Source organism: Oncorhynchus clarkii, chromosome 1 (genome assembly GCF_045791955.1).
Source record: "Oncorhynchus clarkii lewisi isolate Uvic-CL-2024 chromosome 1, UVic_Ocla_1.0, whole genome shotgun sequence".
NCBI classification, from domain to species: Eukaryota; Metazoa; Chordata; class Actinopteri; order Salmoniformes; family Salmonidae; genus Oncorhynchus; species Oncorhynchus clarkii.
The window spans coordinates 17,976,162-18,046,550 of record NC_092147.1 but is presented as its reverse complement, the minus strand read 5'-3'; the positions used below and the strand labels follow the sequence as shown (position 1 = coordinate 18,046,550).

Sequence of the window (70,389 nt, the reverse complement as noted above, 5' to 3'; positions counted from 1 at the left end):
ACTGACTGACTGACTGACTGACTGACTTACTTACTGACTGAATGACTTAATAAGTGACTGACTGACTGACTGGCTGACTGAGTGACTGACTGCTGATGATTGGAGCTAAGTATTCAAATATGAGTATGCTGGATTATGGCTTCACTGAGTACATTTACATGCACACTAATCATTTTAGATTAAACTGATTATGGTAGTAGGCCGAGTATGGTAATAGTCATGTAAACACTTTACTCTGCTTATCTTAATTGGCGTAAAATAAAAAATGAAGTAAGCATACGCCGATTATAACACCTAGTGCAAGCCTCCCTCTTATCTGCGAGTGAGTTCAAAAAACTGAATTATGCATCTTAGAAACACACTACATGGCCATGGCTATTTCAGCCACACTCGTTGTTGACAGGTGTATAAAATCTAGCAGACAGCCATGCAACCTCCATAGACAAACATTGGCAGTAGAATAACCTTACTGTAGAGCTCAGTGACTTTCAATGTGGCACCGTCATAGGATGCCACCTTTCCAACAAGTCAGTTTGTTACATTTCTGCCCTGCTAGAGCTGGCCCGGTCAACCGTAAATGCTGTTATTGTGAAGCGGAAATGTTTAGGAGCAAAAAGTGGTGGTAGGCCAAACATAAGCTCACAGAACGGGACTGCTGAAGTGCGTAAAAATAATCTGTTCTCGGTTGCAACACTCTCTACCGAGTTCAAAACATTCTCTGGAAGCAATGTCAGCACAAGAACTCTTAGTCAGGAGCTTAATGAAATGGTTTTCCATGGCCAAGCAGCCGCACACAAGCCTAAGATCATAATGCGCAATGCCAAGCTTCGGCTGGAGTGGTGTAAAGCACCCCGCCATTGGACTCTGGAGCAGTGGAAACGCGTTCTCTGGAGTGATGAATCACGTTTCACCATCTGGAATTCCGAAGGACGAATCTGAGTTTGGCGGATGCCAGGAGAAAGCTACCTGCCCCAATGCATAGTGCCAACTGTAAAGTTTGGTGGAGGAGGTTCAGGCTCCTTATTTCCAGTGAAGGGAAATCTTAACGCTACAGTATACTATTAGATTCTAGACGATTCTGTGCTTCCAACTTTGTGGAAACAGTTTGAGGAAGGCCCTTTCCTGTTTCAGCATGACAATGCACCTGTGCAGAAAGCAAGGTCCATACAGAAATGGTGTGGAAGAACTTGACTGGCCTGTACAGAGCCCTGACCTCAATCCCATCAAACACCTTTGGGAATAATTGGAACGCCAACTGCGAGCCAGGCCTGATCGCCCAACATCAGTGCCTGACCTCACTAATTCTCTTGTGGCTGAATAGAAGGAAGTCCCCGCAGCAATGTTCCAACATCTAGTGGAAAACCTTCCTAGAAGAGTGGAGGCTGTTATAGCAGCAAAGGGGGGACCAACTCCATATTAATGCCCATGATTTTAGAATGAGATGTTTGACGAGACACTACTTTTGTCCATGTAGTGTCGTTTTCACATACAAACTTTATATGTCCGAACTCAGAATCAAATAGGCTTTGCAAAAATAACATAGTCACTGTAGTAGAACATTTATTGTGATTGCCAATTATCTGTATTTATTTAAGTCCCATCAGGTAGCCTGATTTCAGATGTGTCCATGGAAACAGGATTATTAGGGAAATTGTTCTTCTTGCAAAGCATGCAAACGTTTTAAACAAAGTATTATATTAATATGACTATCCACAATAATAGTATTATTGTGTGAATGTAACTGTACTCACAGACAGCCCAGGCCATAGCACCACACTGGCTGGATTATTCAACACTGATTTTAAAGCAACCATTGGCTGGTTGAATAATAATTCACACTCTGCCAGAATCCACTTATTGAACTGCCAGAGAGGATAGCCAGAGATATAATACTTTCCAATTGCGCTTGTTTTAGCCCTCAAACTCAACTCTGGACCTCAAAGCCAGTTCAACTGCGTTTTTTTTCATTGTTCCCCTCTAATCAGGGTGTAATTATTTATCAGGTAGAACAGAAAACCAGCAGGCTCCGGATCTCATAGGACAAGAGTTGAATACCCCTGCGCTATAGCATGCTAACTAGCAGCAATCAAAATATATTTGTATTTGTTTAAATGTTCCGATCGCAGCGTACACATCAAACCACAAAAATGGCTGACACCCTTGCCTGCATGAGTACTGGGTATCACTTCTTCAATGCAGCTCCTGTGCTTTACTGCACAACATCAAATGCATTGTAGGTGGTGTGCAACCAACTACAATGCATGTGTTGAGAGAAATCCCCCCCCCAGAATCAGAACACAGTACAGAAAAGTGAGCCTTCTTCAACAGGAAAGAGCTAGTGTCATCATCTTAGATATGAGGTAGGGTTGGAACGCACGCTCAGATGATCAGTGATCATGAACAGTAGTTATTGCTATGGATTATGCCATAGGTCTGAACAGTTAGCCTGTTACATGGTGGTTAATATGCCATGGGTCTGATTGGACAGATGCCTGGCTCTGGTCTTTGTGTGGAGTAAAGGTAGGTTATTCACAAACAGAGACATCTGCACAGTGAAGGGAGGCCAGGATGAGATGCAGCAGAAAGGTCTAGATAGACAGGCTGAGCCTTGTCGTCTGCTCTGCTCTAGATCCTTCAGTTAAACGTTGTGGGAGCTAGAAGTAGCGAGGTAGTGGCTAGGTATATAAAGACTGGTCTGGACAGAGAGAGAGTATCACTGAGCTCAACTTACAGAACTGAAGTCTGCAAAACCCAAGGAAGAGTCTTTAGAGGCTTTACTTGAGGCAGAAGGAGCAAAAGGGTCTTTGCCACTAAAGGGGTCTCCGACCACCTTTTTACTCTGAAATGGGTCGATGGCGTCACTGCCGAACGGCTGGAAGGGGTCGCAGGGCTTGGCCAAGTCACCCGCTCCTCCAGGCAAGTTGACAGGGCTGCTTTTACCTGAAGACATTGAGACAGTAAGGACACAGTCATTTCCCCAACAGATATGGTGTACTCCCATTTGAACTATAAATGTTACACTGATGTCTCAAAGATTAAATATATGGTTATGGGGACAACTTGAGGTATTAAGTGATGGTTTGATAACTTTTACTACAGAAATGTGAAGTTTTTCTTTATCACTGTCTGCACCAAAAGCCACACGCAGCTCAACTTAAGCAAAATAGAGAGAGTAGACAAATATCACCATCGCATACACACAAAATTGTAATGAAACAATATGTCAGCATGGTATGAATTAAACACATTAAATTAGATGGGCCATATAGTATATTGCATAAACCCAGTACCAAAATACACAGCGAGAGCAATTTCCTCTTTTATGCTGGGTTTTATGGCGAGCAGATGGGTAGAGTTTCTGCCCACATAACCAACAGAGGATTCAGTTCACAAGTTCATCAGATCTCTCCTTGGTGGGTGATGCCATTCCAAGGCCCTAGGGACGGCAGTGTTTTCTGAATACACTTTTTTTTAAGATTCCAAAAGGGTTATTTGGCTGTCCCCAAAGGAGAACCCTTTTTGGTTCCAGGTAGAACCCTTTTTGGTTCCAAGTAGAACCCTTTTGCGTTCCATGTAGAACCCTCTGTGGAAAACGTTTTATATGGAACCCAAAAGGGTTCTACCTGGAACCAGTAAGGGTTCTCCTTTGGGGACAGCCAAATAACCCTTAGGTTCTAGATAGCAGGTTTTTTCTAAAAGTGTAGGGACCAGAATTATTCCTGGTAATGTCAGGAAAAACTCCTGGCCTTATTTATGCCAACGTATTGTATCCTCATACCTTTATTTCCACATATAAATATATAAATCATTTCACAAAGAACTGAAACTACTCTAAAATAGGCTCAAGTTAACATGGTAGTGATGTTTCTCTGTAGGCCAACCTCGGCTGGCACAGTCAGTGGGCCATGGGAACATAGTGCTGGTTGTTGTTGCTTCTGAAGGTGTTGACCACATTTCCAATCAAACTGTTATTTATACCTGGCTTGTCAAGGTTAGCAGTTCACAGCCCCACTGAAAAACCAGGCATTCAGTTTCTCTTTCGCGTAATGGAACATAGTCTTTACCACATACCATCAGCTCCACCCTGTTCCAAAATACTAGCACATCATTAGTGCTACCTATCAATGTAATGCACAAGGCACACCTCAGAACCCCACAAACAAAGGTTCTGAAACGATTCTCATAACATAAATCACATGGACTGTATCTCGTAAAAATCTAAAGTATTGCTATGTAATGACTTCAGAAACCACCTAGAAACATTAAGATATCAGCATCAAACTACCACACTACGCTAGTGACCTTTCACTTATCTACTGTATGTTGCAAATTCTTCTCTACCCATATCATTTCATTTCCATGGTTCTATAAAACCAGGTGTGAAAGGTGTTTATTGGCCAGGGCACAGAGTGTGACCCGAGTCAGACAAGAGGTCGCCAAAAAGCCACACTTCTCACCCGAGTATACACACACACACACACACACACACACACACACACACACACACACACACACACACACACACACACACACACACACACACACACACACACACACACACACACACACACACACACACACACACACACACACACACACAGTGGAAAGAGAGGAAGTGGGGAAGGGTGGGGTTGAGAACATTGTTGTTCTTACTCATCATCTCCTGTGAGACCTGATGCTCTGTGTTCTCCCTGCAGCTTGGCATCAAATAATAATGTCAAGTAAGGATTCTAAAGATAGGGGATTTTTAGTTACAATTCATTTCTTAATTTGAATTTAATTTCATGCATGTAATTCAGCACATAAACCACTCATATGCATCTAAGTTCTACTTTGTAATAATGTATACCTAGGCTACACTGCAATTACACTGCATATTGAATATATGGTTTACCATGAGGGGGGACCACTTTAATAATAGTAAGTGGTGAAATCCTGAATACCCTGGTCCATTCAACTTCCTTAGGGAGACTTAAATGGTGACATAACACTTTTACTAACTAACGTTCTGGCTAAAAATGCATATTAGGCCTAGCTACATTGCTACTAAGTTGAGCAGAGATACTGCATAGTCAACTGGACTCATCCCTTTGCAAAACTGATCTGTTTATTCGATCTTCAAAAGGAGAATGAGATGATCAACTCTTCTTATCTGTTCTCATGAAGATCCTATCATGTTTTCTAAGCTGCATTGACCATCGCTGTTTGATCTATGACTACTGACTAGCATACTCTACTCTACTCATGCGGAGGTAAGAGAGGAGGCGACACCAGCTGAGTGTTACCTACGGGCACAGACGTCAATTCAACGTCTATTCCACGTTGGTTCAACGTAATTTTGTTGAAATGACATGGAAACAACGTTGATTCAACCAGCGTGTGCCTAGTGGGTATTCAGGGCTCTTACAACTCCTTCTAGTCAACTAGGCTCTAGCAGTCAGAAGATATGTGATGAGCCACACCATTCATCCTCACAAGCTTCTTCTGAGTATGTCACTAGAAGATCCAAGCAAAAGAGGGCAACACTTACAATGAGATGAGAAAGACCATTAATAATCTTGAAACTAGGGGGCACTATTTTTTGGGGGGGAAAAATAACGTTCCCAAAGTAAACCGCCTATTAGAAGCACCGAGCGGGAAGAGGAAAATGGTGTACGTATGTATGGGTGTGGGTGGTATGTATGTATGTGTGTACGCGTATATATGTGTATATGCATGTGTGTATGTATATGCATATGCATAGGTATGTGTAAGTGAGTGCTGTTTTTTTTTTTTTGGTGTGGTTTGTCTCTGTTGTTGTATCTCTTACTTAATATGGGTGAAAATTGTGAAATTCCAATAAAAATACTGTTACAAAAAAAAAGTAAACCGCCTATTTCTCAGAACCAGATGCTAGAATATGCATATAATTGACCGCTTAGGATAGAAAACACTCTAAAGTTTCCAAAACTGTCTAAATATTGTCTGTGAGTATAACAGAACTGATATTGCAGGCGAAACCCTGAGGTAAATCCAATCAGGAAGTGTCTCTTATTTTGAAACCGTTGTGTTCCTATGCACCCCTATTGGCCATTGAAAGGGATATCAACCAGATTCCTTTGTCTACGTATTCCCTAAGGTGTCTACAGCATTTTGACGTAGTTTCACGCCTTTATGTTGAAGAATGAGCGTAAACGACTACATTGCGTAAGTGGCCAGCTGAGACCTCTCAGAGTGATTATTGCGTAAAAGACAGAGGTAGTCATTTTTCCTCTCGCTCCTACTGAAAAGCCAATTGTCCCGGTTGATATATTATCGAATAGATATTTGAAAAACACCTTGAGGATTGATTATAAAAAACGAAGCTCATCAAAGGTAAACAAATCATTTGATTGCTTTTCTGATTTTCGTGACCAAGCTTCCTGCTGCCAGCTGGACATAATGCTATGCTAGGCTATCGATAAACTTACACAAACACTTGTCTTGCTTTGGCTGTAAAACATAATTTCTAAATCTGAGATGACAGGGTGATTAACAAAAGGCCAAGCTGTGTTTCACTATATTTCACTTGTGATTTCATGAATATGAATATTTTCTAGTAATATTTTTTGACCGTTGCGCTTTGCTAATTAGTGTAGTTGATGACAATTCTCCCGGATCTGGGATGGGTAGTTCCAAGAGGTTCAGGGGAAGTGGCCAAGGGATACTAAACCATCACAATTCTATAACACAGAACCAAGATCAAATTGACCTATATTGCAAAATGTACTGTTAATCAAGGTACAAGGTGTTAAGTAGTATTATTCATAGTGAAACCTAGAAGGTAGGCACTACCCATCCTTGGTTAACGCACTACCCGTCCTTGGTTAACCCACAACCTCACCCTCCTCTAGTTTTTTTCCTTCTCTTTCCCTCTCTCTGTTTCTCATTCTCTATCTGCCCCTTCGTCTCTCTCTCTCTCTCCTACACCTCCACTCCACCTCATTTCTCCGTTTCCCCTCGGGCCTCACTCACCACTGGGAGGTTTGGGTCTGGGGGGAACACTCATCTTGGGCGGCAGAGCTGGGCCGTCCTGATTCCTACTGAATGGGTCCTCCACAAACCCCGACTGGAAGGAGAGAGAGAGAGAGAGAGAGAGAGAGAGAGAGAGAGAGAGAGAGAGAGAGAGAGAGAGAGAGAGAGAGAGAGAGAGAGAGAGAGAGAGAGAGAGAGAGAGAGAGAGAGAGAGAGAGGGAATATATGAGTCTTCAGATGCCAAAGCTGAAGCTAATAGCAGTAACTTCACAACTATCCATAAGTTCCAAATCATATCAAGACTGATGTGCAGTGAAGGTGTTAAATCAGGACGTTAGAAAAAATACCTCTGGATAGGAATTGTGCAGTCTAATGATTAAATAAATAAAATGTAAAAGTTCATAGTCTTTAGTAGAAATACCTGTTGGTATTCTGGGAAACCTCCTCTTCCTTCCATTGGGTCTCTGATCTTTGACATTTGGCTGAAGTCTGCGAACCCACTGTTACTGATACTGCCAAATGAGCTGTTACTGCCTCCAAAAGCAGTGCTGCTTCCAAAGGGGTCCAGAGTACCAAAGAGATCTGAGCAAATATCAACATGAGATGTTCAAGAAACGTTAGTCCAGGGTTTAGGTTACACAGCACAAATATTAAAAGTATTCGAACGGGTGCTGTATGAAACATAATCAAAATGAGAACCCTGGCACTCTCCCAGAAGCTTGGCTGGTGGGTAAAAACCGCACATTCAGACAAACAAAAAAGTGTATTGGGTCCTTACTCAAAAAGACATTGCATAAAGCTAACTTCATTATTAGATTTTTTTTTTAAAACAAGACGGATATGAGTTGTGCTTCCAGAGTCATTGCTCAAAGGTTGGCACACTGTTGCATCTATGTTTCACTGTTTCACCCCTGACTGTGTAGAAACCCTGTGTAGTTTCAGTCAAGAGTGACAAAATGAGCTGGCGAAAAGATTTGAATATCAAGTATCCAACGTATGACACCTTTTCACTTGGCTCATAAGTTCAATAGGCAAACTAACATGAAAACCTGATCCTACAAATATCCAACTGCCACAGCCTGCCCTGTGTTCTAGCACGGCGATGTTATTGCAGTACAGCATGGTGTAATGTGTTTATATGGACTACAGCAATTTCCTAGGGAAAATAAAAAGAGGACTTTCTTGCGCAACGCTAGAGAAGTGAAGGGGTTGATTGAGAATGGGACCTACACACTTGCACAGTTACAGATGGCCCTGGCCAAGGTCTCTCTGGGGCTATTTCAGATGCCACGAGCCATCCTCTGGGCCCAAGCCACAATGCATCTCTTGTTTTCACAGGGACTGTTTCAAGTGGTTAATGTGCTGCTAAGAATGGGAACCTTAGGAAAATATCACATCAAACAAGAACCTCAACTGTTTCCCTCTTAAAACCATTAGGGTCAACATTTTACCCATCTTATCCATACAAATTCTATTTGAGGTAATGTGTTATTTTACACTGATATTTGTTAACCACCAGCACCCAAACACAGACTGAGACCTACCCTGTGTTCAAAAACTTGAAGGGGAAAAAAAGGGTTGGAGGGTTTAAACGGATTGTCAAAGATGGGAACTATTTTCAGTGCTTCTCGTCACCTGCTCTGCGGGTTAAGACAGCTCACAACGCCAAAGGCCTATAGGCTTATACACAGACAACAGTAGGCTGGGCCAAAAAGGTGTGGGTGCTCTTGTGCAACTCACCGGAAAATGAATCACCTTTATTCACCAAATACATTTGCAAGTAAAGAAGTGTGACTTTCCACATCACTAGTGTATATCTCTCTATCTCTGAATACAGAAAGCAGACTTATACATGACAAAGAAAGAGATGGGGAGAGGGGGAGAGAGGTAGTCAAAAAACAACTTGGGGTGAGGAGAAATAGGAGAATAGGAAAAAGAGATTTGAGCATGTACCTGGTCCTGGGCCTCTGGTGGGTTTTGGGCTAATGGATAAGAAAGGGTCTGCGCTGCTTGTAAAATGACTTGTCTGCAAGAACAAGCAGAAAGAAACAGTTACATACATACACTGCGTATACCAAACATTAGGAACATTAGGAAGCTATGTCTATTTTATTTTGTTAAATCCACTTCAAATTAGTGTAGATGAAGGGGAGGAGACAGGTTAAAGAAGGATTTTAAGCTTTGAGACAACTAAGACATGGATTGTGTATGTGTGTCATTCAGAGGATGAATGAGCAAGACAAAATATGTAAGTGCCTTTCAAACGGGGTATGGTAGTAGGTGCCAGGAACACTGGTTTGTGTCAAGAACTGCAAAGCTGCTGGGTTTTTCACGCTCAACAGTTTCCCGTGTGTATCAAGAATGGTCCAACACACAAAGGACATCCAGCCAACTTGGCACATCTGTGGGAAGCATTGGAGTCAACATGGGCCAGCATCCCTGTTGAATGCTTTCGACACCTTGTAGAGTCCACGCCCCGACTAGTTGAGGCTGTTCTAAGGGGAAAAGGTGGGGGTTGCAACTCAATATTAAGAAAGTGTTCTTAATGTTTTGTATACTCAGTCTATACACCCATATATAAAATATACTCAGTGTGGTTAGAAGATGCCATGATGGCTTCCCTGTACCTTGGTGGGGAGGGTGGCACTTTTACTGAAAGGGTCAGTGGTGCTGAAGGGGTCTGCCTTGATGGTGGTCTTCTTGAAGAAGTCTTCTGACGAGGCCTTGAAGGGGTCCGTCTCTTTGAAGGGGTCCCCCCCAAAGGGGTCTGGGTGGAGAGAGAGATCTAGGAGAGCACACTGGGGATCAGACATGACCTTTCCTTCACACAGGCCAGTCTGACTGGTCTGTAAACCTCACACAGCTACGCTATATGAATCAGGTGTACTGTGTAGTCTAAAGCATATAGTGGCTGAGATAATGTCTCATTTGGTTAACCTTTTCAGTAAGACTCATTTAACCACGTTCAGGCACTATGTTCTATGCATATTGTTTATATCAGTTCAAAATGATGTGTGTTCAACTCTCATTGACTTTACTATAGTCAACACTGAGAATGTAGCCATTCTCCATTACGCAAGACAAACACAACAAGTGTCTGCAGATATTTGGCAATCACCATTTAGATAACATTCAATATCCAGCAAATATTTTCTTTGGAATCTATCTTATAATTACAGTTAGGAGTAAACGAGGTGAGTGCTGCAATGAAAACATCAGTGTTTTTTTTCTTCCTCATCGTAAAGATAAGGGAACAGAAATTTCGCAATATTACAAAGAGAGAAGTGTGAAGGTGAAAGCCTGTTTCACAGCTCCATAGTTTCATTAACATAACAAGAGGATGGCATTGTATGTCCATCAGTGGGGGCTGCTGAGGGGAGGACGGCTCATAATAATGTCTGGATCGGAGCTAATGGAATGGTATCAAACACCTGGAAATCATGTGTTTGATATATTTGATACCATTCCACCTAATCTGCTCCAGTCATTACCACGAGACCCTCCTCCCCAATTAAGGTGCCACCAAACTCCTGTGATGTCCATGAATAATTGTGAATAAATAAATACCTGCAGCGGCTGGTAGTGATGACTGCTTTGCAAAAGGGTCATTTTGGAAGGGGTCACCTATAGGAGAAGAATCAAGTGGGGGGGAATCAGAAGCTATGCCAAAGAGGACAAAAGCTAAAACGCTGGAATTGGTCATCTAAAGAGAGAGAGAGATAGAGAAAGAGACGAGAGAGGGACAGGAGAGAGAGGGAGAGGAAAGAGAGAGAGGGAGAAGAAAGAGAGCGAGGGAGAGGAAAGAGAGTGTAGATGGAGGGAGAAGAAAGAGAGAGAGGGGGAAAGAAAGAGGGAGAGAAAAAGAGAGAGGGGGAGAGGAAAGAGAGAGAGGGAGAGGGAGAGGAAAGAGAGCGAGGAGGAGGAAAGAGAGAGGGGGAGAGGAAAGAGAGGCAGAGGGAGAGAAAAGAGAGAGAGGGAGAGGAAAGAGAGAATCAGCACCTTTGAACGGGTCTGTCTTGAAGGGGTCTTCGGAGTGAAAAGGGTCTGTGTGCATCTCCTGAGGGACGCTATTGAACCCAGATGTATTCACCTTGAACGGGTCCTCCTGAGAAGGGGATAAAAATAGAGATTTTGATGTCTGTCTGTCTGTCTGGCTCTGGAGAGCTTCGGTTTACTTACTCTTAAAATGCTGCCACCATCTCCAACCATTTTCCCCTCAGACAGGCATTAAGGAGATAAACCAAGTCAGATCGACTCCATTGTTTATTCAGTCGACCGCTAAGTCTCGCAAAGCTGCCAAACACGATGGCCATCAAATCAAATACTTCACATTTCAATTATGGCCCACTCAGGTTCAAGTGGAGGAATTTGAGTTCAACAACACGAACAGAGACCTCGGAGAGAGGAATGTGTGCCTTTAGAGAAGCCCCACTATGACTGCCTGGTTCCAGACCAGACCAGAGCCCCCTGAGCTTGAGTTTCACTTTAATAACACACAGGCAATTTTCATTCTCCTGCAATTTGTCCATTCGGTGTCTGCTGCGCCCCACTGCACTCAGCTGTTCCCAATGAAAAAGCCCCCGAGTCGGTAGGAAACACCTCTTATTAGGGCCCACATTCTTCAGGGTGTCGGGTTTCCCTAGAAAACCTGCCTTCACGGGCCAGACGAGCCCTGGCTATGAAAACGCTTACTTGTTATGTTTCATTAGCAGGACTTCTCATTTCAATAAGAAGTCTGACCATGATCCCTGTATTCAGTCCACCATGACATTCAATGCTGCCCAGAATTAGGACTAAGAATAAGAGCTAAGTGTCCGAGCCCTTTCAAAACGCACAGGTAATAAAGCTTAAGATGGAATAACAGAGGGCTGCCAGGTAAAATAACTGTGCGAGAGTATTTAAGGCAAGATAATTACATTATGCGGAAAGCAAATCAAATATAACCAAACTATGGGATTAATCCATTTAAGATTGTGGAGTCGCACGTTTGATTGGAATATTTCTGATGCTAAATCATGGAAGTGATACCTCCTTTCTCTGCAGGTGAAAATTTTGCATATTCCCATCATCGTCTCTTTAGCTGCAGCTTTCTGCAGCTGTTCAAAGTGGTGACAAGCAGATTAATTTCACACCCAGGCCAGCAGGTTTCAATGACTCATCATATTACCATGATCTGAAATTAACTACAACATTACACTAGGGCTGCAATCCATTGTTCCAAGTCCAAATGTACCAGCTGTGTTCAGTAGAGTAGAATGAGAGCCTTTTGTAGGTTTAACCAGTTCTCCACTAGACACCAACCATTCAACCTCAATTTACCTCTCATAAATATTACTTCTACAGGCTTGCAATGCACTTAGGTACTACTACTATAGGTTTACAAATAGAGCCAGATGACGTGGCCAGGAAAGAAACTCTGGGCCGTAGTAATAAGGACTTAATTCAACCTCCTGTCCTTTTAAACAGTGTGGTGTCCTCACCACGGCGCCGAAGTCTCCGTTCTCGCGGTCGGGGAATCCCTCGCTCATGTCAGCCAGGTTGGTCATACTGCCTCTGTGTGTCCCATTTAAGGTGCTGTTGTACTGCTCAATGCTCTTATTCATCTCCTGCTGGCTGTCCTGGATCTGAGACAGCTTACTGCGAGCCTGGAGGAACAGCACAGCACATACACAGTAGGTTAATGTAGGGTTTCTTTCAACACAGAGAATGTCATGGTTGTTAGGGTAACAACACCGTCCTATGTGAATGCAGGATGCTGTGGTCCATGTGCTGAGCTGGCTCTAGACTTTTTGGGGTCCTAAGTGAGATTTGGTTGGGCCCCCCACCCAATCTCGTAGGTAAAATCTCGTGGCCCCCCTGTTGACCGTTGAGAAAACATTTAAAAGTTTTTAAGTTCATTTCCTGCAATTTTACACAATTTGCCATAAGGCAAGGAGAAAATGTTGCCCTTTTAAAGCAGTTTTTTTGAAATTCTACACATTTTGCCATGACTTTTGCCATGGTAAAATTATATCTAAGTGAGAGTAGCTAAGAAAATCCATGGGGGCCACCTGGAGGTCAGGGCCCCTGGGCATGTGCCCTTCATGTCTGGTCGGTAAATCGGACATGATTACTACAAGTTTTGATAATTGGCTAGACTAATTTACCAACCCAAAAAATGTTAGTGTGTGACAATTGAGTGACTGTCATTTACTGACATAACAAAAGGAAAACTGCTGATGCACAACCAAATTTCAAAACTTCACCTTGTGCATTCTACTATTCTAACTTGTGGCTGGGGCCCTAAGAGACCACTTACGTCACTTGTGCTTGGAGCCAGCCATGTCCAAGTGTTTGTACATAAGGTTGTGATTACTTTTTCCATTTTATTTCAATATGTCCTTGAGAGACTAAACCAAAAAGAGCCAACACAACAAAAATAATCATAAAGTGGCTACAGCTGAGTACTGGTATTCCCCTTGGCTCCTCACAGATGGTGGGCTGAGAATACAACATAAACTATGGTGGTGTAATCTCAATATAATTCAAATTTACTGAGAGAAGAGTGACGAATTCTGATATTAGAGTCAATATGATTTGGTCCTGATGAGCATGGAAGTGCTGCCATTTGTTCATGAGAGTAGATGAGAACGGATCATCTTTCACTTATCCCCACCTATAAAAGACAACACAGCCATCTATGGCTCAGCATCCTTTCTCGGGTGATATGAGAGATGTGAGATCTGAGGCGTGGGCTGTGGCATGTGGAAGTCATGTCAGATATGATGATTCAGATGATGCAGAAAGCAGAGGTAAAACAGCTGGTTCTCTAACTGAAACTGCCACACCCAAACCTGGCAGAGGACTGAGAACCAGCTGATATCTCCAAATTAATTCAAGATGGGTTGACGACGATGACATGCACTTTAAAATATAATAACGGAATATATTACATTTCTCTCTAAAACAACTTCCCTAGAACTTCACTGAAAATGAAGTATGCCTTAAATGTCCAGTCTATGCTGAATATCTTTCAGAGAAATGAGAGGATAGAACTCAAGGGGGAATGAACCGAGCCCAAATTGAATCTGGTTGTTTCCGCCATTCATGACACAGTCTCCCCCTGGTGGTCACATTAGAAAGTGTCTTGCAACAGGTCCTCTCACATCCCAGACACATCAGCCTGGTTCACACCACAGGACAAAACAGAGCCAAGCCATGCTGAGCTGAATTGCCTGGTTATGCATCCACCATAGATAGCTGTGCTGAAACCATGCAAGGAAAGGATAGTGCGACAATGAAATATCAGAGCCAGCATGGTTCGGGTTAGATCTATTGTGTGAATCAGGTAAGGTTGTGGTCCTTGTCCTTAGCCCGATCCCCAACAGGACATCACTGTGTCTGGGACCTCTGCATATCTGACTGGGAACATTCCTGTTCCTTCTCCTCTCTCACTACCTGGCCCCAGTGGTTCTCTCTCACCTGGTTGATCTCGTCCTGGGTAGCTTTGAGGGACCTGATGATGGTCTCCAGCTGGAACTTGCCGGCAGTCAGGCTCTGTTCCATCTGGCTCTCCTCCAACTGCAGCCGGTTCAGGTCTGCTTTAGCCCGGCTCAGTTCCTCCTCCTGGCTCTGCAGGTCTGTCTCCTGGGAGTGGATCTGGTTCTGCAGAGATGAGATCTGAGGTAGAGAAAGAGATTGAGAGCAACAGACAGAGGGGAAGAAAGAAAAAGTGGACAATGTAAGCTTTGTCCACCAATGCAAGGATGGAAGGTCTGTCTACCAGATTGATAGTGAAAAGTAGCTATGGATATGTTTCATATTGATTCCACGGCTACTACATGACCCTTCCATCCCTCTCACCATTTGGGACTCCTCGTTGCACTGGATCCTGACGTCGTTGAGCATGTCCTCCAGCTTGGCCTTCTGCTGGTCCATCTCCTCCAGCCGCTCCTGGGCATCCTGCTTCTGGGCCTCCAGCTCCTGCAGACTGCACGTCTCTCTGTCCAGGTCGTTCTGCATCTCCTGATGGACAGATGGGGGGGAAGAAGAGGATATTGGTTTGGGGGAAGATTAATTTCATAATTGAAATAGTGTGTTTTGGATAAACTGTACATTCCTGATTCATCACAATACTTCAATTTGGAGAACCACCATATCACATTTAAATATTTAAATATACACATCCTAGCTCTGAATGAATGAAATATTCTTATTAAATACTTTTTCCTTTACATAGTTGAATGTGCTGACAACAAAATCACACAAAAATTATCAATGGAAATCAAATTTATCAACCCATGGAGGTCTGGATTTGGAGTCACACTCAAAATTAAAGTGGAAAACCACACTACAGGCTGATCCAACTTTGATGTAATGTCCTTAAAACAAGTCAAAATGAGGCTCAGTAGTGTGTGTGGCCTCCACGTGCCTGTATGACCTCCCTACAACGCCTGGGCATGCTCTTGATTAGGTGGCGGACTAAAGCATCCGCCAACTCCTGGACAGTCTGTGGTGCAACGTGGCGTTGGTGGATGGAGCGAGACATGAAGTCCCAGATGTGCTCAATTGGATTCAGGTCTGGGGAACGGGCGGGCCAGTCCATAGCATCAATGCCTTCCTCTTGCAGGAACTGCTGACACACTCCAGCCACATGAGGTGGAACCCAGGGCCAACCACACCAGCATATGGTCTCACAAGGGGTCTGAGGATCTCATCTCGGTACCTAATGGCAGTCAGGCTACCTCTGGCGAGCACATGGAGGGCTGTGCGGCCCCCCAAAGAAATGCCACCCCACACCATGACTGACCCACCGCCAAACCGGTCATGCTGGAGGATGTTGCAGGCAGCAGAACGTTCTCCACGGCGTTTCCAGACTCTGTCACGTCTGTCACATGTGCTCAGTGTGAACCTGCTTTCATCTGTGAAGAGCACAGGGCGCCAGTGGCGAATTTGCCAATCTTGGTGTTCTCTGGCAAATGCCAAACGTCCTGCACGGTGTTGGGCTGTAAGCACAACCCCCACCTGTGGACGTCGGGCCCTCATACCACCCTCATGTAGTCTGTTTCTGACCGTTTGAGCAGACACATGCACATTTGTGGCCTGCTGGAGGCAGTGCTCCTCCTTGCACAAAGGCGGAGGTAGCGGTCCTGCTGCTGGGTTGTTGCCCTCCTACGGCCTTCTCCACGTCTCCTGATGTACTGGCCTGTCTCCTGGTAGCGCCTCCATGCTCTGGACACTACGCTGACAGACACAGCAAACCTTCTTGCCACAGCTCGCATTGATGTGCCATCCTTGATGAGCTGCACTACCTGAGCCACTTGTGTGGGTTGTAGACTCCGTCTCATGCTACCACTAGAGTGAAAGCACCGCCAGCATTCAAAAGTGACCAAAACATCAGCCAGGAAGCATAGGAACTGAGAAGTGGTCTATGGTCACCACCTGCAGAACCACTCCTTTATTGGTGGTGTCTTGCTAATTTGCCTATAATTTCCACCTGTTGTCTATTCCATTTGCACAACAGCATGTGAAGTGTATTGGAAATCAGTGTTGCTTCCTAAGTGGACAGTTTGATTTCACAGAAGTGTGATTGACTTGGAGTTACATTGTGTTGTTTAAGTGTTCCCTTTATTTTTTTGAGCAGTGTACAGTGCCTTGCGAAAGTATTCGGCCCCCTTGAACTTTGCGACCTTTTGCCACATTTCAGGCTTCAAACATAAAGATATAAAACTGTATTTTTTTGTGAAGAATCAACAACAAGTGGGACACAATCATGAAGTGGAACGACATTTATTGGATATTTCAAACTTTTTGAACAAATCAAAAACTGAAAAATTGGGCGTGCAAAATTATTCAGCCCCCTTAAGTTAATACTTTGTAGCGCCACCTTTTTCTGCGATTACAGCTGTAAGTCGCTTGGGGTATGTCTTTATCAGTTTTGCACATCGAGAGACTGAAATTTTTTCCCATTCCTCCTTGCAAAACAGCTCGAGCTCAGTGAGGTTGGATGGAGAGCATTTGTGAACAGCAGTTTTCAGTTCTTTCCACAGATTCTCGATCTGACTTTGACTTGGCCATTCTAACACCTGGATATGTTTATTTTTGAACCATTCCATTGTAGATTTTGCTTTATGTTTTGGATCATTGTCTTGTTGGAAGACAAATCTCCGTCCCAGTCTCAGGTCTTTTGCAGACTCCATCAGGTTTTCTTCCAGAATGGTCCTGTATTTGGCTCCATCCATCTTCCCATCAATTTTAACCATCTTCCCTGTCCCTGCTGAAGAAAAGCAGGCCCAAACCATGATGCTGCCACCACCATGTTTGACAGTGGGGATGGTGTGTTCAGCTGTGTTGCTTTTACGCCAAACATAACGTTTTGCATTGTTGCCAAAAAGTTCAATTTTGGTTTCATCTGACCAGAGCACCTTCTTCCACATGTTTGGTGTGTCTCCCAGGTGGCTTGTGGCAAACTTTAAACAACACTTTTTATGGATATCTTTAAGAAATGGCTTTCTTCTTGCCACTCTTCCATAAAGGCCAGATTTGTGCAATATACGACTGATTGTTGTCCTATGGACAGAGTCTCTCACCTCAGCTGTAGATCTCTGCAGTTCATCCAGAGTGATCATGGGCCTCTTGGCTGCATCTCTGATCAGTCTTCTCCTTGTATGAGCTGAAAGTTTAGAGGGACGGCCAGGTCTTGGTAGATTTGCAGTGGTCTGATACTCCTTCCATTTCAATATTATCGCTTGCACAGTGCTCCTTGGGATGTTTAAAGCTTGGGAAATCTTTTTGTATCCAAATCCGGCTTTAAACTTCTTCACAACAATATCTCGGTCCTGCCTGGTGTGTTCCTTGTTCTTCATGATGCTCTCTGCGCTTTTAACGGACCTCTGAGACTATCACAGTGCAGGTGCATTTATACGGAGACTTGATTACACACAGGTGGATTGTATTTATCATCATTAGTCATTTAGGTCAACATTGGATCATTCAGAGATCCTCACTGAACTTCTGGAGAGAGTTTGCTGCACTGAAAGTAAAGGGGCTGAATAATTTTGCACGCCCAATTTTTCAGTTTTTGATTTGTTAAAAAAGTTTGAAATATCCAATAAATGTCGTTCCACTTCATGATTGTGTCCCACTTGTTGTTGATTCTTCACAAACAAATACAGTTTTATATCTTTATGTTTGAAGCCTGAAATGTGGCAAAAGGTCGCAAAGTTCAAGGGGGCCGAATACTTTCGCAAGGCACTGTATATACTGTACATATGTGAGTCCCCTTTTAATAAAAAGTGGTATGCCTGCTCACCTGCACCTCTGAGGACTTGTGTCTGATGGCCTCCTCAGCATCTCTAATGTCCTGCTCCAGGGTGAATTTCTCCCTGAGAGAGAGACAAACACACACAACCATCAACCAACAGGGTAGAACCAGACAGTCCCCCCTCCTCCTTCCTTCTCTCCTCCTCCTCCCTCTCCTCCTCATACCTCTCCTCCCCCTTCCTTCTCTCCTACTCCTCCTTCCTTCTCTCCTCCTCCTCACTCTCCTCCTCCTTCCTTCTCTTCTCCTCCTCCCTCTCCTCCTCCTTCCTTCTCTCCCACTCCTCCCTCTCCTCCTCCCTCTCCTCCTCCTTCCTTCTCTCCTACTCCTCCCTTTCCTCCTCCTCCCTCTCCTCCTCCTCAATCTCCTCCTCCTTCCTTCCCTCCTCCTCCCTCCTTCTCTCCTACTCCTCCCTCTCCTCCTTCTTCCTTCCCTCCTCAATCTCCTCCTCCTTCCTTCCCTCCTCCTCCCTCTCCTTCCTTCTCTCCTCCTCCTCCCTTCTCTCCTACACCTCCCTCTCCTCCTCCTCCCTCTCTACCTCCTTCCTTCTTTCCTCCTCCTTCCTTCCCTCCTCCACTCCTCCCCCTCCTTTCCTTCCCTCCTCCTCCACACAAAACAACAAAAGAAAAAGGACAGACTGTGACAGCAAAGAGAGGGTTACCTGAGAGCATTCCAGTGTGTAAAAGCAAGATTGCTGACGCAGCATGTAAAGTATGTGGTGAAAACAAAAGATTGATAAAATACACACAGTAAAGGAAGGTTGGGGGGGGGGGGGGGGGGATGAGCGGAGATGAGGTGGGATGAGAGGGGATGAGGGAAGGACCACCAGCTGTGACCTGTCTTCTCCTTTGAAGTGTGCATTTTATGCCCTGAGTTCTAGTGTGTAGATAGCATAACGATATATTAAAACACAAAACAGTATACAGATGTAGAATCTTAATTCGAGTCAGTTTGCTGCAGCAGGAAAATAATCCTTTAGCAACAAGAAATTATTATTATAATTAATGGACTTATTATTGTATTTTTTACATTATATAAACAATACAAAACATACACATACAAATGACAACATCATACAAACATCAACAACATCACACCTGCCCAGACCCACTCGCACACACCGACATCTTCAGCGTCCGCATCACTTTCTACCACATGGTGTCAAACTGCACCCCGTTGCCCACGCACTTTCCATTTTTAGATAATAAAGCAATTGACCTTTCCATTGCATTAATGACGAAGGATTGGTTGATTTCCAGTTTTTAAGTATATGTTTTTTTAAGATGATAATGAATGGAATTTAGTAGGTGGTTCTGCAGGGGTTGATACATTTTCGTAAGGGACATTTCAAAGTGGAAATGTCAAACTTCAGAAGCCTTTTGAAACCTCAAATAAACTACTAAGTTTAATATTTCTGGAAATATTATCTTTCAAGTTAATATAAAGTTATCTTTCAACCGGGTGATCAAATTAAGATCCTACATCTGTAGTTGCTACTTTTATTGCGTTTAGGTTAAAATACAGCTGTAAAACCGCAATGTCTAACTAAATCAAGTCAGAGCTATGTTGAGTGATGATTGATGAAAAGGAAATGAAGAGAGGATCTCATACAGGGTGACATAAGCTGGATATGACATAACAAAGCAAAAAATATCTGAAAAAACGACATCCCTAAAGACGGTGTGTTTTTAAGGTACGGGATTCTGGATCATTGTCAGTGGCACAAATGTTGCATGATGAGAAATAAATTACAATTTGAGATCACTTTGAAAGAAAATAACCCCTTTGATATCTCCACAGTGTTGTGAATTACCTCTGCAGCTGAGCGATCTCTTGACTGATGTCATCAAGCTCTTTGATTCCAGTGAACTCTGACCCTGACCCAACAGAACTGGAGCTGTCCTGTGGATGGACAGAAAGAGAAAAAGAAGAAGAGAAAGAGAAAGAGAAGAAGAGAAAGAGAAGAAGAGAAAGAAAGTTAGCCCTATTCTTAGATAGCCTGAGAGCCAGAATGCCACGACATCAAACCATCCAGACCAAACCAGAAGGTATATAGAGAGAGAGATCACAGGGAAGGAAGCATCACAGAGGGACGGGCGACGGGACGAGTGCAACAATGTCTGAGGGGAGCCGGTCACCATCGCCATGGTTAGGAAACTCAGGAGGTCAAGTCACACCACCGTTCACAGCCAGAGTTCTCACAAATGCTTTTCATCATTGGGTTTCTGTCTCGTGAGCCATCCAAAGCATTTGTCGAGTTTTACCAGTTACCTACCCAGAACTTGAACATTATTTGCTGATACAGAGATATAACCCAGAAAGCGGCATTCAGCAGCGTTTAGGTTAGGGTAAAGAAGAAAAGAGTGTGCAGTGAGCTCCTGGTAGGGTCTAAGCACCAGACTGGAGCAGGATCGCAGCAGTCTACACACACAAAGCACATCACAATTCCGAACCACGGTTCCGAACCATATAATTTCACACCAAATCAATCAATGAATAGTTATGTCCATCAAGAGGATACTCTCTCCACAGCTCAATAATGTAGTTACATAACACTCCCTGGCTGCCAAAACAAGTCTTTCTTATCAGAGGATCAAAGTCCCTCCCTCCACGCTTTTAAACCAAGCACCTGGAAGCAGGGCCATGGAAAATGCTAACACATTTTCAAAAAGCAAAATATGGGAGGATGTCACTCACCCGCCTCATCTCAGACAGTGCAGCCATCTCAGAGCTCACAGGGGTCACATACCCAGACATACTCTGTGGATAGAAACAAGGGATGAAGACTTCCTACTGAACACATGAATGATTCCTAGCCATGAGACACATTGAGTGTCAATCCCAGAAATGAATACAGGATTAGATATTTTTTTAACTGTGTTATATGTCTAAAAGTGTATAAACATAAAGAAAGAAAGTTGCACACTCTATATATGTCCCCAACAATTTAATTGGTAAACCTAATAACCTTTTATTAGGTTATTAGGTTTACAGTGTTCCCATTATGAACCATTTCATGTGTCTGAAGGTAGAACTCCGGCTACCTGGCAGGCCTACTGAGCAAATCAAGTGCACCTATTTGTATTTTTATTTATTATGAATCCCCATTGGCAGCAGCTACTTTTTCTGGGGTTCAGCAAAATTAAGGCAGTTTATACCATTTTAAAAACATTACAATACATTCACAGATTTCACAACACACTGTGTGCCCTCAGGCCCCTACTCCACCACTACCACATACTTACAGTTCTAAATCCATGTGCATGTATAGTGCCTACGGCTGGTCAATCATATAGCTCAGACCACCGTGTCTGCAGTTTCCTCGTGCCATAGACTTTAAAAAGAAGCCTCGAACGCACAGCAAAGTATATAATGTGAGATTTCAAAACTTTTAAAACCATGACTTGAGAGAGACTCAATGAATACAGCAAATAGCTGCTGTTTTTATGGGTAAGTTCGTGTTTAAGTTGTTATTCAGCACTGTCAACACTTTGTTCAACACTTTTATGAGCTATAAAATGTGCATTCTCCCTACTTCCACTCAAGCTACAACCAGCACTGCAGCTGCAATTAATGACTATAGCAAAGTGTTTTGAAAAGCTTGCGTTGATATTTGCAGCTTGTGTCTTTTTTAATATCGAGGAATATTTCACTTTCTCTGGTCATAGAAGTAACAACATAAATTGGTGCATGAGGCAGAAATAATGCTGTGCGACATAAGTTTCGCCATCAACTGGAAGACTGTGTCCACTTTTCTCAGTGGAGGGAGGGAGCGAGGTGGGACGGTAAGTCGGGTGAGAAGCAGCCTCACAGCTGCTCCCTCCCCTCAGACTGGCCATCAGATGCAGGCCATCAGTCCAGTAAAAGAAATAAGCTAATTATTATGCTCACTCAGCTGTGCCTCACAAGTAATACAACAAATGATAAATTACCAGTGTGATCATATACCTAAAATGTTGAAATTTCAAAAATGTCAAAATGGTCTGAGAAGAACAACTGTCACACCCTGATCTTAGAGATCCTTATTATTCTCTATGTTGGTTAGGTCAGGGTGTGACTCGGGTGGGAAAGTCTATGTTTTCTATATCTTTGTTTTTGGCCGAGTGTGGTTCCCAAGTAGAGGCAGCTGTCTATCTTTGTCTCTGATTGGGGATCATATATATACGTTGTCATTTTCCTTTTGGGTTTTGTGGGATCTTGTTTTTCTGTTTAGTGTCTGGGCCTGACAGAACTGTGCGCGTTCGTTTTCACGTTTGTTATTTTGTTAGAGTGTTTTTTAAATATTAAAATCATGAACACTTTCCACGCCGTGCCTTGGTCCACTCTTCATTCCACAAACGAGAGCTGTTACAACAACATTGGCAGGGAAATTAAAATGTAGACAATATACAGTGATATTATATTGGGCCAAAGCCTATTGCACAAACTTCATTGCTACAAAACTGTTTTTAATTGGTTAATGTTGCATAGGCTTAAGTTTTTGAAGTTCTGTTTAAAAACAAATCTGAGCGCTAGATCTCAGCTTGCATTGTTGACCAAATACTTATTTTCCACCATAATTTGCTAATTAATTAATTAAAAACCCTACAATGTGATTTTCTGAATTTTTTTTCTCATTTTGTCTGTCATAGTTGAAGTGTACCTATGATGAAAATTACAGTCCTCTCTCATCTTTTTAAGTGGGAGAACTTGCACAATTGGTGGCTGACTAAATACTTTTTTGCCCCACTGTAGATTGATGGACCAAGTCAAATTGGCTAGCTAGCTAATAACAGATCACATCAATATGGCTAGTTAACAAGTTAACTTTCAGGGGATAAACTAGATGGCTATATCAACACAATGTTTGATTTGCTTGCCATTTATAGTGGTGATGACAGGAGTCCGACTGACAGCTTTACCAGGACGAGGACTTGTTGATGTCAAGCTCTTTTCAAAAGCCTAATGTCTGATGAAGCAAGCTAAATTATGTTGTTTGCTTAACTAGCCACATGCCAAATGGATAGGGCCCTTTACATATCTGAAATGACATGATAATTGATGTTTACTGATCATGATAAGAAGGCAGGTACTTTCTGTAAACTCTGATGACAGAGATAAATGTGCGCAATTGCTATGCATGGAATAATCTGAAACTTGTAGTTCTGACTATGCGCAATAGGTGATTTATTTAAACCAAATAGTTATAACATTTATTTAACAATCCCTTGAAAGCGGTACATAGTTATCAATGCTTTTAGCGAAGCTAGGGGTCTCCTTGCCCCCCAACAGCCAAATCTAGTGTATTGTGACGCTTTATTGAAAACAACCTATAGAAAGAGTGTGTATGTGTGTGTGTGTGTGGTGCATGAATGCGTACATGGGAGGGAGTGGTACACACTGGAACGGGAGTGCCTCTCTCTGAAGGAGGGATCATGTCAGGGGTCAGGGCCTGAGGAGGGTCCATGCCTTTGCTGACTTTCTGCTGGATGAAGTGCATGGCCAGAGCAAACTGCTCCCGCGTCAGCTTCCCCATCTGCCTGGTGTCTGCCAGGGCCCTGGACACACAATAATAACAACATGAGTAATACAGTCAACTTCAGTCCGGTAATCAGGTGGCATCAGCCATCAGTCAGTCTCTCCTACCATATATGTGCCAGTAGATTCTGGGGCAGCCCTGAGTGCATGAAGATGTCCTTGACTTCCATTCCGCTGACAAAGCCATCCAGATCCAAGTCTGTCTTCAGGAAGATTTCATCAAAGCGTCCTCTGTCTGTCACCGGGACCACCCAGTTCACTGAGTGCTGACATGGAGAAGAGATTACACGCATTATCACACACACATCTCACATGTTAAATGTGTGTGTGTGTGTGTGTGTGTGTGTGTTTACCTGCACAGATTTGAGTGTGTGTTTGGGGGAAAGGCTGCCGGCACTGTTGAGGGAGTTCATGCTGCCGTGGGAAGGGGTGGAGCGCAGGCTGTCCTTGGGGGGCGGGGGGCTGGCGGGCAGCACAGGCACAGTGCCAGGCAGGGAGCCAACCAGAGACTTCTTCCTCTTGTTAGGAGGGATGAGAGAGGAGGGGAGAACAGAGGGGACCGGCTCCTTCTCCAGGGCCCGATAGACCAGGTGCATGGCCTGGACAACAGAGGAGAAATAACAAAGATGACTGAAGTTATTACTAGTCATTACAAATGCTATTACAAGTAAGCCTTATTACCAATGTTATTAGACAGTTATTATGTTTTACTATTGTGTCAGTTATAATCTTATACACATGTGAAGGTGAGCTGTGAAATATTTGTTTATTCAGATCTAGTCATTCCACAATTTACTGGAGTACACCTTACCACAGCAAACTCATCTCGATCCAGATGGCCATCTTTATCAATGTCACTAAGATCCCAAACCTTTCCTAACACGTCCAGAGGTAGTTTTGAGTTGATTAGAACTGGTTTTACTTTGTCACCAGAGAGCAGTCCACTGACTGGTGCAAGACTTTCAAATATCCCATCGAATTTACTCTTTTCTTCGGGCTGGAATAAAAAATGAACAAAAATAACAATGAGTGATTGATAAACAAAGGTAAACTCATTGCTGATGATTCTCTGAATTCTGTTCAGTGTTTTGGATGATACATTTTTAAAAAAAGTCTAAGATACAAAACTAAAATATGTCTGTATCAACCAAGCATATGGTCCTGGGGTGTTTCAACATGACTCACCCTCACAGCCCAGTGGGGTTCACTAGAGACCGATGATGTGCTGAGCGATGGGCTGCTAGTGTCCTTCTATAACAAAACAATTTTAAAAATAACTTCACCTTCACGCTTACTTTACAATCTCCCAACCAAACATATAAACATATAGAGTTTGAGAAAATAAACGCATCATAAAACTATCATGAAACATGTGTGTAGTTAGGAATGTACTAGTTAGGAATGTACTAGTTAGGACTGTACTCGTTAGAATTGTACTAGGTAGGATTGTACTAGTTAGGATTGTACTTGTTAGGATTGTACTAGTTAGGATTATACTCACAAATTTTGGGGGAGGGATAGTGAGGTTCAGACTAGTGAGGCTGACGTCTTGTCCGCTCTGTGCACAGGCCACCAACCGCAGAGCTACATAGAACCCCTATTAGACAAGACAGGACAACAGCATTGTTTATGGGAACCATACAAATACCAGTTGAATTGCCCTCAATGGCCACAGAATCAAAGGCATCGCACAAAGAGAGGAAATTATTAGTTCTCTACCTGTTTGTCCAAGAACCCTTTCCCATCTGGGTCTGCCAAATCCCAGATCTGAGGGGAGACAAACACAAACAAGATGATCAACTAAGGAAACATCAATTAAAGCATCAATGTGCAACAATCATTATGGAATGTGTACAAAGTAAAGTAAATAACAATCAATGTGCATAACAGTCCCAGATAACCAGCTGAATGTGATGGTGAGATAGAATAGGCTAAGACTCAAAGCAGAGTATGACATAAACAGACCAAGGTAACAAGTAAAACAAAAGATGGGTACAAACGGTACACCAAATATAGCTGAAACAAGTACACATCCTAAAGGTTCTGATAAATAGAAAGGAATGACATTGATCCAATCAGACCAGGCAATGACGTAAGATGTGGTCATCTTTTCCAGTTATATTCCTCTGGGAGTACTGAATCATGCCTGTGTGGAGGTGCTCATATTACTCCTTAATGACAGAGACACTCTAATAAACATAACTTCCTGCTGGTTGCTTTCAGAACAGTTTATCCGTCTACAGTGTCCGAGACTGTTCCCTTATGTCTGACACTCTGCCCAAGGTTTCAGAGGCCGGCAGTGCTACACAGTACCAGTGCTACCCACCTTTCCCAAGGTGACATCAGGAAGGCCAGATTTCTTCAGGAACAACGCAGCTTCCGTGGGCCCTACTCTCCCCGTGTTTCCTGGGTCCACCTTGCAACAAGCACACAGCAAACCAAATTATTAACTGTTTCTATCCACACCTTCACTATATACTGTTGAATGTGTTTAGCGTTGTCTTAATGCATCCATTGAACAATAAAGACATTTAATGATCCCCAATCTATGTAGATAATATGACTATGTGATAACCAAACTTAAAAATGTATTTTACCTGTCTATAAAAGTTCTCGTACACAGGGTTCCCACTTGACAGCTGATTGGGGAAAGGTTTTTCAGATTACTATTTCAAATAGCTGCTGGAATCCATTGTCTTACGTCAAATAGCGTGACACACCCCACCAAACTACTACTGACATCTGGACCCATCCTTTAAAAAGGCACTTAAGGGTCTGTCAGAAACAATAGCCAGAGAGGGATTTCCTGTCCCATGACATCAAATATGAATGTCCTCTAATAGGCCATAGACAAGTTGTTGAGTACCTTTTGTGAGCTCTTTAAACTTAAAGCATTGTGTGAATTATAAGACGGCAAAAGGGGCTATAAATCCATGTTCTCCAATAACACTAAAAGCCTATCGTTGTCATGTTTTAATGGAATAACTAGAAGCATCATGTAGCCTAGCTAATGTGATTGACACAAAACTGGTCCTCTCTGCAATCTTACTTAAAATGCAAAGTACCCAGCATCGACATAAGCGCACAAGCTGGTCAGTCATCATTCATCACATCTAGTAGGTAGCTGCAGGCATACGGTATCACTACTCACTTCATAGCTATCACAGTGTAGCAGTGTAATAATATGTATATATTAATACACTGTTATTACAGTAACTGTTCGTGTTATTACAATGTTATAATTGTCAAATTGTGTAGCTTGCTAGCTAGTATTGTTTAGCTGGCAAGCTATCTAAGCTTACCTAGCTAACTATATATAGCTAGCCTTCTAGCTCGCTATAGCTAACTAACGTTGAAATATGTTGGTATGTTTTGGTTGCATACCTCCTGCTCTTCTGTCTTGTATCTACATCTAAATATTTATGAAACATATCTCAAAATATCTTTCCTCAAATGAGCATTAACGTTAGCTAGCTTGTTCATTTTTCAAGCAAGCTAACGGTAGCTAGCCCACTAGCCAGGCTAGTTAACTAGCTTTCTAACGGTACTCTCTTCAAGCTTACTGTCAAGGCCTTCTCCCATCCAGCTAGCAAGCTAAATACCTTCGGTATTTGTCTTCTTTCTTATACAAATTGGATAAAGAGCACACCACTAAAAACGGCAGGTCATCAGCATGCACACCAGCTAGACTGAAAGTCCACTGCATAATATTGAATACATTCCAGTAACATTACCTGGGTGAGAGATGTGAGTGCTGCCATCTTCCCTGTTACTGCGGGAACGCACACACCCTCCAGTTCGTAGACAACACCACCTCCTAGTGGACAAGCTTGTGCATGGCACTTATGATTGAAATTATTGTCTTTCAAACGTGTGGAAATTGTCATATTGTTTCAAGCAGTAATGTAAAGTACTTAAGTATAAAAAATGTAAAGTACCACTTAAGTAGTTTTTAGGGTATCTGTACTTTAGTTACTATTTTTTATTTTTGACAACTTTTACATTTACTTCACTACATTCCTAAAGAAAATGTTTTACTTTTTAATATATTTTCCCTGACAACCAAAAGTACTCTTCACATTTTGAATGCTTAGCAGGACAGGAAAAGTGTCTAATTTATGCACTTATCAAGAGAACATTGCTGGTCATCCTTACTACCTCTGATCTTACAGTCTCACTAAACACACATGCTTTGATTGTAAATTGTTGGAGTGTGCCCTGGCTTTCCGTACAATAAAAAAAACAAGAAAGTGTTGCTATTTAATTTGAAACTATTTATACTTTTACTTTTTTAGCAATTATATTATATACTTTTGATACTTAGTATTCAGACCTATTGACTTTTTCCACATTTTGTTCCGTTACAACCTTATACTAAAAAATCTAGCATCAATCTACACACAATACCCCATAATGACAAAGCAAAAGCAGATTTTTAGACATTTTTTGCAAATGTATAAAACATTTAAAACTGAAATATTCAGACCATTTACTCAATACTTTGTTGAAGCACCTTTGGCAGCGATTGCAGCCTCAAGTCTTCTTGGGTTTGGAGCGGCAGCGTAGCATAGTGGTTAGCGTGTTGGACTATTAACCAAAGGTTGCAAGTTCAAATCCCCAAGCTGACAAGGTCAGCTGTTCTGCCCCTGAACAAGGCAGTTAACCCACTGCCCCTGAACAAGGTAGTTAAACCACAATGTAGGCTGTCATTGAAAATAAGAATTTGTTCTTAACTGACTTGCCTAGTTGAATAAAGGTTAAAAAAAAACGTTTTCTTGGGTTTGACGCTACAAGCTTGGCACACCTGTATTTGGGGAGTTTCTCCCAAACTTCTCAGCAGATCCTCTGTCAGGTTGGATGGGGAGTTTCAGGTCTCTCCTAAGATGTTCGATCAGGTTTAAGTCCGGGCTCTGGCTGGGCCACTCAAGGACATTCAGAGACTTGTCGCGAAGCCACTACTGCATTGTCTTGGCTGTGTGTTTTTGGTCGTTGTCCTGTTAGAAGGTGATCCAGTCTGAGGTCCTGAGCTCTCTGGAGCAGGTTTTCATCTGTACTTTGCTCTGTTCATCTTTCCCTCAAGCCTGACTAGTCTCCCAGTCCCTGCCACTGAAAAACATTGCCACTGCATGATGCTGCCACAACCATGCTTCACTGTAGGGATGGTGCCAGGTTTCCTCCAGACGTGACGCTTGGCATTCAGGCCAAAGGGTTCAATCTTGGTTTCATCAGACTAGAGAAACTTATTTCACATGGTCTGAGAGTCCACATGGTCTGAGAGTCCTTAACTCCAAACAGGATGTCATGTGCCTTTTACTGAGGAGTGGCTTCTGTCTGGCCACTCTACCATAAAGGGCTGATTGGTGGGGTGCTGAAGAGATGGTTGTCCTTCTGGAAGGTTCTCCCATCTCAACAGAGGAACTCTGGAGCTCTGTCAGAGTGACCATTTGGTTCTTGGTCACCTCCCTGACCAAGGCCCTTCTCCCCCGATTGCTCAGTTTGGCAGGGCTGCCAGCTCTAGGAAGAGTCTTGGTGGTTCCAAACTTCTTCCATTTAAGAATGATGGAGGCAACTGTGTTCTTGGGGACCTTCAATGCTGCAGAAATTGTTTGATATCCTTCCTCAGATCTGTGCCTCGACACAATCCTCAACACAATTTTGCTCTGACAAGCACTGTCAACTGACATGCACTGTCAATATGTCAACTGAATTGAATTTGATGGACTCCAATCAAGTTGTAGAAACATCTCAAAGATGATCAATGGAAACAGGATACACCTGACCTCAATTCCGAGTCTCATAGAAAAGGGTCTGAATAGTTATGTAAATAGGGTATTTAAAAAAAAAAAAATGTTTTCACTTTGTCGTTATAGGGTATTGTGTGCAAATTGATGAGGAAATGTAATTTAGAATTAGAATAAGGCTGTAACTTAACAAAATGTGGAAAAAGGGAAGGGGTCTGAATACTTTCCAAATGCACTGTAAGTAAACTCAGCAACAATAAAAAAAACATCCTCTCGCTGTCAACTGTGTTTATTTTCAGCAAACTTAACATGTGTAAATATTTGTATGAACATAACAAGATTCAACAACTGAGACATAAACTGAACAAGTTCCACAGACATGTGATTAACATAAATGAAATAATTTGTGCCTGAACAAAGGGGGGGCGTCAAAATCAAAAGTAACAGTCTGGTGTGGCCACCAGCTGCATTAAGTACTGCAGTGCATCTTCTCCTTGTGGACTGCTCCAGATTAGACAGTTCTTGCTGTGAGATGTTACCCCAATCATCCACCAAGGCACCTGCAAGTTCCCGGACATAGCCCTCATCCTCCGATCCAACAGGTCCCAGACGTGCTCAATGGGATTGAGATTCAGGCTCTTCGCTGGCCATGGCAGAACACTGGCATTCCTGTCTTGCAGGAAATCATGCACAGAATGAGCAGCATTGTCATACTGGAGGGTCATGTCAGGATGAGCCTGCAGGAAGAGTACCACATGAGTGAGGAGGATGTCTTCCATGTAACGCATAGTGTTGAGATTGCCTGCAATGACAACAAGCTCAGTCCGATGATTCTGTGACACACTGCCCCAGGCCATGACCCTCCACCTCCAAATCGATCCCGCTCCAGAGTACAGGCCTCGGTGTAACGCTCATTCCTTCGATGATAAATGTGAATCTGACCATCACCCCTGGTGAGACAAAACCGTGACTCGTCAGTGAAGAACAATTTTTGCCAGTCCTGTCTGGTCCAGCGATGGTGGGTTTGTGCCCATAGGCGACGTTGTTGCCGGTGATGCCGGTGACATTGCAATTTATTTCCCTGGCCACATCTGCAGTCGTCATGCCTCCTTGCAGCATGCCTAAGGCACATTCATGCAGATGAGCAGGGACCCTGGTCACCTTTCTTTTGGTGTTTTTCAGAGTCAGTAGAAAGGCCCCTTTAGTGTCCTAAGTTTTCATAACTGTGACCTTAATTGCCTACCATCTGTAAGCTGTTAGTGTCTTAATGACTTTTCTACAGGTGCATGTTCATTAATTGTTTATGGTTCATTGAACAAGCATGGGAAACGGTGTTTAAACCCTTTACAATGAAGATCTGTGAAGTAATTATCTTTGAAAGACAGGGTCCTGAAAAAGGGACGTTTCTTTTTTTTTGCTGAGTTTATGTTTAAAATCAAATACTTTTAGACTTTTACTCAAGTAATATTTTACTGGGTGACTTTCACTTTTACTTTAGTCATTTTCTATTAAAGTATCTTTACTTTTACTCAAGAATGACAATTGGGTACTTTTTCCACCATTGGATTCAAGATGCATAGTCTTGTGTAATCATAACCAATGACACAATTTTAAAGCTTTGAAAACCTATTTATTGTACATAACGCTGAAACAATAACCTTAAAAAACATTCAGCAAACCTTCAAGTGGTGCATTTAAGGCTAAATCCCTATGCTTTATTGTAGTTTCAAATAAGAAAAAACAAAAAGTTAAACAACAAAACAAAATGATCGAAATCAATATCATCACTCCTGTGGTTCCACAGCATGCCATAGCTCAGCTTAAGTCTGTTATAAAACTCATGCAATCAACCAACCAACCTACATCGCTCAGAGCAACAGTCTTCACAATAAAGTGGCTTATTTTGCAAAAGCTGAAATCAACTCCATGTACATTATGATACAGAAAGTCAGCTGGGTCAATCTTTCTCGCCTACACACAAGAAAAAAGAAAAAGCAGAGGCCTGTGTTGCGTGTTGTTCACACAAAACTGGGTGGTTTCTAGCACTTCCAGAACTTCACTGCACTTTTAACACCCTTTATAGGATGGCTGTTTGATTATGATAGTCAATATAAATCCTATGGCACTCATCTATGAATAATTAAAAGACACATTTTGACTAACCATGGACCTATAAAACAATCTGTACACAATTTTGCACAAACAAACAATTAATCTTCAACAAAATGAGACTAACCTCAAGGCATGGTAGAGTGGATTAAAAAAAACGTACAGCATGATTTATTTTGACATGATACATTAAGGATCAGGGGCAATCAAAACACACAAGAAAGTGTTCAGGGAGAACAGAATTAGGTGTGCATAACATGCTTATGAAATAATAACAAAGGGCTCAAACTAAAAATCAAATCAAAATATAGATGAAAACTCTCTTGGTAAATAGTGTGGTCTACAGCTTATCATTAGAACTAGCTTTCAAGTGTTGAGCAAGTATTTGTAAAAAACAACTATGTTGCTCAAACGTCATTTAGTGCAGTCATATGGTACCTTACAGTGAAACTACACTGGGACACATCTGGAACCACTGCTGCTACTCTCTGTTTTCCATATATGCATAGTCACTTTAACTATACATTCATATACATACTACCTCAATTAGCCCGACTAACCGGTGCCCCCGCACATTGGCTACCGGATTATCTGCATTGTGTCCCGCCACCCGCCAACCCCTCTTTTTCGCTACTGCTACTCTCTGTTCATCATACTTGCATAGTCACTTTAACCATACCTACATGTACATACTACCTCAATTCATCTGACTAACCGGTGCCTGTATATAGCCTCACTACTGTTATAGCCTCACTACTGTTATTATTCACTGTCTTTCATTGTTGTTTTTTATTTCCTTACTTATCTATTGTTAACCTAATACCTATTTTCTACACTGATGGTTAGGGCCTGTAACTAAGCATTTCACTCTAAGGTTGTATTCGGCACACGTGACAAATAAACTTTGAATTTATTTGATCTGAAATCCAGGATTACTCATCATGTCTCATCTTACAGTGAAACTACACTGGGACACATCTGGAACCAAATCCAGGATTTCTCTTTATGTCTCATCTTACAGTGTTATCACATTTCAATATGATGACACTTATCAATAACATAACTTCCTTATCTTTTACACAAATGATTATACATAAACAATAGAAACATTAATTCTGTAAAAGTAAAATAAAGTGCCAAAGTAACTTTCCAACATTGATATGACATTTAATTTACAAAATATCTGAGTTACCTTTATATGAAAAAACAAACAATAAACAAGTTCCATGGCCATTTTGCTGGTTTTGTCACTTTATCACGGGAAACTCAAGTATATTCTCCCAAGAGATGAGGCCCACATAGCAAACACAAATCAAAGTATGATTGGGGTTTCCTTTAAGAGAGGTTGAAAAGCAATATATGGTGAGGCAAACATCCACTGTAACTCTATGGATGGACACGGCACAAGCAGCAGTGATAACAGCAGTGATAGCAGCAGTAATAGCAGCAGTGATAGCAGCAGTGATAGCAGCAGTAATATCAGCAGTGATAGCAGCAGTGATAGCAGCAGTAATAGCCACAGTAATAGCAGCAGTGACAGGAGCAGTAATAGCAGCAGTGATAGCAGCAGTGATAGCAGCAGTGATAGCAGTAGTACTAGCAGCAGTAATAGCAGCAGTGATAGCAGTAGTAATAGCAGCAGTGATAGCAGCAGTGATAGCAGTAGTAATGCCGCAGTGATAGCAGCAGTAATAGCAGTAGTAATACAGCAGTGATAGCAGCAGTAATAGCAGCAGTGATAGCAGTAGTGACAGCAGCAGTAATAGCATATGTAATAGCAGCAGTAATAGCAGCAGTAATAGCAGTAGTAATACAGCAGTGATAGCAGCAGTAATAGCAGCAGTGATAGCAGTAGTAATAGCAGCAGTAATAGCATCTGTAATAGCAGCAGTAATAGCAGCAGTGATAGCAGTAGTAATAGCAGCAGTGATAGCAGTAGTAATAGCAGCAGTAATAGCAGCAGTAATAGCAGCAATGGTCGCAGTGATAGCAGCAGTAATAGCAGCAGTAATAGCAGCAATAATTGCAGTGATAGCAGCAGTAATAACAGCAGTGATAGCAGCAGTGATAGCAGCAGTAATAGCAGCAGTGATAGCAGCAGTAATAGCAGCAGTGATAGCAGCAGTAATGGCAGCAGTGAGCAAGAGAGACCACTGAGAGCTAACATACTCAGAGAGAATGGAGAAGGCATAGCTTACAGTAACTAAACATCACGTCTTTGTCCAATGACAAGTCACTTTTGGTAACCTTTTCCACTCCTTCCTTCCAAATCACATTTTGTAGCACTATCACTCGTACTCTAGCCCTCCATTCTTCCCCTTCATGCTGACGCATGCACATTCACTCGTCATCAAATGTTTGTTGGAGCAGGAAATTAGCAGCTAAATTCTCGTTCTTCTCACATGCGAAATATGCTTGAATGACAAGTCCCTCTGGAAATCCCAAGGCTTTTAACTGTAATGAAAACACATAGGCAATTGTCAGCTCAGAAACACATAACCAATGACACAGCGAGCTTCGCATTGAGAAAGTGATATAGATGAGTTCAATCTCAATTATTAAACATAAATACTCATACCCTCTCGATGGCCTCTTTCTCTTGTGGGGTGACCTGGATGTAGTTAGTCTGTGGCGCCCCCTGGGACTGAACTCCCTCCTCTACCATCTCTCCTCCTTGGGGCTCGTTCAGCATCTGCACAAACCGCTCCTGGTGCTGGGTAATTTGCTGCAAAGAAAGAACATCATCATATAAACCCTTACGAATACAAATAATGATTTCCTTTTTAGTAGGTTAAGTCAAAACAGAATCTAAAGGGCAGAATATTTACAACCTCCCATAAAACCAGATTGGGTCTGGAAAGCCAAGCCGATGAGCATGGCTACGTGGATGGAGAGAGACTGCATGCAGTCACTGGGATGTCCAGTCTCCCCACTGACCTGCAGCAGCTGGGGGTTGTCTCTGCCTAGCTGCTGGAGCAGGGCAGGAAGGAGAGCTGGGTTCTGTTGGATGACCTGTCTCATCTGCTGGAACTGTGGCTGGTTCCTCAAAAACTCCAGGGGGTTCTCACCCCCAGTACTTCCACCAGTACCACCAGTAAGCCCACCAATCAGCCCACCAGACGAGGGGGGCTGCTGGGTTGAAGACACTGCGCCTGCTGCAAAACAAGAATTAATGGACATAGAGTTCAAAGACCTCTATGAAACACAGTTCTGAGCTGACAATGTGCGTCCAGAGAAATTATTGGTTGGTATGAGAGACACATGGGCCTGGTAAAAGAACAAGAGTAGAGTGGGTGGGTGGGTGGTCTCACTCGTGGCTGCTGGTGGGGGCTGTGCTCTATCTGTGGCTGGAGCAGGGGCTGGGGCAGGAGCAGGGGCAGTGGGGTTGAGGTTGGCCAGAGCTGTGTGTAGGAACGCCTCCGGTGGCAGAAGGTCAGCCTCGGCTGGAATCCCCTGGATGAAGTAGAGATAAGAATTTATGATGCCTCGGGACAATTAAATAATAATAATGAAGTGCATTTATATTGCTCTCTCCTAAGTTCTCAAAGCGCTTTGCATTGTAAGGGAGACAGATGGATAAACACACAATGAACTGTATACAGCTTTGAGACTGAAAATCATGTTTTATTCTGTGCATACAGAATATGCACACTGTCAGTTTGTGGAAAAGAGTGTGGTGGAGCATAGAAATTGCTCCACTGCTCCCAGGTCATAATACACTCATCTACCATTAAATCACTGATAGGATGGAAACTCACCATTAGCAGGTACTCCACGGCTCTGTCTGGGTTGTTGTAACTGGCTCGCAGCGCTGCAATAACCTGCTCCCTTTCATATCCCATAGACATGATTTCAGACACTAGATTCTCATATGCCTGTCCTGTCACTGTCTCATTAAGAGAGGGGGAAAATATACAGGGTCATAAATCAATGGGAAGATGAAGCATGATATTTTGATGTGAAAGATTAGACTAGTCTGTTGATTACCCAGTATTGACGCTGCTTCTTCCAGGAGACTTAAGTCATCAACAAGGCTGTGAGAGAATGTTTTGTTGTTGATCAAAACAGACACATTTATGAACTAAAAACATGTTTGCCATACACATCTTTAAACAATCTAAGATATAAAATATTTTATCAGAAGTCAATACCTGGAGGAGGAGAGGGCTGGTGGTGTAGCAAAGGGTTGTTCAGGGTGCTCCCCCTCAGGCTTTACCTCTGAGAGGGAGGATGCTGCTGCAGCTGGGGCTGCACTCGTCCCCAGGGCTGCAGGGGGAATAGAAGCAGGGGCTGGTACAGGGGGTGTGAAGAACTCCACTGCTTGTGTGAGGCTTGAGGTAGGGGCAGGTGTGGATGTTGGGGACAGGGTGGAGATCTCCATGGGGGCAGGGGATGAGGTAGGTCGGGCAATGTCAGAGAGGGACAACCCAAAAACAGCAGGAGGTGCAGGGGCAGGAGCAGGGGTAGAGGATGGGGCTGCCAGAGGAGAAATCTGTGGAGTAGCTGGAGGTTTGGGCTGTAGGGAGACAACAAACAAGACTGCCCAGAGATGACCACTGTGACTACAGACAACTACCTCATCTTTAGACATCAATGAATATTATATTTCTACAAATACAAATGACTAACTACTGCTTCCACTGTCATTAATGCTGTAATGACAGTATTGTAAGCACACACATAAATCTTGTATGTCTTTTGTTAAAGTTTACTATCAATTAATCAATAAAATAAGGAACTCGTATAATATCCTCACATATGAATGGCTACCAAGAAAATCCATTAAAACAGTGTTGAAATCTTACCTTTGTAACCATGACCACCAGAAAGTTGTTCTCATCAATTCTGTAGTCTTTTAGAGGTATGTCATCATTCAAGATTTTGCCTACCAAAACACAACAAGAAGAACCTGCTCAATGACACTGAACAAAAATATAAAATGCAACATGCATGCAAAGATTTTACTGGGTTACAGTTTATATACGGAAATAAATCATCTTAAATGAATTCATTAGGCCCTAATCTATTGATTTCACATGACTTGGAATACAGATATGCATCTGTTGGTCACAGATACCTTAAAAAAAAGGTAGTGGGTGTGGATCAGAAAACCATTCAGTATCTGGTGTGACCACCATTTGCCTAATGCCGCGCGACATACAGAGGGGCAAAAAAGTATTTAGTCAGCCACCAATTGTGCAAGTTTTCCACTTAAAAAGATGAGAGAGGCCTGTAATTTTCATCATAGGTACACTTCAACTATGACAGACAAAATTAGAAAAGAAATCCAGAAAATCACATTGTAGGATTTTTAATGAATTTATTTGCAAATTATGGTGGAAAATAAGTATTTGGTCAATAAAAAAAGTTTATCTCAATACTTTGTTATATACCCTTTGTTGGCATTTACAGAGGTCAAACGTTTTCTGTAAGTCTTCACAAGGTTTTCACACACTGTTGCTGGAATTTTGGCCCATTCCTCCATGCAGATCTCCTCTAGAGCAGTGATGTTTTGGGGCTGTTGTTGGGCAACACGGACTTTCAACTCCCTCCAAAGATTTGGAGACTGGCTAGGCCACTCCAGGACCTTGAAATGCTTCTTACGAAGCCACTCCTTCATTGCCCGGGCGGTGTGTTTGGGATCATTGTCATGCTGAAAGACCCAGCCACGTTTCATCTTAAATGCCCTTGCTGATGGAAGGTTTTGACTCAAAATCTCACGATACATGGCCCCATTCATTCTTCCCTTTACACGGATCAGTCGTCCTGTTCCCTTTGCAGAAAAACAGCCCCAAAGCATGATGTTTCCACCCCCATGCTTCACAGTAGGTATGGTGTTTTTTGAATGCAACTCAGCATTCTTTGTCCTCCAAACACGACGAGTTGGGGTTTTACCAAAAAGTTATATTTTGGTTTCATCTGACCATATGACATTCTCCCAATCTTCTTCTGGATCATCCAAATGCTCTCTAGCAAACTTCAGACGGGCCTGGACATGTACTGGCTTAAGCAGGGGGACACGTCTGGCACTGCAGGATTTGAGTCCCTGGCGGCGTAGTGTGTTACTGATGGTAGGCTTTGTTACTTTGGTCCCAGCTCTCTGCAGGTCATTCACTAGGTCCCCCCGTGTGGTTCTGGGATTTTTGCTCACCGTTCTTGTGATCATTTTGACCCCACGGGGTGAGATCTTGCGTGGAGCCCCAGATTGAGGGAGATTATCAGTGGTCTTGTATGTCTTCCATTTCCTAATAATTTCTCCCAGAGTTGATTTCTTCAAACCAAGCTGCTTACCTATTGCAGATTCAGTCTTCCCAGCCTGGTGCACGTCTACAATTTTGTTTATGGTGTCCTTTGACAGCTCTTTGGTCTTGGCCATAGTGGAGTTTGAAGTGTGACTGTTTGCGGTTGTGGACAGGTGTCTTTTATACTGATAACAAGTTCAAAGAGGTGCCATTAATACAGGTAACGAGTGGAGGACAGAGGAGCCTCTTAAAGAAGAAGTTACAGGTCTGTGAGAGCCAGAAATCTTGCTTGTTTGTAGGTGACCAAATACTTATTTTCCACCATAATTTGCAAAAAAATTAATTAAAAATCCTACAATGTGATTTTCTGGATTTTTTTTCTCATTTTGTCTGTCATAGTTGAAGTGTACCTATGATGAAAATTACAGGCCTCTCTCATCTGTTTAAGTGGGAGAACTTGCACAATTGGTGGTTGACTAAATACTTTTTTGCCCCACTGTATCTCCTTTGCATAGAGTCATCAGGCTGTTGATTGTGGCCTGTGAATGTTGTCCCACTCCTCTCCAATGGCGTGTGAATTTACTGGAAATTGGCAGGAACTGGAACATGCTGTCGTACACGTCGATCCAGAGCATCCCAAACATGCTCAATGGGTGACATGTCTGGTGAGTATGCAGGCCGTGGAAGAACTGTGACATTTTCAGCTTCCAGGAATTGTGTACAGATCCTTGTGACATGGGGCCCTGCATTATCATGCTGAAACATGAGGTGATGGCGGTGGATGAATGGCACGACCATGGGCCTTAGGATCTCATCACGGTATCTCTGTGCATTCAAATTGCCAAATTGCCAAAATGCAATTGTGTTCATTGTCCGTAGCTTATGCCTGCCCATACCATAACCCCACCACCACCATGAGGCACTCTGTTCAGCAAACCGCTCGCCTACACAACATCATACACGCCATCTACCCGGTACAGTTGAAACCGGGATTCATCCATGAAGAGCACACTTCTCCAGCGTGCCAGTGGCCATTGAAGGTGAGCATTTCCCCACTAAAGTATGTTATGACACCAAACTGCAGTCAGGTCAAGACCCTGGTGAGGGCAACAAGCATGCAGATGAGCTTCTCTGAGACGGTTTTGACAGTTTGTGCAGAAATCCTTCGGTTGTGCAAACCCACAGTTTCATCAGCTGTCCGGGAGGCTGGTCTCAGATGATCCCGCAGGTGAAGAAGCCAGATGTGGAGGTCCTGGGCTGGCATGGTTACACGTGATCTGCGGTTGTGAGGCCGTTTGGACGTACTGACAAATTCTCTGAAACGACGGTTTATGGTAGAGAAATGAACATTCAATTCTCTAGCAACAGTTCTGGTGAACATTCCTGCTGTCAGCATGCCAATTGCATGCTCCCTCAAAACTTGAGACATCTGTGTCATTGTGTTGTGTGAAAAAACTGCACATTTTAGAGTGGCCTTTTATTGTGTCCAACACAAAGTGCACCTGTGTAATGATTATGCTGTTTAATCATCTTCTTGAAATGCCACACCTGTCAGATGGATGGATTATCTTGGCAAAGGAGAAATGCTCACTAACAGGGATGTAAACACATTTGAGGGAAATACTATTTTCGTGCATATGGACATTTTGTGGGATCTTTTATTTAGGCTCATGAAATATAGGACCAACACTTTATATGTTGCGTTTATATTTTTGTTCAGTCTAGATCTATAGGCTACAACATTCCTGATGTGTCCGATAGATATTCAAGATGCAGTTAGTGATTAACTGCTGTTTTACCTGCGTAGATTAACTTTTGCCCTGTGGCTGGATAGCCATCCTTCCCTTTTTCAGTCTCAATCTTCTCCTTCAGGGCTTTTACCTGCCAATAACATAACATAATGACAAGCTGTTAAATAGGACTAGAGATAGAACACATTTAGTTTGATCTCTACGGGCAGGGCATTCTTCTGATTAGTTCTCTGAGGAGAGCACCTCTCCTGGACCTCCTGGACCTAATGAGGTGACACATTATACTGTATGTCTCAGCTCTGTCATAAAGCAGAATCTTTGAGGATTATGGGATTGGAAGTGGAAAGCTGTGAGCCTGTGATTCACATTCTGCCATTACTTCACCTTGTTGTGAGTGCTTCAAGGCAGTACACAGATATTTTTTATAGACAGATGCATTTCAATGGCTCTACATTCCCTTATGTGATACACCATACATGTATTTTTAAAGTTGACACACTATACACAAGTTAATGATACAGTAATACATGTTCCAGTTCTAAAACTGAGCTGTAGAGTTGCTCACCAGACAGTGTTATTACCAGCAATGTAATATATCTCTCAGTCAATTAGCAATACAGGCCTAGGGAAAGAATTTGTAAAGCAGATGCCATAGCTTGTACACAGTCGTACTACTATTTACATTTATCTAAAGGTTGAGTGTTACTCAATCTTGGTCCTGTGGAACCTCAGGGGATGCAGGCTTTTGTTCCATCCCAGTGCTACTGCTAATTACTAACACACCTGATTCAACAAATCAGGGTCTTGCTAATCAGATGTTTGTATCTAAACCATTTTCCCAGGTGAGTTGACTGAGAAAGCATTCTCATTGACAGCAGAAAGCTGCTCTAAAGGTAGAACCCTAAAGGTCACTGCTATGTAAGGGGCTATGGTAGTTGCATTCTAAAGGGGAAACGTCACCTGTGAATTAAGCCAAATATAGAGCAGATAAATATGCAAAGACGATGTGTTGACATTGGAAAGGTATTGAAAACAGCAAACAATCATAATATTGTGTAAGAAACCATTTTAAAATACATTTTAATAAACAAGAGCCCCCCAATGTATAGTCTACGTTATTTAAAAAAAAGACAATTGTTGTAGAATATCTCAAATGCATTAAATAATGTATATTGTTATTAACCTTATCTTTGTAATGCTAATTGTACAGCCTCTCAAACTGTTTTTTCAATGGTACAGTGTATAAACAAATATAGCATAACAAATGTACATAACGCCCCCCTCCACCCGATTCCTATAGTCCAAAAAAGGGGGTATACGAGATCCGCTCTATGGTATCGAGACCTGGGCTTGTCAAATCTTGCGTCATCATTCATGAGAATACAGCCAGGCAATCTCAGGCGCCACGAATATCGCCATTTGACAACAACACCTGTTAAAATGTGACATGAAGAATGACAACATTATTTAAAATAGCATCCCCCTCTCCAGATTAAATCGCATTGTCCAAGGCCCTGGTTGCTCCCAGCCCCTCGGCCTCAAGCATTTTTACTGGAGTCACTAACTTAACTTCCACTACTTACCGTTAGTTCTGGATCTATTTCTATTTTAAACGTTTGCTGCTGAAGAGTCTTCAACGTTATCGACAGCATCTTCAAGACGATTCCCGATAATTGCCAGACGCTAAAGGGCTCTACACCAGTTTCTGTAGGCTACTGTTGCCACAGTAGGACCTAGTTGTGTGACTCAGCTATCACTGTATTGGTTGTGTTGTAGTCAGACGCCATCTACTTGCTGCCTGAGACAAGACATACTGCTGGGGCTACGGCTATACCACGTGAATCTAAATGATTGTGCATATGATTTACCCAATATCAAATGCTGTTCTAGTCTCACCTCATACAACAAAATGACTTTGTAAATTATTTAGTGGGTTTTCAACAAGCATTTAAAACATGACTGACGGAGACATTCATTTACAAAATGATCAGTTACGGCATTGTACAATTATTAGAAAGCAAACAATTTCAGTGGTTTCTTTCTACTGAAAATGTTGTGTGCTGTTACTGACAAACTTGCATGTATTGCTGTATCTGGGTATGGATTGTTCCAGAACATGGTTTAGAGAAAAGGCCCACCGCCCTGTCCCGAGTGTCCTCAGAGAGGCAGAGACCTGCCATCGCCCTGTCCTGAGTGTCCTAAGAGGCAGTGACCTGAAATAAAACACACGGTCAAGAGTACCTCTCCTCATTGTGTCTACAACACCAAATTAGAACAGTTACAGCAAACCCATCCATATCACAAAATCAGTAAGAATCTAACCTTTCTGGAATGCAAGTCTCCTGAAAATACTTTTATTGAAATAAAAAGCTTAATTTATTCACTGAAATTTAAACAGTACTCTGTGAGGACAGTGACATGTTTAATATTGTGAGTCACAGTTTAGATCCTTTAGTCTGATAGTCATGTCTGCGGCTGCTATACAACTAAAGCAAGGTCTGAGACAGCAACATGTACAAAATAGATCATGGGAGAGTTATGAATGGTGGACAAACAGGATGATTGTAACGAGGGAATAAATTAAAAGGATGTTGATTATAATAATTTATAGTACAGTACTGCATACAACTGTATAAAAATAAATCAAACAAACTACAACTGATATGCACCCAATTTGTTTCCCAAAATAGACAACATCAGATAAGATTGATGACAATAATGTGGGGAATAATCCTTTGCTTTGACACTGAAGGGATGAACTGATGGTAGCTGATGATAAAAGCAAGGAAGCCAGTGGCAGCACCACCTAGAGCAACTGTAGGACACATGGACAGGACAGACCACATTCTGAACAAAGGGGGAAATTATCCTAAATTAATCACTTACAGAAACATAAAACTTAAACCCAGTTATTCAACCCTAAACACCTATTTAAAAAAAATGTTTAAAAAAAATGGAACCTCTAAGGCAAACATTGCCTGCCCCTTTCCCACCCCCACACCTGAAAAATAGGTTGCCACAGGAAGGGCAAGTCCATAGGGTATTACTCAATGTGATGATGCACAGCAGTCAGTCCATTGGAGAGAAGATAGGGCGGGACAAAAACATCTTCTGTTCAGTTTAATTTACAACTCGTCCTTGTCCTTCTTGGGAGTTTCCTCTTCCCCTTCTTCCGTTGGGCTGTCCTCTTCCTCCTCCTTTGACTCATCCTCCTCATCATCATCTCCCTCATCGTCAGCAGTGTCCTTCTTGCTCTTCTCCTCCTCTTCTCTCACTTTCCTCTCCTCCTCCTCCTGTGCATCTTTCATTTTCTTTTCTGGTTCCTATTTTACAAATAAGGAAAATGGGTCATTGAGAGAGCACTGTGGGTCGGTTGTATTTTGGTCTAACATTTGAAGAGGAATAGCAAATTGAACTCATACTAACTTATGCAAAATAGAAACGTATCATGAAAATAACAAAATCTTACCTTTGTAGTTCCCCAGGTTTCATTTCCAAACTCCTCCGCCTCCTTTACATCATCACCAATCAGGAAGTTGTCAAAGATGGTGCCAGACTTCACCTATAGAAAGACAGACAAACAAATGTAACATCAAGCCCATAATTACCCTTCAGCTACAAATTTCTCATTCATTGTCTAACATACCTGCCACAGGTCCAGACCCAGCACTCCAATGTTGTGAAACTTGTAGATGGAGGTGTCGGCTGTGTAATCAGGGTTATCAATCTCAGGATGCACCCAGGTACCTTTGTAGTCGGGGTTGTCAATCTGCTTTGGATTCCACTCTCCCTGAAAAGACAAGGCCAGATATTAGACTACCAGTGGTGACCAACTAGCTGTATAATGCAGCTCATGGAAGGATAACACTCTGTCATGACTGTCTTGATCAGGTCAGGTTACAGGAGACCACAACCCTACAGATTATCTCTCAACCCCAACAGAGGAGGAGAGATCTAGGGGTCTGAAAACGTGGGGGTTTTATGGCCCCCACTCCCCTGGTAAATCTCAGGCCACAGACAAATCCCTTTGTCCTGTCACTATGAAGAACCAGCCTCAGAACATTAAACATGAAATAAAGGGACTTTGGAACAATGGTTTCCATCAGCCACAATGGTGGTCATGACAATAGATGGACTATGAAAATGTATGTCATTTTTGTTCGGTTATTAAAGGTTAATAGATGATGTTATTACGAAAACATTGTAATGTGAAGGGTTTTCCTAGTATACGTTTGATGTTTATACATTGTACGTTGTATGGAAAATATCCAAATCAAAGAGAATGTTTTGGGGAAGATGAAATGTTAAGTTTGTTGTCTAAAATGGGATTTGAGAAAAATCTAGCCCTTGCCTCATTAACTTGGTACGCCCAGTATAGAATTTACAACAGGACTACGTGACCCCAGCTGCAGCAGGGTCTTAAAAAGTAAACAAACCCAGAATGCAACGCAAGTTTGAGGACAAAGAAATCCTTTTCTACCCAAGCTACGGATGAGTAGCTGTGTCTAAGCGGGTGAATTCAAGTCGAACCACCTAGCCTCCATCTCCCATCGAACCGTGGTATCTAAAGGGTTTTATTCCTATGCTGTGAGCTCTGAGCTACAGAGCTGTCTGTCCTCAGAAGACCCCTTCCAGAGAAAGGGGTGAGGGAACAGACTCCTAAGCCAAAAAGGACACTCACACCAGGAGGACGCGCAGGAGAAGTGCGTCATCGAACCGCGGAACGGTCCACGCAGAGAATCCCCGGAGATCATCACCACGTAATTACATCATTATATTCTGACCCATAAGAGCGGCAGTTTGAGGCAAAGCTAGGGTTAGAATAGCATAGCTGACAAATTCACCCAAATGCATATTTCTCGTGTACTTCTTTCTGTTCCCTCTCTTTTGAAATTCCCATTGTGGGTAACACGCGCCATAGTGTGTTGGCCCGTTATACTAAGTTCTAATCAATAGCCTAAAATGTGTTTTGTCTATGTGTATCTTTTATCATCATTTTAGCTTTTAGTAAATAAATATTCCATTAAGATTGGTGTGGTACGATTACATTAGTGGGACCCGGGTCCGTGCTGATTCACGGGCTATACGACGTTCAGAACGAGATTGTTAGAGGCAACTGGTTAATTAGCGGCTGTTGTAAAATCGATATTCTGATATTCTTTGAGTTAATTTGGGAAATAGAATCTCAATAAAACTTAGTTTTCCCATGGTGCCCCAGGTTAATGAGTTAATTATTGCTTGATTCAGTTAATCACGTAATTAGAAACTTGTAATCATTCGATGAGCAACAGTCGTCACATTAACTAATACAACAACTCTATAATAACTTGTATTAATAAACTATTTGTAAGTATTGCATATGCTATGAATGCATGAAGATTCTAGAGTATATTAACATAATAAGCTTAATCAGCATTTACATAAGCTGTTATAAATGCTTATAAATTAATAATTGAAGTTATTTAAGTGTTGTTAGCCACTGGTTCAAACTCAGTGTGTACCTGATACTCCGGGTTGGGGATCACAGGAGGCTCCCACTCTCCATCCATGTCCACATCCCAGTCATCAGGCTTCTTAGCATCAGGGTCAGGGATGTTCTCAGGCTTCTCCCAGCCCTAGTGAGAAAGTTCAAGATTAGTTGGCCAGTGACAGAACTTAAAGTGCTTTGGACAAAGAGAGAGAACTCCTGAAATGGTGTAACTAAACCAGGACCACAGAAAGCTCAAGCTCTTTGGCTTTAATAGTCAAATTACTGTTAATATCAGGAAGAAAGATCATACAACATTTCCTAAGCACAATGGGCCAATATGGTAGAATGAAATGTGATAGCCATCAAATTCTTAAAAATGGTTTTACCATTATGTAAGAGTAACTAGCCTTGGGGAAACTTTGGGATCTGTCCGTTTTACAGGGGATTGATGGAACTGTGTTTCCTGACTAGATGCATTGGGCCGAATAGGGAAACAGCGCTGACTGGACACCAATGCAAAAAAAGGGCTGAGCCTCTTCAGCACATTGTCATTCCCAGTAACAGCTTATAAACTTATTTTAACTTGGATTACGTTTCTCAATCGGGATTCTGATATTCCCTATATGAATGCTGGTTTACTTTTGATCAAATGTCTTCAATCAAAGAGGCTCACCTCTGGCTTGGTGTCTGTAGGATCGTCAATCTTGGGCCTGTCGTCCCAGTCCTCTGGCTTCTTGGCCTCAGGGTCCTTGATGGTCTTTGCGGGCAGAATGTCCCAGTCCTCCTCCAAAGTGCCTGACTCCACCTTCTCATTGTTGATCTTCACCTCGTATGTCTGGTCCGGGTTCAGGATCAGAGTGTACAGGTGTGTCAGCTCGTCATCCTGAAGGGACAAATTGGAGAACAGCAGGGGTCAGGTTAGAGGCAAAGAAAGGCCTGATGGGCAATATGCAGTAACATAATTCAATGCTGAGGAATTTAAAATGTCTTACCTTGCATTTGATTTCTTTCTTGATGAGGTGGTTCTTGCCTTTATAGTTAAAGATGACGTGAACCTTCTTGGTGCTGTAGCCACAGATGTCTGGCCCTGTGGGATGGATGGGTAGAAAGCATTTAATATAATGATTGTTACATCAATAAAACACAGAATCTACCTTAAAATCCACATGTTTCTGAAAATGACCGAGGGTCACAAAATCAAATTTTATTGGTCGCATACACATATTTAGCAGATGTTATTGCGGGTGTTGTGAAATGCTTGCTTGTGTTCCTAGCTCCAACAGTGTCGTAATATCTAACAATTCACACAAATCTAAAACTAAAAGAATGGAATTAACAAATATACACAGAGGGATTAATCTCTGACCAAAAATCATTCCTCAGTCAGAAAAACTAGTGGTGCTCTGCACCCACTCACCAAACATGATGTAGTACTGCGAGTCTCCGTGCATAGCTGCCTGGTCTAGGTCTGCTGGGAAGATTTTGACATATCCGCCGCCACAGTCGATCTTCTGCTCGTGTTTGACAGTGAACTGGACCACCAGGGGCTTGCCCTCGTTGCTAAAGGGTTCAAAGCGGCTGGACATAGCATAGAAACGGGCATCCTGGCTGGTCTGGAGGCCTGTGGAACAGGTAAGACGATAATACATTAACATCAGTAGGTATAAGGTATAGGAGGCGAGTGATGTATAGTGAGTTTACAGTACTGTATGTCATGTAGATTACATTTTGATTAGTGTTGGCGAGAATACGCTTTACATGTGCATTTACAACAATCCACAATCTAAGGGAGCCATTTGCAACCATTTGGCATATGCAAACTCAGACTCAGTGAAGGAATTGGGCATAACTCCATATTGAAACATCTTGTGATCAAACTACTGTATATCCCTATTCAGCTCACCTTTATCGGCCTCAGCATCGCCATAAAACTTCCCAGCAGTCAGTTGCCACTCTCCATAGTCAGTCTTGTGCTTTGATACAAGCCACCGGCTCTTCCATGCATCTGAAACCAACATTTACATTCTTATCAGTCAGGATCTAGGGGAAGTTACATGGATGAGTAAGGATGGTAGGAAATCAACGAACAAATCAAAAGTGAAATAATCAATCATGACAATAATGGATTTCACCTTGAGACTATGTCAAAAGTTATCTTGATACATACACAAATGGTGCGTCTTCTACACACTGTGTAAACAGTCTGACCATAATGATATTTTATGTCAATTCACTTTCAAATAGATTTTATGCAACAACAAAAAAATCCAATAAAACTCAAAAACTTCCTTGACGCACAAGGTGTAATCTCATGTTCCACATTACAGAAAACTTGTATTTTAACAGAAACTACACAACGGAGCTTTTTCCAAGCAATAGCCTAAATACCAAAGTGATTGACTACTACATGCAGGAAGAACATTGAAAATGTAATTAAAGACCGTAAAGACCAAAACACTACGTTATAGGGTACGGTATGGGCACTTGATTAGATCATCCCCAAAACATAATCTATCACATATAAACGTTTAAGCAATGATCAGTAAGACAAAAGTCACATTTACCTCCATCCTGAAATTGTTCCTTGAAGTATACAGTAGCGTCGATGATGACAGCTACCGATGCAAAAACTGAAAATATTGCCACTGCGACCCTCATGCTTCCACCTTCCCGCTGTCCAGGTTAACTGTGTCGTTTAGCTCCTTGAAACCCAGTAATAAACGCTCAAAGAATAAGGAAACAGGTTATATGATCATTTCTAACTCCGTATTCCTTCACAGATGGCCGCAGCTCATTGGATGTGATCCTGTCCAATGAAATGAGACCACGAGTTATTTTTCGGAAGTGCTCGGATTACACACAGAGAGGAAGAGTCAAAGAGAGAGGCCCAACTCGACGGAAAATCTGTCTCCCTCCATCCAGCAGGTTACGTTTTTTCGAACACCAAGCAAGGAGTTTTTGTATGGAGGTCAATGAGCGAGTGTCGAATTTGGTCAACAAAAAAACGAATGATTTATTTGCTACGTGAAGTTTATTTGATCGAATAGAAGTTTTGTAATGTTTAGGTTGTCATGAGTGTAGTGATATAAGTAGGACACGTGACATTCCGACATCTTGCGTTGTCTCGAGATGGCTATATGCATATTTATTGTATGAGGCTAGTAGCATAGCATCTTTCCATCCAATACAGGCGGTTGACGTCAACAACCCTGGTCAAATATTCAAGTGTTAAAATAATTAGATTTATCAGCAGCAAGATTTGTGACCTGTTGCCACAAGAAAAGGGCAACCAGTGAAGAACAAACACCATTGTAAATACAACCCATATTTATGCTTATTTATTTTCCCTTGTGTACTTTAACCATTTGTACATGGTTACAACACTGTATATATACATAATGACATTTGTAATGTCTTTATTGTTTTGAAGCTATGTGTAATGTTTACTGTTAATTTATATTGTTTATTTCACTTTTGTATGTTATCTACCTCACTTGCTTTGGCAATGTTAACACATGTTTCCCATGCCAATTAAAGCCCCTTGAATTGAATTGTATCCACCGATCCAAAGAAAGGATAGACGGGAGCTTTGTTGTCCACAAAGCAGCCCGCTATGCTGCTTTGTGGACAACAACTGCCACTGTTAGGGGGGAGAGAAGCATCTTATCAGTATATCCACACATCGGCTAGAGGTCTAGGGTCAGATTGCCCAATCCCAAACCCTAGATTTAACGGCATGGGGGATAAAAAATGTCTGACTCTGAACCAGAGGTTAGAGGCAACCTCTTCAACACCGAGTGGGCCATATTTTCAATAAAGTCTCTGAATTTGTAAGAGCAGCAATAATAGGGGACGAGAGGGAAACAATTTAGTTTGTTGTGGATAGGTTTGTACAATTGTAAAAAACATGTTCACCTATTCTGAGAACCAAGTGGGCTATTCAAATGTGCATGCTATAGTCTAAATGCACCTTTCCACACAGTTACATAGCAAAATAAACGTCCCTCCAATGTTGACACACACATCCACTAGGCTTACCAAATGCCTCGTTTAATGCAATAACAATAAAATATGGACATTGCATGACATACCTCTGAAAGCCCGTGCCTCTTAGCTTTCCGTAGAATGGCGCGTTTAAATGATGTCATGTGAGTAAACTGCGATTCGTCCCATGGATACGAGGGACGCTGTTTACCGTGAAACGTTGGATACATTGTAGCGATCGTGGCTGATCGATCCATGGTCAAATCATGTTGTTGCTACAATGTTAATTTGAAAACGGACACATCTAATCAAGTGCATGTCGTATGCACTCGTCTACTTGTTTAGTACACGACGGCAAAGCAGATATATTCTTGGTAGCAGCCCAGTGTAAATGTAGGTCACTGTGTTTTTCAAAACTGCTTAGAACTACTTACGATGAACATAGCTTTGCTGTTTTTTTTATTTTTAATTCCTGCATTTATTTTTCTATTTCATATGATCAAAAATGACAACGCAGATGTTTTGCAAATATCAAATTGTTGAACAGCTAATCTAACATTCATTTGAATGTGTTTCTAACAAGCTGATAGATAGAATGTGGAATCGTTGTGGCAGGAGTTCAGCTCTGGAAAGAGCACAGGCACAGCTCTCAGAGAGGAGAATTACCAAAAACACTGCTGACTCGAAGGATAACCCAGAGCGTTATGTGGCCAAAGGAACAGTTAAAACCCATGGAGATCCAGTAAGTTCAAGTTAATTTATTTGATACCTTACACCCAATGGTTGTTCATTAGCTAAGCTACCCAGAACTGCAAGAATGGTGAGTGCAAAGTATTCACAGAATGTTTTGCATTTCTATTGCAATTTTCTCCCTAGGGATATGTGGACACCATTGCCAATAGGAGAAACACCTCACAAGCCAGACAAACCCCACTCCAGGACCTGAGCGACCTATCGTTATCCTTAGAGGACGACCCACCACCAGAGAGCGTTGGGGCTGGTTTGGGGAGCAGGTTCCTCAAGAAAGCCCCTCCACCTGCTACCAGCCAACCTCCAGCCCAGAGCAGGACCCAGACACAGCCGGTCGAGCCCAAATATGTGACCACAAGCCAGAGGAGCTCACAGAGCGCGGCCCTGAGCCGACTGGCCCTCATAGAGAACCGCATCCGAAACCGGCAACAAGCCAGGGATGGACCAGCACTGTCTAATAGGAGTACACCACCAGCCCCCCAGGAGAGTAAGACGCCCCTGACCCTATCTGACCAGTCCAGCAGTGACCTCAGCATGAAGGGAAAACGCTTCCTGAAGAAGTCAGTGAATGCATCACCTACACCTGCTGTAGTTCACAAGGAGAAAGGCCCACATCTGGATCTCATGCCATTGGGTGGTTTCAAAGCCCCTACTCCTCCAGTTAGGGTGGCCAGTCGAGGTGTGACTCTGGACAGTGATGAGGAGGATATGAGGAAGCTCCTGGGAGGCTCTTTTGAGTTGTCAGAGGATAGCCTGCACAAAGAAGCAAGAGTGTCCTCACAGACAACTAGAAAGGTACCTCACTGCCTTACTAAGAGTGGTATTATGAATTAATAGCAATTTAGTACCGGCAATGTGCAAATTAACCACCATCTCTCCTTTTGCTTGTATTCCACAGTCCTTCATCAAAAGAAGCCAAAAGGTTTCACCCTCACCCCCACTGGTAGACTGGCTATCCTCAGTCAGAGCACTGTCCCACTCCCCACCCTTTCCTCAACGACTCGGGTCCCCCAATCGCTTCTCCAGCCGAGCCCTGGCACAGCACAGCCCTTCTCTCTCCATCCGCAGTGCCTCAGTGGTCCTCTCTCCATCGCCCTCTCCCCCCAACACTCCCGCCCCAGGCAGACAGGGCTCCCCCCGGGCCAGACACCTCAGGTGCTCCCGGTCCTCAGTGTCAGCCCTCAGCGAGGTGCGCTCCCTGGAGGAGCTCTTCCCTGAGGCCTTGGGCTCCCTGGTGGAACTCTACCCTGAGGACCTGCCCTCTGACGATGCCATCAGTGAGAAAAGTGGGGTCTCTGATGGTAAGATGTCATGCGTTAAATATCTGTAGTCTGAGTTGTAGTGAAAAGCAATATAGAAATGAGTAGTGTTTTTCTATTTTGTTTTGAGTGTGAAGGCCTAACAGTGATGCAGAGCGCTTTAGTATAATTTACAAAATTCAGTTGATTTATTAAGTCATGTTTTCTCTACAGAATTCAAGCTTAACATTATGTCACTGGACGACCTGGCACCGGTCATCACGCTTGGAATGTCTGAGAACAAAAAAATGAATAAGGTTGGTAATAATGGCAGCCAGCCACCCCTGGAGCCATACAGGAAGAGGCTCGCAGAGCTACAGCGCTCTGTACAGGGCCTGATAGTGTTGAAGCACAGATCCCATACTTTGTTTTAATTATGAAAATACTTAATGTTTTGCACTCTTTTTTTATATTTAGTAAGTAGATGCATGATTTTTTTTTTTTCATTTCTGATGAGGTTTTGTTTTCCAGAAAGAAACCAAAGCGGTCAAGGACCCTGCCGCTAAATCATTTATGGTGGAAGTTTCCAGTGAGGAGCAGATCCCATCAGAGGAGTCCAGGAATGACTATGAGAGTGACTTTGAGAGTGAGATCAGGACTGAGACAGACAGGAGTAGGGTGAGTGAGATCTCTGAGCACCTGGGATACGGGGACAAGGACATGTCGGAGGTCAGGAACTACATCGTCTCGGACACATCCCGGCAAGACAAGTACTCCAGAGTCTCGGAGGGAGACAGTCACGTCACCCACACAGACTACAGTAGAACCGCTGATTCATTCACTGGCAGAAGCAGCAAGGGTTCCTATTCCCGATCATCATCTCGCTCCCACTCTGTGGCTGACACCATCACGCCGTCTAGTGTGTGGAAAAGACGCTCGCCCAGCAGAAGGAGCGTGAGAGAGGCTGCGGTGCAGACCCAAGCAGACGGACTGGCCTACACCTGGTCCTCCGGTTTGTCCACTAATTACCTGCAGTAATATTTGTAACAGCAAAAACAATATTGCCATTTTAGTCAGTGTAATGTAGTAATGGCTACTTGTCTGTCATACCTATCCTTACATAACTGTCAGTCTGTGTAGGTATGGCCACCCTGGGGCCAGCGGTGGGGATGGCCTACGTGGATCCAACCCCTGTTGCAAGTCACACCGTCAGTGCAGAGGCTGTGGAGGGTATGTCCTTACAGCCACGGTTCAGTGACATTCTCACTCATTTAAGTTAAAACATATATTTTAATAAAATGCCTCAGTTGAGCCTCAATCGCTACACTGCGACTCATGCTAGTCGACGCATTGTTTCACCCACCTCACTGTCACCATCGTTAACACAATGCCTGAGGCCTAATCTCTTATCTACAGGAAAGGCTCAGGTCTTCAACCTACTGACCACACCTATATTGTCTACCTCCTCCCAAGCCCTCAGTGCGTACAGCCCTGCTGTGTTTGCCCTTAACGACATGCTGAGGCAGCAGCTGGCCCTCACCAAACACTTTGTCCAGACCAGTCGCCACCTCCACTCCTCCTTGCTGCAGTCCCTGGGCCCTGCAGACTACACCTACACCACTCTGGAGGACACCAAGGAGGTAGGCTACTCTATTGCCCAATCCTAAATTCATTCCTACACATTTAGAGTACTGAAGGTATAATTGATAGTCAAACATCCCCCATTGATACCTATCCTCTTATGAGGGGCTCTCAACCATTGTTAAATATTTGCTTTGGCCAGAAGATAGCGACCCTACCTGAACGCGATGTGCCATTCCATAATAGCTGCGGCTACTGGTAACTAGCAGTATTTCAATCTTCAATGTAGCAGTGTGGATAAAAGTCAAATTTGAAGTACAGTGGCATATCCCATCCCTGAATCAAGATGTTTTCAGACTCATATCTCGCGCTGGCTCGTGTCTTAATGTAACCATGATTGTGTTCCGACCTCCGTGTAAACAAGCATAACTGTGGTTTTCACACTTCTTACACTGTCCAGTTGTAGTCATAATCCAAGACAAAGATTGGCATTTTCAGATTTTGTTAAACTTTTCCTTAGTTGTAGTGGGATTCAAATCAACCTGTGCGATCTTTGTTATAGTTCATTCGCTGTCACAAGTCTCCCCAGCTGACCATGGAAGAGGCCTTGGAGGAGGTTCTTCAGGAAATGAGAGAGTATCACTATATCTGACAACCAGGAGCTGCCTTGATTGCACTCAGCACTGGAAATGTATGGACACTTTACATGGTACTATTAAAACATTTTATACCAGATCATTTTTGTAATGAAATGTATTAGTTGGTGCATGTGAGACTGACCTACAGATCAGGACATCCTTATGACAAGATAATTTACTGAGTGTCATGTTCAAAAGAATGCACCGCTTTTATATTCAGATCAATGAGGACATGTAATGCTGTTCAATAAAAAGTTTAAGAACTGGAATCATGTTTTTTATCTTGATATTAAATGGACCATCTTTGATGCTTGATTCTGAAGGGACCATTTTTGTCTTGTTATTTACAGTGTACATTTAAGCTCAAGCGGAGACAAACAGTGCATTTATTCAAACAAATTAAAACATTAATCTTTACAGCGTGTGGTTAGAGGGTAATTTTGATTCACATGACATTACATCAGTGGGTGAATTCCACAAACTTATTTTATTTTTCTTACAAAAGAGCAACAACACTTTATCAATTTCCAAGTCATCAAACACTGGAACATAAGAAAATACATGAGTATCACAAAAAAGCAACATTGAAAACCTTCTGGTATGTGAGGATTTTTCAAACAGATTGAAACATACTATAAGAACATTATTCTGTACAAAAAAAACTGACTGAAGAGGTATGTTCTGGGTTAGGTTTGTTTGCTTTACGATGCACATTATTCAGTGGGAGGGGGCTCTTGTGGTTCCCGATTCACTGAAATAAAGAAGACCTTGTTATATTTTAGTTTGTCATATCACCTAAAAAATATACCTATCCACTACATCAGGATTTCATTGCAACAGTTTAAAAAAAAGAACACTCCTACCTTCCTCCCTTGCTTTCATGCGAGCTACAAAGTTGTAGCTCTTGTTCCTGCGGTAGTTCTCATAAGGGTCATCCAGAGACACCCCCACTCCTTTATACTGGTCCCACTTGTCCCGGAGTTCTCCCCCCTTGATGGGGTCCTGGATGCCCTGCTCCTTTGCTCCAAGCCCCCCAGAACCACTCCAGCCCATTTTCATGAGCAGCTGATGGCCCTTGTTCTCCTCTCCCAGCCTGCTGTCTGGAGGCAGGACCGAGGGGGCTGCGCCCAGACCAGACGTAGCTCTGTGGAGATCACAACCAATACATTCAGTAAAGACAAAATCTACAGCAGGGTTCCCAACACTCTCCTCGGGCCCCCTCAGACGTTTCACATTTTTGTTTTAACCCTTAACAATTAGTCAAAGGCTTGATGATTAGTTGACTGAATCAGGTGTGCCAGTTTAGGGTTAAAACAAAAATGTGAAATGTGTGGGTGGGGCCCAGAGGAGAGGGTTGAGGAACCCTGATCTACAGCCTTCAATGCTCTGCTTTAACTTTTCAATGTGACAGTGACGGCCTCGATTATCTCAATGGCGTTACTATTTGGTCTCTACCTTCCCAAAAAACCTAGCCCTATTATATACACAGATATGCAAGCAATATGTCAGAGGGAATAGACTGTGTGGACAGCAGAATACAGTGCATGCGGAGATGAGGGACTTACGGAGGAGAGGGGCTACGGGACTTCTGGGAGGCAGGGGCAGAGGCGGGGGCAGGCCTCTCTTGCCGTCTCTTGTCAGGAGAGCGAGATCTGGAGCGAGACCTAGAACGAGAGCGACTGCGGGACGACCTGGATCGGCTCATGCTCCTGTGGAGGTGAAAGACAAAAAGCATCAATGTCTCCTTAACGGTCTGTCATGTTGGTGGTGCAATTAGACATCAACTATCATCTAACAAAATGTGAATTTCAGAGGTCAAGAATTCCTGTTAAAAATCAGGAAGAATCCTATCTGTGCGTACCTGGAGCGAGATCGGGAGTAGGAGCGAGATCGGGACCGGGAGGAGGAGCGGGAGGACTTGGAGGATCTCGAGCTGGATTCAGACGAGGAGCGACCCTGACTATGAGAACGGCTGTGTGAACGACTACCGTGTGCACTGGGAGAGACAGAGAAACCACATTGTTAACACACTCACCTCTCATACAGTTTTTACACTTACCACAAGCGGCCAGCTGCACATTAATTGGGGAGGACGGGCCAATAATAATGGCTGGAACGGAATAAATGCTATGGCATCGAACACAAACACATGGTTTTCGATGGGTTTGATACCATTCTATTCACGCCATTCTCCAGCCATTATTTTGAGCCGTCCTCCCATCAGCAGGCTCCTGTGACACAGATGGGAAAAAAGACAGACTTACAAAGCATTTGTATTTACCTGCTGATTTCAAAAGGCACATTTATTTTATGTTAATAGACACCCAAAGTCTCCTTATACTACAGATACGTGTGTCTGTGTGTGAGACATAAGGCTGGTCAGCAGGCAGACGGTCTCACCTGTTGTGTTTCTCCTGGCCCTTTCGCCTCCTGGCTCTCATCTTGGCTCTGAAGAACTCATACAGGCCATTCTGTTCCCAGCCCTCACTGACAAACACATTGCAATCAATAGAGCACATATTGCATCGATCACATAAAGTGAAAATGTTTGCGTTTTACCTGTTCCTGGGTCCGTCATGGGAGGGGGGGCTGTAGAAGGCCTCCACAGCAGCTAGCAGGCGTTCACTGGGGGGCATTGGGGGAGGCAGACGGATGTCTTTAGGATCCAGTGCTTTGTAGTCATGGTCTTCCAGCTAATGCACATAAACAGGTAGAGAACACAACTGTTTAGACCACTGTGGTCAAGAAATATATGCATCTCCATAGTGAGCTGTGGAAAAAATGTATCCTTGAAAAGAAATAGACATCTTCATCCCTTTCTACTCACTTTGACTAGAGGGGCCATGAGTCCGGCCGGCAGGTCAAAGTAGGGGACGTTGGGGACCAGGCTGGGGTCATCCTGGTTAACCTGAGCCGGGGCCGGACGCTGTCTCATGTGGGGGGACTGGCCGTTGAAGCCGTGGGATGGGGGGCCGAAGTCTGGGTGCTGGTTACCCCCCCAAGGAGGGTGCTCTCCCCCCCCCATACCCGGAGGAGGGATCCTCTGGCTAGGGTGGTGGTGCGGAGGGCCCATGTCTTGGTCAACACGCAGGGGCATGGGGAGATACTCAGTTAAATTACATGTTGCAGCCAGTACTTTCAGTTACTGATGTAAATCACTACGTGATGGTGGTCAGGGAACTAAACCAGAGAGGTGCTCATATACAATAGTCATAGAAAAAACAGTGAATATTGAGCTCCCATGGTGGGACCTGTCCTGGATTCTTACCTCCAGGGAAGTCTCCCTGTGGGTAGTCAAAGTGGTGTGGAGGGTAGGGCGGCCTTTCAAAATGGTGCCTGGGTGGAAAGTCATCCTGCATGTAGCGCGGCGGGAACCGGCCAAAGTTGTGGGGAGGCGGGGGCGGCTGGTTAAAGGGAGGGGGACCTGGCTGGTGGGGCGTGAAGGGCCCTCTGAAGTGGGGGGGCCTCTGCATGCGGGGGAAGGGATGTTCTCTCTGGCCCCAGGGGGGCTGGTCAAGTCCCTGGTTGCTCCAGGGGGGCTGGTCGTACTGACCGCTCCAGTTGGGAGGGGGCTCATTCTGTCCTCCCCCTCCGCTCCAGGGACCCCCCTCCCCCCTTGGAGGGCCTCCGCTCCAGCTGGGGTCCCCCCTCTGCTCGTTCCAGATGCCCTCGTGGCTGTTCCAGGGGGGGCACGATGGGGGAGCCTGGGTGGGGTCGAACGGAGGCTGAGAGGGGACAAAAATAAAACTGGTGTTTAGACGGAGTCTCATCTTCCATGTTACTGTACCTTCACCACCACTCACTCATCAACTCAACAGTTTGTTATCATGGGACTGATTCAATAGATAGGAACATCAGTCATTCTGTTCAACTCTACGACAACAATAAACCTGTAAGTATATCCACACAGAATATTCCTTATAGTTTTACATAATTAGGGAAAAGTCACACTACACAAACACATTAGGAGAGCAGCTTACTGGCTGATTGGGGTTCCAGCCTCCAGACATGTGTTGTGGGTCGAACCAGGGTTTAGAGGAGGCGTTATCAGAGTGGCCACTGTTGGCACCGGGGTCCGATCTGGACTGGGCGCCGTCATAATCACCAGGAGGGCCAGACATGGACGACTTCACCTCTCCTGTGGTTTTAAGTTTTGTCACATGCACAAGTACAATGAAAAGCCTTTCAGTCAGAAGTCAGAAGGATATTTGGTTAAAGGGTAAATATGGCTACAGATGAAGAATCTACCCATAATCAACATGTAAACAAAATCCTGAAGTGCTTGGGTCTGTGTGTACACAAGAAACAGCCTAAAAGTCAATCAAATCTTTCACCCACTTCTCTACGGTGCTGTTTTGCTAACAATACCCTCAACATAATGAAGTGCCTGGTGTGTTTTTGTGTGAGAGAAGTGGTGTAAATTACTTAAGTAAAAATACTTTAAAGTACTACTTAAGTAGTTTTATTGAGTATCTGTACTTTACTATTTATATTATTTTTGACAACTTTTACTTTACTACATTCCTAAAGAAAATAATGTACTTTTTAACTACATACATTTCCCTTGACACCCAAAAGTATGCACTACATTCTGAATGCTTAGAAGCACAGGGAAATGGTCCAATTCACACACTTATCAAGAGAACATCCTTGGTCCTCCTCACTGCCTCTGATTTGGCAGATTCACTAAAGACAAATGCTGTATTTGTAAATGATGTCTGAGTGTTGGAGTGTGCCCATGGCTAACCATAAATATAAATAAAACAAGAATTATGCTGTCTGGTTTGCTTGATATAAGGAATATTTTATACTTTTGATACTTAAGTATATTTAAAACCAAATACTTTTACGCAAGTAGTATTTTACTGGGTGACTTTCACTTTTGAGTCATTTTCTATCAAGGTATGTTTACTTTTACCACCACTGTGTGTGTGCATGCATGAGAATGTGTGTTTATGCATGTGTGTACGAGTATGTTCTTCTCTCTCTACCCTCTCACCAGGCTGAGTGGTGAATGCCTTAATGTCAGGCTCTGCTGCAGCTAGCTGGCTCACTGCTGCTGTAGTCTGCTGCTGAACCGCCAGGTTGGCCACAAACTCCTCATGCTGCGTCTTCAGGGTCTGGATCTGTTGCTGGAAGGCCAGCTGAATGGGCTGCACCACGGCAGCGTACTCTGTGATCAGAGAGGCCTGGGAGAGAGAGGAGATGAGCAGGAAGATGGCATTGTTAGTGCTGCAGACAACACTATTGGTGAATGTTCTGGCTGGAGTGAATAAAATAATTACAATTAAACCAATATGCTGTAAATGTTTTCTATTTTGATGGACCTTCTTGTGCGGCATGGGGCAGGATGCATATACAGTGGGGCAAAAAAGTATTTAGTCAGCCACCAATTGCGCAAGTTCTCCCACTTAAAAAGATGAGAGGCCTGTAATTTTCATCATAGGTACACTTCAACTATGACAGACAAAATGAGAAAAAAAATCCCGAAAATCACATTGTAGGATTTTTTATGAATTTATTTGCAAATTATGGTGGAAAATAAGTATTTGGTCAATAACAAAAGTTTCTCAATACTTTGTTATATACCCTTTGTTGGCAATGACAGAGGTCAAAAGTCTTCACAAGGTTTTCACACACTGTTGCTGGTATTTTGGCCCATTCCTCCATGCAGATCTCCTCTAGAGCAGTGATGTTTTGGGGCTGTTGCTGGGCAACACGGACGTTCAACTCCCTCCAAAGATTTTCTATGGGGTTGAGATCTGGAGACTGGCTAGGCCACTCCAGGACCTTGAAATGCTTCTTACGAAGCCACTCCTTCGTTGCCCGGGCGGTGTGTTTGGAATCATTGTCATGCTGAAAGACCCAGCCACGTTTCATCTTCAATGCCCTTGCTGATGGAAGGAGGTTTTGACTCAAAATCTCACGATACATGGCCCCATTCATTCTTTCCTTTACACGGATCAGTCGTCCTGGTCCCTTTGCAGAAAAACAGCCCCAAAGCATGATGTTTCCACCCCCATGCTTCACAGTAGGTATTTTTTTCTTTGGATGCAACTCAGCATTCTTTGACCTCCAAACACAACGAGTTGAGTTTTTACCAAAAAGTTATATTTTGGTTTCATCTGACCATATGACATTCTCCCAATCTTCTTCTGGATCATCCAAATGCTCTCTAGCAAACTTCAGACGGGCCTGGACATGTACTGGCTTAAGCAGGGGGACATGTCTGGCACTGCAGGATTTGAGTCCCTGGCGGCATAGTGTGTTACTGATGGTAGGCTTTGTTACTTTGATCCCAGCTCTCTGCAGGTCATTCACTAGGTCCCCCGTGTGGTTCTGGGATTTTTGCTCACCGTTCTTGTGAGCATTTTAACCCCACGGGGTGAGATCATGCGTGGAGCCCCAGATCGAGGGAGATTATCAGTGGTCTTGTATGTCTTCCATTTCCTAATAATTGCTCCCACAGTTGATTTCTTCAAACCAAGCTGCTTACCTATTGCAGATTCAGTCTTCCCAGCCTGGTGCAAGTCTACAATTTTGTTTCTGGTGTCCTTTGACAGCTCTTTGGTCTTAGCCATAGTAGAGTTTGAAGTGTGACTGTTTGAGGTTGTGGACAGGTCTTTTATACTGATAACAAGTTCAAACAGGTGCCATTAATACAGGTAACGAGTGGAGGACAGAGGAGCCTCTTAAAGAAGAAGTTACAGGTCTGTGAGAGCCAGAAATCTTGCTTGTTTGTAGGTGACCAAATACTTATTTTCCACCATAATTTGCAAATCATTTAATTAAAAATCCTACAATGTGATTTTCTGGATTTTTTTCTCTCATTTTGTCTGTCATAGTTGAAGTGTACCTATGATGAAAATTACAGGCCTCATCTTTTTAAGTGGGAGAACTTGCACAATTGGTGGCTGACTAAATACTTTTTTGCCCCACTGTATGTGGTTGACTTCTATGTCCAAGGCTTTTAACTGTCAGCCAACTTGCAGTATTTCCCTTTACTAGGCCACTAGCCTCAGTCCTCACCTGATACTGGCCCAGGCCCACAGCTGGACTCTGTAACTGCTGGATCGTCACCTCGTCGAAGTAGCCATTCTTTTCCCAGAGTTGTAGAAGCTGTGAGAGAAACAGGAAAATATAGGGTGTCATTCAACCACAGGTAACATCTATATGGCGCAATGTCTACATTGAACAGGCAGCCCACTGACACGTGTGATCTTCTGCTGCTTGTCCTCCTCTACAGCCAAGAAACTGGTGCAGTAGATGGGCACCACCACCTTCTGTAGCGCTGCTAGCAGGTCCCTCTGCTGCTTCCTCTGACTGGTGGTACACAAAACAAGTATCATGTAATTAACCATGAATACAATGCATGACATTATAATTACTAACATTATCTATAACAGGTGTATTTTATCAGTTTAAAATGCACATAGATTGACTCACATAATGAAAAAATGCATGAGGATAAAAACAAAGCCTCATTTCCACCATGCTTTTACCAGTGATGGAGGACATCATTGGTGAGATAGATGAGGTGTAGGCGGAGTTCGAAGTGAGCTGTGTCGGCTGTGATGCGGTTCCGGAGGTGTGAGCACATCAGCTCACAGTGCAGTGGGCCCTTGGCGTTGTTGAACATCCAGTTCTTACCAGCCTGGGAGGAACCAGAGAGAAACATACCACTGACTAAACATACCAGACCCTTCTCCTGCTCATGTTGTGTTAACCTGGTGTCATGAACCTACCGAGATGGCATCTTTAGTGCAGGTGTCAATGATGGGCTGCAGCAGGTTGTCAAATTCAGATATGTCCTGCTGAGTCTCCGCCAGCAGCTTCTGGGTCTGCTGCTCCATGGCCAGAGCTATGGCTGCAGTCACTTGCTCCTGGAATCAAACGACAACCAGTTCATTTTGGACATTAGGAAAAGCAACAGCTGTCAAATGTATTTGCTTTGAAACTTCATGTACTCGGTCTCATACATTTTATGATCAGAGAATACAAGATATGGTAACGTTGGTCAGTCTGCACCATGGAGGGCCAGTGTGTGCAGGGATTTTCTCCAGCCCAGCACTAACACAACTGATTCAACTAATTATGGTCTAGAAGACTCAACGACCCTGGGGTAAGGTGACCCGTACCTGTCTGAGAGTGAGCAGCTGCTGTTCTTGCTGCTGCAGGTTCCATTGGCTCTGCTGGATGAGCTCATCTAGAGATGGCGTGGCAGGGGCGATGGGGGGCGGGGCCAGGATGGCGATTGGTGGAGGGACGTCTAGGACTTCCGTACCAGGTGGATTATAAAGATCTGCAAAACAAGGTCAAAATATCTAACAAAAGACAAACATGATAAGAAACATTGTAGTAGTGATGCCTTTTGTCATTTGCACAGGCAGACGTCTATGTGGCCTAAAAAAATGTAATTCATAATTGAATGAAATTCTGGAAAAGCTAAGCCAGTACCAGAACAATACAATTTTGACATGCAACTATCTTCATGCAACGTCAAGGAATGTTCTCATCTTCATTTAACTAAATTCCTTTATACTTCAAAGAAGTTGATATTGAAAAACATATCAAGCGTTTTGCAGCACCTTCGAAACTGAAATAAAAAACAGGAGTGTGTGGATTATTAAGTCACAAAAACTTTGCAGCAGCATTGAAACAATCACAAGCGACAGACAACAATTATCTCAAAAAGCATTAAGAATATCAAGAACAAGAACTTTCTCTAAAAACTGACATACATAGGCATCGCAAAGTACAAACTTGAATTGTGGTTGAAACATCAAAACTACAATGTTTAGACAACGACTAAAATATTTTTAGATGAACACCAGCAGTAAGGGTAACCCCCCTATCTCAAAATCATCATGATTGAAAAATATCAACACATTAAACGCAATACAAAAACAAAGCCTTTGAATCACTGCTGATACAACATGTGCAGGTTGGTACTATAATTGCACTTTTCTATCCAGTAAATACCTTCCAACTTATACTCCTCACATTCGTGGGTAGTAGGATCTATGTGGAGAGAAGCACACATTACAATACAGCTGGCAAACAAACAGCCACACATCATAATACAGCTGGCAAACAAACAGCCACACATTTAAAGTGTTGTCCATAACTGCAGGAAGTATGGGTGCTGCATGGTGTTGTCACAATACTAGTATCAAGATAGTACGAATCTACGATACAAGATTTTACTTGGCAAAAAGAACACAGACGCTGTGAAGCAGACTTTACTCTATGATCTTTTATAACTTTTTTGGGCTTCCAAGTGGCGCAGCGATTTAAGACACTGCATCTCAGTGCTAGAGACCCTGGTTCGATTCCAGGCTGTATCACAACCGGCCGTGATTGGGAGTCACATAGGGCAGCGCACAATTGACCCAGCGTCGTCCGGGTTAGGCCATCATTGTAAATAAGAATTTGTTCTTAACTGACTTGCCTAGTTAAATAAAGGATCAATAAAAATAACCTAATTGTGTAAAATATTGGGTGCTATAGCTTAAACAAATTTGACTGGTTGACAAAATAGGGACTGTTTTCCATAAGAAATGAAGTCTGCTTCACGTTGTGTTTCCTTCCTTAGCCTAGTATCGTGATACAAAGTATAGTAACAACCCTATATCTAATTTGACAGAAATACACGCAGGTCTTCTTCCTGCAATGACTAGAAAGATGGGAGCAGATGTCACAAGTTATGAGACAACATCTGCACGTGGTGGTGGTTGTGCTCCAAAACCTGCTTCAAAATGGACTAAAGACTTTTTGCAGTCACTTCGCCCCCACCCACATGTACAGATTATCTCAACTAGCCTGTACCCCTGCACACGGACTCGGTACAGGTGCCACCTGTATATATCCTCGTTATTGTGTCACTTTTTACTTTAGCCTACTTGGTAAATATTTTCTGCTTCTTGAACTGCACTGTTGGTTAAAGGCTTGTAAGTGAGCATTTCACGGTAAAGTCTACACTTGTTGTATTCGGCGCATGTGGCAAATACAGTTTGATTTGAATCTAAAATAAGACTATTTGAATGGATAGCTAGCTATATGTGCTACATACGCTGGTGTTGTTCCATTGCAAGCTTGCACCGGTAATAGGCGAAGAAGTCCCCTCCAAACAGAAAAGAGAATTTGGAATTGTCCTTCTGTTTCTCCATTGTCATCTTCTCAAACTCAGGGCCATTTCGAGCCACAAACTGGGCCAGTTTGTCAATTACATTTTTCAGCTCTTGGTCTGTGGAGGAAAACAATACGGACATTTGTATGGTGAGTCACATACACCATACATACTGCACATAGGGGTCTCTTATTGTTACGTTAGCTAACTAAATGTCAAAGCAGAATTACCCCCAGTTATGTACTGCAAAAGGTAACTGTGTAGGGGAGAAAAGTAGTCAAGCAAAAGGGACATTATCGACGCATGCGCGACTAACGTTATAGCTAGCTGTAGCCAGGCGTATCAGTCAAAACAGTCCAGATAGTTCCCTAACCTAAGTATAAATATTAATTTACTGATCAAAAAGCTAATAAAAAGAATAGCATTCTAGCTTAGTAACGACAACAATGTGCCTGACTAGCTTTGGATAAACTAGCTAAGTTAGATGCGTAGCTTAATTGCACAGCATGCTAAATTAGCTAGCACATTGGCATTGCTAGTTATTCAAAATTAAAGATACAAACCCTCAGGAGCTGTAGGAATATCCATGTTTGTCTTCAATAAATTAACAGCGAGTCCACTGAACCACAAAGACACACAGATTAATTTGTAAAAATGTTATCTAGCTATGTGGTTTAAGGAAAATACAAAGCATTTCCAAAATGTTATAGACATTCCGGCACCGGAAGTACTTCGATGACTTCATAATTCAGGGCGCCACTGGAATAAAGCAGCTACAACGCTCCCCCAGTGGCGTACCAAGCACTTGTAGGACTGACAAGATACACAGGAAGTTTAGCAACAAGAAAAAAATAGTTATGATGATCAATTGTTTTCACCCTCCCAAAACTATGATGACTCCAGTTTACTTTTACCTTCTTCTTTTTTGCACTGCCTACATAAGGAAGCAGTCACACATGTTTGTTCCCCTAAATATTCATAAGAAACTCTCTAACTAGTCTAACACACTGTCCTTTGATTACATGTACAATGAGTGTTTTTGTGTATATAGACATAAGTGGTCTTGAAACTCTGTTCCACTCAGCTGAGCGGTGTCTTCTGCTCTGTCTTTCAGCGGTCCCTGGATACATTGGAAATTCCATCTCTATGTAAAAAAGCTATTGTTGTACCTGTACCAAAAACCACTCATCCATCTGCATCAAAGGATTACAGACCTGTCACTCTTACCCCTCTCTTGATTAAATCTCTTGAAAAGATCATCAAGGCATACATAATCAACACCACCAGACACCTTCTTGACCCCCTTCAATTTGCATACCGGTCAGAGAGAGGGACAGATGATGCCATCCTCGCTCTTACATCTGGTGTACATGCATTTGGAGGGCAGTAAAACCCATGTGCCTATCAGGTTCGCAGATTTCTCCTCTGCATTTAACACAATCAATCCGTTGGTCCTCGCGGACAGACTGAAAGGAGACTTCGGATTGATGCTATGCTTATCACTTGGATCACCAACTTCCTAACTGATAGGTCTCAGCAGGTATGAGTTGGCAACACACTCTCTGAGGTGCGCACTACTTCAGTATGGAACCCCACAGGGCAGTGTTCTTTCACCAGTACTATACATACAGACAGCTGCCGGAGCCGTTTCCCAGGGCGTCACCTGATCAAATATGCCGATGATACTGCTTTGGTCAGTCTTCTCAAAGGGGATGAGACGGAGGACGGACCTGCTCTGAATGATTTTACTGTCTGGTGTGAGTCCTCCCATTTAAAATTACATACAGAAAAAACAAAGGACACAGTGATTTACATTTGAAGGAACACTACCATACACACAGTCAGCCGCATACCACCCTGCTTCCCATTTTTGGCTTTCTTCTGAAGCTAAGCAGGGTTGGTTGCTTTGCTAGATGGGAGGCCAGATGCTGCTGGAAGTCGTGTGCCTCCTACTGGAGGGCCAGTAGGAGGCACTATTTCCTCTGGTCTGAAAAATAATATCCCAATTCCCCAGAGCAGTGATTGGGGCCATTGCCCAGTGTAGGGTGCTGTCTTTTGGGTGGGATGTTAAACAGATGTCCTGACTCTCTGTGTTCATTAAGGATCCCATGGCACTTATCGTAAGAGTATGGGTGTTAACCCTGGTGTCCTGGCTAAATCCCCAATCTGGCCCTTGTACCATCATATTCACCTAATCATCCCCAGTTTACAATTGGCTGATTCAACTATTCCCCATGTCATTGCTGTAAATGAACGTTTTCTCAGTCAACTTACCATGTAAAATAAGGGTTAAATAAAAACACCATCACTGATAAAAGGTGAGCCCATTGAAATAGTGGAGGAGTACAAATATGTTGGGCTAGTCAGTAACAACAAGCTGTCCTGGGATCATTTTACTGAGGCTATTTTTAAGGAAGGCCAGCAGGGACTGTATTTCCTATGGACACTGCACTTTTTAAATTTTGATCTAACCATCATGGTTCTCTTTTATGAATCATTTATTGAGAGCATTCTGTCCTACTGCTTGACCTGCTGGTTTGGAAATGTCAAGGTTGCACAGAAAAATAGGTGGGCAAGATCTGCCATCTCTCTACCTGGGGAGAGCCCTCCATAAGGCAAAAAAAAATAGCGGTTGACTCTTGCCATCCACTAAACCCTGAATTCCAGCTCCTTCCCCCTGGCCATAAGTACAGACTACCTAAGGTTAAAAAAAAAAGGGCCAAGTACTCTTTTATTCCGAATGCAATTCTTCAATTTAACAAAAAAATTGCTCTTAGCACTTGCACTATGAAACTGAAGTTACCCTGCCTATTTGCTTGTAAATATCCTTTGCTATTTTTTTAATTTTTTTTTTTACATGTTATATGTTTTATGACTGCTGCAAGATGAATTGCTGAGGACAATAACGTTTTCTGACTCTGAATAGACAAGTGAGTGATATACCATACATTGATATTTACAATCTCAGCAAATTAGTTGAATATAGGAGATGTTTTCCAAATGCCAACCATAGTTGGCGCTAGTAATCTCTTTTACATGCTGTACAGTCTGGTGGCCAGAGCAAATACCCTTGGCAATTAACATAGTTCACAAATGTTAATTCAAGTGGATATAAAATGGAAAACCAATATTTTGAGGATGAGATCTTTCATATTCTAGTTGTGGGGTGAGGAGAATGCATGTGGATTATATTTTTGGATTTACTATAGTGTCGACTGAATAGCTTGTCTGTCTCTCCTCCCCTGTGATAGATTATAGTGTAACCAGATTATACAAACACAATGAGCAAACCAATTATATCAGGTGTGTTTTCCTGAACAGTTCCTGCACAGTGCATTATGGTGTGTGTGTGTTTGTGTTGCGCACATACATGTGTGATCTACATTCGAAACAATCTGGGGTTATCGGGAGTTGTTTCACGTGCATTATAATAATTGTTCTAAAATAGCAGAGCAGAAGTGACAATCTCACACCGAATGTATAGCAGGCCCTTGCAACAGCTTATCCAAATGTGTGCTTTCTGGTGAATGAGAGCCTATGAAGGTGTCCAACAAGATACACTACAATACCAAAAGTATGTGGACACCTGCTCATCGAACATCTCATTCCAAAATGATGGGCATTGTCATGCTGAAACAGGAAAGGGCCTTTCCCAAAATGTCCCAAGCAGGGCAGAAATTTGATGAACTGACGTTTTGGAAAGGTGGCATCCTATGACGGTGCCAAGTTTAAAGTCACTGAGCTCTTCAGTAAGGCCATTCTACTGCCAATATTTGTCTGTGGAGATTGCATGGCTGTGTGCTCGATTTGATACACCTGTCAGCAATGGGTCTGAAATAGCCGAATTCACTCATTTGAAGGGGTGTCCACATACACAAGTGTGTGTGGGGGGGGCGACAAACACTGGCATCAGCCAACATATCCTCCGCTCACAACCCCCTATCTCATACTGACTTCCAATTATGTCATGTGAAAAAGCTGTGTCCCATTGAAAAGCTCCCTTAATCAAACCCAATTAATTCTGCTCCTTTCCCTTATTATCCCCACTGAGGAACGCGTCCTCCCAATCAGCCTGTTAACTCCAGCTCTGGGCCCTTTAGAGGCAATGGAGTAAGGAACAAAATAATATATTATGTAATTATTTAGTCATTAGAGACTTAATTGTTCTTAATGAATACAATAGGTATGTGAGTAGTAACAAGTGAGTGAGTGATTCATGGAGTAAGCCTTGTTTTTTTTGGTGCGCTCCACTAATCTTGCCAGTCAGCCACCTTCGGGTTTCCCATCTTTATTCCATTGCTGTAACGATGACATTTTGACAAATGTTGTCTTTTGTGTTTACAGAGCATAAGATACGGAGATAACAAGGGTCAACGAAGAGGGGATCCGCAACACAAAAAACTTTACAGATTGGAGAACTGTATCCTTGGGCAAAAGACAGAAGCATCATGTGAGAAAAGACGAATAATGATGCGTTAAAAATGTATACACAGTACCAGTCAAAGGTTTGCACACTTACTCACTCAAGGTTTTTAATTTTTTTTTTTTACTATTTTCTACATTGTAGAATAATAGTGAAGACATCAAAACTATGAAATAACACACATGGAATCATGTAGTAACCAAAATATATTTAATATTTGAGAATCTTCAAAGTTGCCACCCTTTGCCTTGGTGACAGCTTTGCACTCTCTTGGCATTCTCTCAACCAGCTTCTGGAATGCTTTTCAATTAACAGATGTGCCTTGTTAAAAGTTAACTTGTGGAATTTCTTCCCTTACTGCGTCTGAGCTAGTCAGTTGTGTTGTGACAAGGTAGGGGTGTATACAGAAGATAGCCCTATTTGGTAAAAGACCAAGTCCATATTATGTCAGAAACAGCTCAAATAAGCAAAGAGAAACAACAGTCAATCATTACTTTAAGACATGAAGGTCGGTCAATACTGAACATTTCAAGAACTCTTAAAGTTTCTTCAAGTGCAGTCGCAAAAACCATCAAGCTCTACGATGAAATTGGCTCTCATGAGGACCGCCACAGGAAAAGAAGAGTTACCTCTGCTGCAGAGGATAAGTTCATTAGAGTTACCAGCCTCACAAATTGCAGCCCAAATAAATGCTTCACAAAGTTCAAGTAACAGACACATCTCAACATCAACTGTTCAGAGGAGACTGTGAGAATCAGGCCTTCATGGTATAATTGCTGCAAAGAAACCACTACTAAAGGACACCAATAAGAAGAAGACTTGCTTGGGCCAAGAAACATTAGCAATGGACATTAGACCGGTGGAAATCTGTCCTTTGGTCTGGAGTCCAAATTGGAGATTTTTGGTTCCAACCACTGTGTGTCTGTCAGATGCAGAGTAGGTGAACGGATGATATCCGCATGTGTGGTTTTCACTGTGAAGCATGGAGGAGGTGTGATGGTGTGGGGGTGCTAAAGCTGGTGACACTGTCTGTTATTTACTTAGAATTCAAGGCACACTTAACCAGCATGGCTACCACAGCATTCTGCAGCGATACGCCATCCCATTTGGTTTGCGCTTAGTGGGACTATCATTTGTTTTTAAACAGGACAATGACCCAACACACCTCCAGGCTGTGTAAGGGCTATTTGACCAAGAAGGAGAGTGATGGAGTACTGCATCAGATAACCTGGCCTCTAGAATCACCCGACCTCAACCCAATTGAGATGGTTTGGGATGAGTTGGACCGCAGAGTGAAGGAAAAGCAGCCAACAAGTATTATTGTAGAATGTAGAATATAGTCAAAAATAAAGAAAAACCCTTGAATGAGTAGGTGTGTCCAAACTTTAGACTGGTACTGTATACTGTATTTTTTTTTAATGAATTGCTGGGGGTCAGTTATAGAAGCGTTCCCAACACTCGTGTGAGGACAACTCAGCATGTTGACTATAAATCAGAGACACACGGAAGGCCTAAACTGTGTTGGGCTCGGATTCAAAATGTGAACGACATTGGAGGAGATGGTTGAATTTTGCACAACAAAAGCTTCTACGTTGATCTGCTGCTCTTTTCCCATCCTTTTCTTTGTGCCACTCACTCCATCTCAACGCATGCCTACCCAGGCCCTGGCTGCGCCGTGCCAAGATGTCCAGCAGTCAGTGTCTGCTCAGGCCTGGCCTGGCCACTAATCCCTGAGCTGTCAGAGAACCACGCTCTGAACTCATCCTGGTCCTCAGGAAAAGGCTCTAATTGGGAGATTTTCTACATCATTAACTCTGATGAGCAGCCATCCCACCCTTACTACAACCCTTCTCTCTCTCTCTCTCTCTCTCTCTCTCTCTCTCTCTCTCTCTCTCTCTCACACACTTCTACACTCTCTCTCTCTTTCTTCTTGCTTCCACACTCACACTCTTGTCTCTCTCTCTCTTTCTTTCTCTCTCTTGCTTACACTCTCTCTCTCTTGTTCCCTCTGCCCCGTCCACCCCCACCCCCACTCTATCCCCTCACGATTAGGATGTCCTCCCACGGCAAGAGAAAAAATAGTTTTACAGTGCAGTTTTCTCATCCACAAGATGTTGTTTGTTTGAGAACACTGGATAGATAGGATCTCCAAGAACAATATAACAGCATGTGTGCAGTGAGCTGTTCTTTAATGATGAGAGAGACTACTACTTGTTGCCATCAAAGGAAATCCTGTTTTATTAAGAATCCCCTATAACCACACTACTTTTGAAGATTCATCGTTTGGCTTACTTGTTCATTTGATTGCCAAATCCTAACACTTTCTCCAAAGTTTTGCTTAGAATCAGTCAAAGGACGTGAGTCATTAAATTACCTCTATAAAAAAACACCAGGTAGTTGAAATGTATAACACACACAGATCCAAAAAGAACCTTCATAGCAAAATCAATTTTTTTTCTAACATTCTGTTGTGTTCACTCTTTTTTGGCCCCAGATGGCCCCCAGATGACAGGGAGTGTGGTTC

At 42.9% G+C, this 70,389-nt stretch overlaps 4 protein-coding genes across 11 annotated transcripts in view; 1 reads left to right on the top strand and 3 right to left on the bottom strand.

Annotated features, from left to right (window-relative positions):
* LOC139376416 (epidermal growth factor receptor substrate 15-like 1) overlaps nt 1-27,591 on the bottom strand; it is a 33,306-nt gene extending 5,715 nt beyond the window's left edge. For 2 of the 6 annotated variants that reach the window (XM_071119276.1, XM_071119446.1), the window contains exons 1-23: nt 27,544-27,591; nt 26,407-26,448; nt 26,136-26,225; nt 25,529-25,576; nt 25,311-25,406; nt 24,995-25,060; nt 24,621-24,806; nt 24,163-24,408; nt 23,918-24,075; nt 23,652-23,829; nt 20,990-21,052; nt 20,106-20,194; nt 18,284-18,356; nt 14,836-14,997; nt 14,455-14,652; nt 12,474-12,638; nt 10,993-11,098; nt 10,561-10,617; nt 9,621-9,778; nt 8,947-9,019; nt 7,415-7,575; nt 6,994-7,087; nt 2,779-2,940 (exon numbers count right to left, since the gene is read on the bottom strand). In XM_071119276.1, the coding sequence (XP_070975377.1) occupies nt 2,779-2,940; nt 6,994-7,087; nt 7,415-7,575; nt 8,947-9,019; nt 9,621-9,778; nt 10,561-10,617; nt 10,993-11,098; nt 12,474-12,638; nt 14,455-14,652; nt 14,836-14,997; nt 18,284-18,356; nt 20,106-20,194; nt 20,990-21,052; nt 23,652-23,829; nt 23,918-24,075; nt 24,163-24,408; nt 24,621-24,806; nt 24,995-25,060; nt 25,311-25,406; nt 25,529-25,576; nt 26,136-26,225; nt 26,407-26,448; nt 27,544-27,570 (2,698 nt within the window). In that variant the 5' untranslated portion in view covers nt 27,571-27,591. Of the gene's footprint in view, nt 1-2,731; nt 2,941-6,993; nt 7,088-7,414; nt 7,576-8,946; nt 9,020-9,620; nt 9,779-10,560; nt 10,618-10,992; nt 11,099-12,473; nt 12,639-14,454; nt 14,653-14,835; nt 14,998-18,283; nt 18,357-18,953; nt 18,987-20,105; nt 20,195-20,567; nt 20,589-20,989; nt 21,053-23,651; nt 23,830-23,917; nt 24,076-24,162; nt 24,409-24,620; nt 24,807-24,994; nt 25,061-25,310; nt 25,407-25,528; nt 25,577-26,135; nt 26,226-26,406; nt 26,449-27,543 lie in introns of all 6 variants that reach the window. The other 4 variants (XM_071119031.1, XM_071119107.1, XM_071119193.1 and 1 more) reach the window with 4 other exon arrangements.
* Nucleotides 27,592-31,158: 3,567 nt separating this feature from the next.
* Nucleotides 31,159-47,928, bottom strand: LOC139415340 (uncharacterized). Its single transcript, XM_071163756.1, has 19 exons — nt 47,687-47,928; nt 47,026-47,127; nt 46,540-46,743; nt 46,115-46,209; nt 45,796-46,005; nt 45,154-45,267; nt 43,299-43,442; nt 43,122-43,214; nt 42,781-42,975; nt 41,236-41,364; nt 39,701-39,782; nt 36,465-36,544; nt 35,811-36,175; nt 35,647-35,693; nt 35,418-35,545; nt 34,971-35,112; nt 34,597-34,814; nt 34,238-34,384; nt 31,159-34,113 (listed from the first exon to the last, which is right to left on the bottom strand). The coding sequence occupies exons 1-19, from the start codon at nt 47,778-47,780 to the stop codon at nt 34,000-34,002; spliced, it is 2,703 nt and encodes a 900-aa protein (XP_071019857.1). The 5' UTR covers nt 47,781-47,928; the 3' UTR covers nt 31,159-33,999.
* A 1,355-nt stretch (nt 47,929-49,283) lies between these two features.
* c1h19orf44 (chromosome 1 C19orf44 homolog) lies at nt 49,284-53,635 on the top strand. 2 transcript variants are annotated; one of them, XM_071116058.1, is made up of 9 exons: nt 49,284-49,499; nt 49,690-49,848; nt 49,983-50,651; nt 50,755-51,157; nt 51,329-51,411; nt 51,626-52,106; nt 52,235-52,324; nt 52,568-52,734; nt 53,238-53,635. In XM_071116058.1, exons 2-9 carry the CDS (start codon nt 49,702-49,704, stop codon nt 53,325-53,327), a joined length of 2,130 nt encoding a protein of 709 aa, XP_070972159.1. In that variant the 5' UTR covers nt 49,284-49,499; nt 49,690-49,701; the 3' UTR covers nt 53,328-53,635. The 2 variants fall into 2 exon arrangements, with proteins under 2 accessions (XP_070972159.1, XP_070972078.1); XM_071115977.1 differs by having other exon boundaries at nt 52,226-52,324; nt 53,238-53,573.
* Nucleotides 53,636-53,685: 50 nt separating this feature from the next.
* LOC139374598 (calcium homeostasis endoplasmic reticulum protein-like) lies at nt 53,686-64,185 on the bottom strand. Of its 2 annotated transcripts, XM_071115656.1 has the most exons (18): nt 64,006-64,185; nt 63,386-63,559; nt 62,296-62,334; nt 61,452-61,615; nt 61,059-61,196; nt 60,816-60,967; nt 60,525-60,636; nt 60,343-60,432; nt 58,313-58,502; nt 57,294-57,451; nt 56,582-57,038; nt 56,141-56,388; nt 55,873-56,006; nt 55,714-55,800; nt 55,175-55,309; nt 54,879-55,022; nt 54,177-54,457; nt 53,686-54,064 (listed from the first exon to the last, which is right to left on the bottom strand). In XM_071115656.1, exons 1-18 carry the CDS (start codon nt 64,028-64,030, stop codon nt 54,027-54,029), a joined length of 2,766 nt encoding a protein of 921 aa, XP_070971757.1. In that variant the 5' UTR covers nt 64,031-64,185; the 3' UTR covers nt 53,686-54,026. The 2 variants fall into 2 exon arrangements, with proteins under 2 accessions (XP_070971757.1, XP_070971834.1); XM_071115733.1 differs by lacking the exon at nt 62,296-62,334.
* Between the last annotated feature and the right edge of the window lie 6,204 nt (nt 64,186-70,389).

Excerpts from the sequence above, each read along its gene's own strand:
- c1h19orf44 (XM_071115977.1), top strand. The coding sequence starts at position 49,702 with ATGTGGAATCGTTGTGGCAGGAGTTCAGCTCTGGAAAGAGCACAGGCA. Across the intron at positions 51,412-51,625 it reads AGAACAAAAAAATGAATAAG|AAAGAAACCAAAGCGGTCAA; the intron begins GTTGGTAATAAT and ends TTTGTTTTCCAG. Across the intron at positions 52,107-52,225 it reads GGCCTACACCTGGTCCTCCG|TCTGTGTAGGTATGGCCACC; the intron begins GTTTGTCCACTA and ends CATAACTGTCAG.
- LOC139374598 (XM_071115656.1), bottom strand. The coding sequence starts at position 64,030 with ATGGATATTCCTACAGCTCCTGAGG. Across the intron at positions 61,197-61,451 it reads AGCTGCTCACTCTCAGACAG|GAGCAAGTGACTGCAGCCAT; the intron begins GTACGGGTCACC and ends GTTTGATTCCAG. Across the intron at positions 54,458-54,878 it reads TCCCGTAGCCCCTCTCCTCC|AGCTACGTCTGGTCTGGGCG; the intron begins GTAAGTCCCTCA and ends TGATCTCCACAG.
- LOC139415340 (XM_071163756.1), bottom strand. The coding sequence starts at position 47,780 with ATGAGGGTCGCAGTGGCAATATTTTCAGTTTTTGCATCGGTAGCTGTC. Across the intron at positions 46,210-46,539 it reads GCAGTACTACATCATGTTTG|GGCCAGACATCTGTGGCTAC; the intron begins GTGAGTGGGTGC and ends TCCATCCCACAG. Across the intron at positions 43,215-43,298 it reads TGGGTCTGGACCTGTGGCAG|GTGAAGTCTGGCACCATCTT; the intron begins GTATGTTAGACA and ends GTCTTTCTATAG.